We start from the raw sequence: 72,089 nt of genomic DNA on the forward strand, positions 1-72,089 counted from the left end.
CTTAGGTGAAGAAAGAACACATTGATGATTTCACTGTTATATCCTTAATCTCACATCATGATTGCTTTGCTTTGTCGGGGCTCAAGCTTTTCTAAGCTTTTAAAGATTATATTTAGAGAGCTCAACTGTGGCTATTTACAGATTTGGAGCTAAATTGCTTTCTGATGAGATTGGACTGGTACAAGTGTACCTCCAGCATGGTTGATATATTTAGCCTCTCTTGTTCCTCATTTAAATACTCCTACACTCTTTTGCTTTGATGATATTTGGATCTTAGAAGTCAATAGAAGTCTGCGTTTCTCAGTAGCCAAGTATTTTGTAGCAGAGAAATGTCTTTTAACTGGGGAAAGAGATACTAGGATAGAGAGGAGGTATTGAGGTTCTCATGGGCTTGCATGGTTGGATGTGGATCTAGAGGAAAAAGAAAGGCTCTTCTGAGAACCTTCATCATCAAGACTTGTTATATTCTGAGAAGCAAAAAAAGACTTGTCCAGTGGTTCATTTGCTAGAGATCTCCTTTTCCCGTTTTTTTTTTTTCACTGAGGGGGAGGAAAGGGTGTATCTTGGTTCAAAATCAAAAGTACTTGGTTTAAAATCATGTTTGGTTATGCAATGCACACACTGATGGCATGAGAGATGTTATCATTACAGATGAAACATTTTGGTACGTGATCTATGTTTCCTGTCCTGCCTCTAATTCCAGCTGCAACAGTTCCTGGAAAATTGCAATCCCACATTTGATCATTAGGCAAAATAATCCTCTCAGTTTTGCTTTTCACTGGTCACTGCCGTGCCTCATTGTTGACCGAAACTTTATACTACTTCTGATGACATCACAGTCCTCCTGAGGATGATGTCATCATCTCACCTCTCGACACGGAGGTCAAAGAACAAAGATAAGAAATTATGTCAGAAGTGTATTGGCTGGCATGGGCAACTGGAGATCATCAGCAAATGATCACAATACTCAGGAACTGTGATGATGCAGAAAGCAAAATCCCAAAGCTAAAGCTGTCAAACTGCAACGATCTCAGGGGGACAGATACAAAGCAAAAGCAGCAGCACAGTCAAAACTGGCAACAAAGTCAAAGAGAGGGGGTGGGAAAGTTTTAGAAATCTCTGCAACTAAATAGCATCTACATATACTTATAAAAAATGGTCTCCAATCGAACACTTAGAGGGAGATTAAATGCCAGTATTTACATGCTACAATATCCTGCGCTATGGTCCTTCAAATGAAGGACAAAATGAAGTACTAGATAATTGGACTTGAAGGAAAAAGGAAGAGAAAAAGAAAGGGGGAAAAAAGGTGAACTAGACAGAGAATTCAATAGATTATCAGAGGCACCTGTAGGTACTGTATCAAAATACATACTTATGTTAGGAGAGAAATTCCTTTGCTATGATGGTGGGATGTTTAATCAGGTAATTACAGAGTCAGTCAAAATGTTTTTGTTTGTTTACACTGGAATAAAACTAGATCAACTCTTAATAAACTCTGAGTTTATTACTTATATAAAGGATGTCAGCACAGCTCCAGAGCCATCTTTGCTTATGAGTTAATTATAAATTAAAAGCAAAAAGCTCATCTTTTCTATTTACTGAATAATTTTTAACTGCACACTGGGCATGCATTAACAATTGCAGTCATTCATAACCCAGGTCCTGTGTGCCTGAACATCAACCCTAGTTTTAGTGGGGGAAAAGCCAGACATTATTGCTAATGCACAATGGTTTGAATGGTTATTTTGCTCACTGTCAACATCTTTGCTAGGAAAATCTAGCATCCTAAGATAGAATTGAAGGCTTTTTTTTCCCCCTTGCATGGACTTACATAATTTTTTTACAGGAATCTGTTCTTGAACTTTATTAAACTCTTCTGTGCTTGTCAACTCTTTTAAAACACAATTTTGTTAATTTACAAAAAATTACACAACTCAGCTGTCTTCTTAAGTGTATTTTGATAGTAACTATGAGCGCAGATCATAGGCTAGAACTCCACTGTGCCAGAACTGTACAAACACAAAGTGAATGTATAACTTATAAGGTCTTTGAAACAAGTCAGAGTTAGGTAATAATGAATTAATATAAATTTACCATCAAAGGAATGAAAGAAAAACTTCCATGAGCAGGTCCTTCAAAATTTTGTGGATGGTTTTAGATCAAACCTTGGTAAACAAACATCTATTGACTAACACAATGCCTCCAGAAAGAAACCTGTCAAAGGGGAAACATTTCAGGAAGAAAACAGTAATACTTCAGAATTTTGTAATTCCTGAGTGTGTTTTGGAAATGACACTGTCAGGGACTTTCCTCCTGCTTGGGCCATACTCCCTCTGCCAGCTAGTCTGTGGGTAACTCCAGATTATTTTTTAGGAACCATTCCTGACTGTACTATCCTCCAAACTCTGCATTGGGCTGAGTCAAATCCACAGCCATGACCACGCTAAGGCTTGGACAATATCAAAGTACTGGTCATGTATATTGGTCCTCTGGATAGAACTAACTGAGAACAGTTATGAGCTGAAGTGCAGCACAAGTAAGGATTTCAGAATGAGTTGGCAGAGGTTATTCCAGGGAAGTAACCTGGGGAACACCACTCTGCACACTGGTCACACCATGAAAAAGAATAGAGTGAAAAAGCACAGAAAGATGCTGCCCTGCTGTTAAGGGAAGCTCACTGTTATTGTGCAAGCATTTGGCACTTCCCACAGCATCCTGTGTGTATCGTGGCTGTACTTACTCTGCTCTGTAGGAAGAGAAAACATGACCTTGCACACGAAATCATTTAAAATGTAGAGCATTATTCTGTGGGCTATTTTACATCAAGCAGCAGATGGTTGGACATGGTAAGTAGCTAAACACAATATAGTACTTCCAAAAATGAGAACCTAACTTCTGGATTTCTGAAAGAAGCATGAAAGGGTGGGTGTTGTTGAGATTGTGGAAAGACAGTATTTTTGATTCAGTATGTTATTATGATCATGTTTTGACTTTAGCATAGCAGTAGAAGATCATAGTGGACAAATATTTTACAGGAGTCCTCCCACCTAACATGGATGATGGCTGGAGGTTACCACTGTCTCAGAGGGAACACAATATGGGATTGTATTCCACACAAATGTGGTGGGCAGAGCACTGATATGATGCACAGTCAACACAGATAAAGCTTCTTGTATTAACAGGCATGGGATTATTTACCAACATTTCTCATTGCCTACTGACTGCGACTGGCAAAGGATCAGATATGAAATGCCTGGAAAATGAAACTGCAGTTGTGTATTGCTTTCTCTTTGGGACTACGTATACACCCTTGTTTGTCATGCCCGGGCAGAAACTGTCTTCACTGACTTTTCTGTTCTAAAACTGAAGTGTACTCATTAGTGTAGCCGTGTGACCAGGAATGGAGGAGAGGACAAGAGATAGGGATTGGAGTCTGGGAGTTTGCACCGGGTCCTAGCACTCAGTGCCTCTGTCTTAGCTGTGAGCTGTATAAAGACTGGCCAACATGGAGACAGAAGAGAGCTATAGGAGGAAGACGTGTTGCAGAAAAACAATTTGAAGGATTACAATCGGGTGATGACCTAGAGAAGATTCCACTAAGACTGTTTTGGAGTGTAAGCAGAAATTTAACAGAAATGGAAGGCTTAAGCGCTAGTTACTCAGCAAAGTACTCTTCCCAGGCTTCAGTGGCAATGTGCATTTTGGGGACTACAGCAGGGAGATGCAGGAAAGCCAGCCCTCAAAAACTTGTTTTCAGACCTAAAACTAGCAGAGTGCTTCAATAATGACCTTTGATCCTTTTTTATTTATTTTTTTTGCGTATAATCTTTGTCATCTTTCCCCCCCGTGTTCCTCTGTTTCCGGTTCATTTGTTTTGCACATAGCACCACCCTCTCCTGAGTTCTGTAAACAAGATTTCAAAAATGCCTGGGAGATTCCTTCATCAGTTCGATTTAACACGGACACCCCCTTCCCTTTTTAGCTGTGTAAGGCGCTCAGTGCAAAGTGAGGTTACAATACCGTTTACATTGAGAAACCACTATCAGTGGAAACCACTTTTTATTTCATCGCATTTCTTTAAAGAGATAGAATCTGATGCTGAAAAACGTGTTGGCGATGAATGCTAGGCTCGGGCAGCGCAAGCGACGCCTCCCTCGGACCTGCCTTTGGTCAGCCTGGGCTGAGCGATTCCCTTTGCCACGCTCCGTTTTTCCCAGCGAGGAACCCGGCAGGCCCCGGGCCGCGGGATCACCCCACAGCACCGCGCCACGGCGCGGCCCCGCCCCGGCCCGCGGCGGCTGCGGCAGCTCCGAGCCCGGCGGGCGGGCGGGGCCGGCCGGGCCCGCGCTGTGCCCCCGCCCCGCCGAGCCTTCCCCGGGCCCCGCGCTGCTCCTCCGGGCCCTCCTCCGGGGCGGCACCGCCGGCCGGCCCCAGCGGCCCCGCAGCGTCCCCGCGGCCGCGGCGGCACAGAGGCGGCGGCGAGCGGAGCTGCGGGAGCCGGCCCGTGGCAGAGGTGGGTGCCGGGGCTCTGGCGGCCGCTGCGGGAGGAGGGAGGCCCTTCCTCCTCCGACTGCCCGCGGGCAGGGAAGGCAAGGCCAGGAACCGCTGAAGGCAGCCGGTCCCTCCGGCCTGGGCATCCTGGCGGGGCTCCGAGGGGCTGCCCGCATCCCCTGCCCGCATCCCCTGCCCGCATCCCTGCCCCTCTTTCTCTGCGGGGCCGCCCGGCTCTGGGCAGTGACAGCTGCGCTCGGGTTGCTGGGCGCATCGCTGCTGGACACTGCTTTGTGCACGGGATTAGAGGGCAGATGTGATGTTTTCCAGGTGTCCCCTCAGAGGGAGGCACCCTGCGTGGGGATCTCGGTTTGGGGTGCGTCCGCCGCCGAGCTGTGTGAGCTGGTGGTGGCCGGTGCCCCTCTATGGGCTGCTGCTGCTGCTGCTTCCCCTTCGGCTTTAGGAATTTTACTTCTCTTTGCCCGGCAGCTGCTGATGCAAATAGCTGCATTATGACCCTGCTTCACTAATACTTTCCCTGATCCTGAATAATGACAGCAATAACAGGACAGAGGGATTTAATGACATAACAGAGCCTGGCTAGCAGCAGTGCAATGGCTACACAGGAAACTAAACTTTCAGATATTTTGCATTTCTTTTATGTTACCCCTCCCTACAGCTATTTCTTTTGTATTGATCAGAATATCTCTTCTACTTCCAAGAAGCAAAACTAAACGCAAATGTGTCTTGTGGGGAGGAGACGAAACAGTGCAATGTTGTTATCCCCGTCAAATAGAGGAATTGCATAGAGGTGGTATCCCAGTCTTGATGTTGCAGACCGTCTAGCCGATCATTTTTCTTTTCACATGTAAAGTCATAAGCCTTGATACATCTTTTGATTCTCCTAATCTGGAGAGTGTTTTGAAATAGTTTATTTTCTGGCCAGTTTTATCTGTGTCCCTACCTCTGCTGTCTCAGGAAGCAAACACTGGTAAGGTTTTGTTGTCATCAGTGCACTGTTTATAAGTTAGATAGGTGAACTCCTGTAACAGTAAAATGAGCCTATTTCCATGAAGAGAACTGGAGAAAAACTGGGGAGACAGTGAAGGAAATCAGATGGAAACTGCTCAACATAAATATATTATGATTTTATGCATAAAGCCATGGAAATGCTTCTAATGCTTTTAGGTATTTTCTGCTTTTCTTATAGCTCCTGGTCACTGACATAGGTATAGACTACCCAATAATATGTTTCCCTGATGCAGTCGGGCCTGTTTGTAAGGGAGTTGGGCAAGTTTTAGTTTTTGACCCTTTTCCATACCTGAGCATATGCAGAGGTACAGATTTGTTTATCTGTGAACATATATACACACAGCAGTCGTCAAAACCAGTTGAAATGCAGTAAAAGCTTACTTTAAACTCTAAAAATGCAGAAAATATAGAATCTAATGAACAATTTTGTTTTTCAATCCTACTGAGAGAAAGCATGCCAAGTCACATGAGGTGTCTGTATAGAGTGGAACTACTGCTGTTTTTCCACTCTGATTTATGTTCCCTCACTGGCATCAGAACAGTAGCATAGGGCAGCACAGTACATGACTTACCACAAATTCTTCAGCTACCATAAAAGTTCTTGGTTTCAGGCATCAGTTTGTACTTTGCAATTTATTGTAAAGTTCAAACTCTTTTATGCAGGGTCAGTCCTTCTGTACATTCCCTCAAAGTGTCTCTATGAAGAGGGAAGCACTGTACAATTGGGAAGTTAAGGTACAATGAGACCAAGGGAAATATGGAAGGTCTCCCAAGAAGTCTCTGGCAAAGGAGTAGATAAGTCTTGAGATGTGATTTCAGGACTGCCTGGAATTTCAGTAGAGGTGTCCCTGGTGCTGTGCATCGCTGCTGACTCTTACTTTCTCTCTTTTTTTGGTAGTAGCAATTATATGGGTATGTGGTGAGTCAGATCATCCCATTGATCTAGCTGGAAATTATTTTTTCTGGCTTTAATGGTGTTATTTTTCAGTGCTGACAAAAGGGCAAGATTTAGAGAGTGAGGAATGTGCAGCTGGGAGCTTGGTATGGGTTGTACCTTGGACTGTGGTTGTACCCTTCAGCTAGCCTTGAAATAATTCTCCTGGACTCTTGGGTACCAGTTTGATACCCTGACTGTGGAGCTGTAGGCCAGTTCTCCCTTTGTTTGAACATAGGGATTCATTGCAGGCAAGTTTTGAGTCTTCAGTTTGACTTTTTGATTTTAGCTGCTGCCTAGAAAATATTGTCCTTTATAGGGACTTAATGAAGTATTGCAGCAAGTAAAGTTTTAACTATTTGAAATACAGTGCAATGGCAGAACCAGAGGGATAGGCATCTAATATTCAAAGTCCATGACTGTGAGTGAGTGTGAGTGGGTGGGTGGGCTCTTGGGTGGACAGCTTAGAAGATAAGTTTGACATTTGATCCATTTGACTCTCTGGCTGTTGTAAGAAGTCACAATTTTTGGCACTGGCCTTGGGTAACTTGGAATAGAAGTCAAATAGTTCCTAATAGAATTAAGCCCAGAATAATCCCAACCCTGAAATATTTCTGGAGGTTTGACTGGCAGGAAGCACAATGCTTTTACTCTGGTGTAAAGCCAGCCACAGGCTGAATTTTGCTTTCTGATGTGGGACATACAAGTGAGCTGCACCTGTCTCCCAACTGACCAGCCATACTGCCAGATCACCTGCAGGAATGAGGTCTGTTCCATGCAGCTGTGACTATGGGGAAGTCTGGAACAAATGTGAGTATAATCACACTTGGACAGAGTTTGCCCTCCTGTTAACAGCACAACCAAAGTCACACTGCTCAGCAGAGTGCTCTGGAGCTCTCCCTCAGCAGCTTGTCCCATTTGGGGTCATGGCTGCTTATGGCTCCCTTTCAGGTCATGTGTCCAGGTTTCCTTTTCCAGGAAAAATAAATATGCAAGGAGAGTGCTTGTCTATGTCTCCCTTGGGTGAGCTTGGCCTGCTGCAATTGGGATATAGCCACAGTGGTAGACTCTGCTTGAAAACAATGGGAGTTACACCTTGTGAGACAAAAGCCTCTGTAACTTCCTCAAAATTATGTGAGGATCTTGTAGGAAGGTAGGGCTCTAAACTGAAGTCTCCCAAGGTCCCATGCAATGGCTTCATGGCTCCGCTAGAGAAAGTAAATCCAGGCTCTGATTTTGCTCTGAAAAATGCACAACTTTGGGGTTCTGCCTGGGCATTTACTCAAAAAGGTAGGGTGGGAATTAATGGCAGTGATTTGAGGTTGGATTGATGTAGGAACTCACAACTAAGGAAACGGCTTTTGAGAGTTCTTAATGATTCTGTTTCCTACCTGAAATGGCTTGAAATACTAAGGGATTTGAATGTGACGATCAAACAGCATTAGTGACTTTACAGAGTGTTGACAGCTTACTAATAAACAAAAGTTCATATTTTAAAAATAATAGAATGATAGTTATTAAGAGCTTTTATAATTAACTATATAACATTAACTATGGTTGTTGCACAGATATGAAGGGCTAAGCTTAATTTTGAAAATATCTAGAGAATCTTCATCTGAAATATTTTCTTATCTTCCCTATCTTTTTATCATGAATCTTTTTTTAGAACATAACCTCTGAAACTGTTTTTCATGGTAAAGAATATGTCAAGAATAAAATTCCATTAGTTGCAGTAGAGGGATTAAGTGTTCAGTACTGCAGACAAAACTGAATTGTTTCTGAGTCAAGAAAATAAATATTTGATATGCAGTAAAAAAGTATTAATAAGCATTGACTTTGAAGTATTATCATTTGCTTACTGTTTTTTGTAAATGAGGAATAATTTTCTTGAAGGGGCCACAGCCTGATCCCCAAATATAGTCTGGTCTCTCTCAAGCTTTACATCTTCAAAACAGAAGTCAAGGGCAGGTCAAGGGACCAGATGGACCAAGTTTGTAAAATTGTCATAGTTTCAGTGTCAGCAGCAGAGCTGCAGTGATGTATTTTAACTGAATACTGACCCATCAATTTTTATCTTCCCTTCACCATTTCACAACTTATATGGAAGTTCTTAGGAGGAAAGTTGGTTTGTTTTGTGTTTATGCCCACCACTTCAGCCATGGGGCAGGGTCTCATCATCATATCAGGTATTAAAAGTGTAACTGAAGTACGTGTCTGTATTTTTGTGGGTTTTTTTTGTTTGTGTTATGTTTACCATTGCTGCCAGTCTTCCTCTCCTGGACTAAAAAGTCAGTGCTCAGTCATAACCTTAGAGCCTTAGAAAAGGGGCTGAAAGAGACCTAAATGTTGACAAAGCTCATCTTGGTGACCAGACCAGCTTGCACCATCTATTCTATAAAGCTCTGTAAAGCTTAGGAAGGTGACTGCTTCTAAACTGGCCATGGGAGTAGTGCACAGTTCATCTCAGCTGCTTAGCTGTGCCTTGGAATTGTTGGGAGTGTGCTTATTGGCCTGTGTCTAAAAGAAGCAGATTTTGAAAGTTAAAAAGATTCAGTCGAGATGTCCAGATTGTAATGGTCAGGTCTGTGGTGAGATGTGCGTTGATTTACTGCCTTGGGCACAGGCACAGCAACAATGTCTTTCCCAAAAGTTGCAATTGCCTGTTTTAAACCAGTCCCAGCAAATGTTTGTCCTGTTTTCAAAATGTTCTGCATTGGAAATTTCATCTCTTCCAGAGGAAGTGTGTTACACTTTTTAATTACCCTTACAGCATGCCACCTAAATCGACTGTCTGTTTTTAGAGCATGTTGAATAGCACTTGCATTCCTTTGTAATTTGGATATGTGTGGATATCTAATCTATTACTCATTAATGTTGTGGCACCTGACGAGACACCAGGCATTGCAAAAGGAATAAAGGCTCTTGGTTCATATGATTTTCAATATTTTTTTGAAAAATGCAGTAAACAAAGATGAAATGGTAAGGGAAAGAGCTGAGCTGTAAAAAAATTCCCAGAAAAACAAAAAACTAAAACCATGCCACAAGGGGTACAATTACTGGCTTTTCCAGTGGAATTAGGACATAGTCTGGTGTACTTGTATGAAAGAAGTGGATTATCTAGATGACAGTGTGTTTGATCTTACTGTGGCATCCAGAAGAGTGAGACATTAAAGAATTAATTTCGTTAGGTCAATCTTTGCTAAGTGAATGAATCAGTTAAGTAAGGGGGATCACCTCTTTATTTTTGCCTTATTTTTCCACATGATGATCAATTCTGAAAAATGGCTGCTGTCTTTAACAATCAAAAGAGTTGGAAATTTTCTAGGCTTTCTGGAAGGTGATGCTAGTTAGATTTACATTAAAAATTAGCCTAGAAAATACCTTTAATTTTATAATATATGCAAAATCGAGAGCTGTGAAATGTCTTCTGGCAAAGAACAAAATTCAAACCATTCGAGAATCATGACAGAAGTAGTACAGACTGTTCTCACTTGCAAGCTTGGATCAAAGGATTCTGAATTTTCTCAGCACACAAAAATATTCTGTGCTGTGTCCACTAGCACAGTATGAGAACAAGAGTTTTACTAAACTGAGTATAATGAACAGGCAGGCCCTGGGGATTTAGCCCATGATGTAAACTTATGTTTACTGCTGAAGTTGCTGCTGCCTGGTCAGTAAGTGAAAGACTTCTTGGAGTGGCCAGAGTGAAGTCTTGCTCCAAAACCACATCCAGTCCCTCTGGGGTTTGAGGAGTGTTGGTTTCCTGGAGTGCTGAGATGGCATGGACTAACTTTAGGTTCAGAGTACAAACTTACAAACCTCAGACTCCAAACAATCTCAGCTTTGGTTGGCATGTATAAAAGGTAGGATAGAGGGTCTACAAACATCAGTCTAATTTCTGAACTCTTCCCCATTTTAACTACAGTATTTTTTGTTCCCCACGTTTGAAAAATAAACCCATTTTTGTCAGTTTCTTAGGGAAGTGGGGTTTATGTGATCAGTCTCCCAGTGTGTCTTTTAATTCCACAATGACTTTGTTGCACATGCCAGGCTCAGCCTATCTTGAGAGGAGTGCCCATCACCAGATCACAGGTTGAATGTGGCACTTTTTAAGGGATAAGAGATTTCCACAGTATGGAAGCAAGCTGTGCTGAGCTGTTTGGCCTCAGAGCTTGACGATAGTGTCCAACTTTTTAAATTGGTGGGTATAAAAATAATCTTTGTGTCCAAAGACAGGGCAGGCAGAGTAGCTAAGATTTGTTGTGAGCAAGAATAGTTGCAAAATTCTCCATTTAGGATTTTAGGAGCCCAGCTGGTGTATCTTGTAAAGGGGATATGAGTCCTCATATTTGGATTGTCTGCCCAGAACTCACCCAAACAGTGGGATTTATATGCTGTCCCAGCAGCTCCTTCTCCACCAAGGAAGTCATGGCTGTTTTGCACCTAGAAATTTTGTTACTTCAGCAGACCAGGCATTAACTGGGGTGAACTATACCATGTAATTTTGATACTAACTGTAGCTGTATTTGTTTTTGTGATTTAGGCTGGAAAAATTCCCAGTAAAAACGGAAGTATTTTTCCACAGCAAGAGGGTAATTTTAAAAGTTTGCTTGTATCTGCCACCCTAGGCTGACTTTTGAACTTAGATTTGTGCCTGTGTCATGCCAACTTTTTTAAGAGTTTAGATGGTGGCCCCCAAGATAATTAGGGGGCTGAAACCATATGACTTAGAAGCAGAGGCCAAGAAAATGATTTTTATTTCTTCTTCAGAATACTCAGTTACTTTTTGGGGGGGTTAGAGGAAACAGCTGGGATAATAGAAGTGCACAGTGATAGAACAAGAGTCAGTGGCACAAGCTGCAATAAGGGAAACTCAGATTACATATTGTGAAGAAAATTTTCTCTCTGAGGTCAGGGATACATAGGATCAGGAGAGCAGAAAGGCTGAGAAATCTCCCCCCTGAAGACTCTTGAGAGCTCTGCAGGACCAAGGTGGTGGGCAGCCTTGGGCAGATGTTTGGACCAGGTGACGTTTAGAGGTTTGTTCCAACCTGTTGTTCTGTGACACAGCGTAGGGTGTGGCGTGAGTTTCAAGTGCTGTTCCCCGTGAAACAGCTTGCCACTAGATTTGCATTCAGGAAGGCGATGTTTCTAGTGTACAGTAGGAGCCCAGAAGTGCTGATAGCAGTTCAGTGCTGGAGAAAGGAATATAATTGCCATGAAGTTTTTGTGTGTTGTTTTTTCAGTAGGTGGCATTTTCTAGATGCCTGAATTGAGGGCTGTGCAGAAAGGCTTCTCCAAACACTATTTAGACATTATTCTTCCATTTGTTAACATCTGGCCTGGTTTTGGCTGATAGAGGTTTCTTCCTAGTAGCTGGTATAATGCTATGTTTGGGATTTAGGATGAGAATAATGTTGGTAACACACTGCTGCTTTCGGTGTTGCTGAGCAGTGCTTACATTATGTCAGGGATTTTTTGGTGGCTTATGCCCTGCCATTGACAGGGCTGGAGGAGCATAAGAAGCTGTGAGGACACACAGCCAGGGCAGCTGATCCCAACTGACCAAAGTGATATTCCATACTGTACACCCCCAGAATACGAAATGGTGGAGGAAGCTGGCCATGGGCTGCTGCTTGTGGAATGGCTGGAAATTGGTTGGTGGGTGGTGAGCAATTGCATTGGGCACCACTTGTTTTGTAAGTTGAAATTCTTTTATTTGTATTATTATAATTTATTATTAGAGTTATTATGACTTTCTCCCCTTACTGTCACATTAAACTGTATTTCAGCCCATGAGGTTTATCACTTTCACTTTTCTGATTCCCTCTCCCATCCTGCTTAGGATGGGGAATTGGTTGTGAGTGACTGTGCAATGCTTTGTTACTGGCTGGGGTTAAACCATGACAGCATCTTGTACACTGAATACTTTGAAAATCAAACATAATTTTTTTTAAGTTACTGCCTTGTTTTAGTGTTAATCTTTTTGTGATTCCGCTCCCCAGTTGTCAGATGGGGAAACCATGATTGCTTTTCAGGGACAATATAGTGATGACTACCATAAATAATTCTTCCTTCGGAGCACAGTTTGTGTCCTGACCCATGTGTTGCAACAGTAACAGAGAAGAAAGCAAAGCCTCAGTTCACACAATGTGGAGGGACTTTTGAAAAAAAACAACCCACAGGTGAACATTAGTTAATTAGAGCAGGAGTGCATGGAAGAAAACTGCCTTAATTATAGCATTTCCTAACTTTCAGGTTTTTTTACTCTAGTGCTTTCATGGTATTCTTTAAATAGTCTTTTATAAATAACTGTAAACCACAGTTACAATTTGGAGCCATTTTACAGCATTTCATACATATTTTTGTTGTTTATGAAAGAACACAGCTGAAAGAGTCTCTATTGTAGCAGATGCTGCTGCTGTGCAGTGACTGTTTCAGGCTCTGAGCTCAGTTCTGTTCTCATCACCATCAGTGAGAGTTTCAGCATTGCCTACCCTGCAACTGTCTCTTTTATTGATGTCCAGGTGGTGTAGTACAGCCTAGCAAAGAACTTGTATGTGAGTCTTATGCTCTATCCTCTGTGCACAAGGACTTTGATGAAACCAGTGAAAACAATAGACTCTGGAAGTCTTTAAAACCCATACCCAGGAAGGTATCTGTTTAAATTCACTCATATTTTGAGAGTAATTGAAAGACTTTCTTATCTTTTAAGCATGTCTAAATATGCATGTTAGTAATTTCTGGGGCACTAAATATATTAAACAGGACATGTATTTATAATGTGAAAGCAGCAGGCTAAATGCTAAATACTAAAAAAATGCAGGAGCAGGGGAAATAAATCACTTCAACTGTCAACATAAGCGTAATTTTAAAAAAACCTGCAGATACTGTTTGAAAAGGCTGTTTGTAACAAGAGCAGTTAAGTTGCATTAGGAAACAATGTTTGAATACTCTGGGTTGAAGGTTGTTTGTCCAACCATAATGCATATCTATTGTCTGAATGCATTATAATAATCTTTTAATGGGAGAAATCGCTGTAAGATGGGAAAAGAGTCTTTGTCTTTAGTGTAGTGTAGAATTAGATATGTTCAAAGCTATTCACTTGCCCTGCCCTTAAAAGCCTGTGGAAATACATAAGGAAAGTATTTCTGGTGTTGAGGGCACAATAAATGATAGGAGGAGGCGTTATTCTGGAAGTAATGCTTTTATTTTCAGAGGTAATTGGGAGACATTTATGAGCTTCAGAGTCTCAAAGTCTGACAGTGGTTTTGAATTCAGCTGATTTTAATGATCTTTTGAAAGTTGTTACAATTTTCTGACAAGGTCCCTTTTGTCTTTTAATAGCTCTCTGCAAACATGCTGTAAATAAATTAGGTGGGAAATCATGATTTTGTGCAAAACTGTTAATTTGTCAAACAGAATAATACCCCACTGCAGGATTCTCCATCTCTCAAAAGTCTCTAAAATACAGAGCAGTGATCAAAATCCAATTTGTTCCACCTTTTGTCTTTCAGGTCCAAACCATGAATTACGTTGGACAGTTAGCAGGGCAAGTGTTTGTAACTGTGAAGGAGCTCTATAAGGGCCTAAACCCAGCCACACTGTCAGGATGTATAGATATAATTGTTGTACGTCAGCCAGATGGAAATCTTCAGTGTTCTCCTTTCCACGTTCGCTTCGGGAAAATGGGAGTTCTGCGTTCCAGGGAGAAAGTGGTAAGAAAATGTGACAATTTTCATATGTCCTGTCTGTGAGTTAACTGTAACAGCATGGAAGTTACTGAATGCTCTTTGATCTGCTCGTTGAGGTTTTCTTTAGATGCCCTCTATAAAGAGCCTGAATTAAGACAAGCTTTGGTTAAAATGGTTGTTACTGACTCTTGCAGTTCAGAGCCTAATTTGTAACACATTGACTATAATAAAAAACAAAACTAGCCATGAAATTTGTAACATTTATGTTTAATAAAGCAAAATTTCAAATGTCCTAATTTGAACCTATACTAAATTTCATTAGTGACTTATCAAAACCCCTTTGGCATATTCAGTGATAGTTCCAAAAATGGAGTTACTAGTGAAGTAATATTTTCAGGTAATTGAACCTTGAGGTTAACTGAAGCTAGAAAAAACATTGAGGACTTTGAAATAAACGTAACTAGGCTGAATGACCTGGCAGCGTATCAGATGTGAAGTCATAAGTGTGACAGATTATTTTAGGAAGTAATTTGTAACTCCATATAATCTAGGTTCTAAAGTAGCTAGAATTCTCAGCAGAAAGATCCTAAAGTTAGCATGGACATTGATCAGTTCTTATTTAGATCAGAAAGAAATTCCAATATTTAGAATCAGTAAAAGTTAAAAAATATTGCTGTGCCAATGGTGTCCTGTGTCCTGAGATAGAACATAAATGTAGACTTATGCAAGTCTCCAAAGAATTTACAGTGAAAATGAAGTTAGTGGCAAGCATGGTTATAGCCAAAGAGAGAAAGATCCTCCTGAGAAGAAATGGAGATAGTTAGGGCTATGCAGTGATATGATAAATGTGTGGAAAGAATAGACACAGAAATGGAATGCAAAATTATTTTTCTTATTTGTTCTTCTGACGGTGTAAAGAGAAGTCTCTTTAATGAATTTGAAAGACAATGCTAAGGATTTGTATTTGGAAGTATTTCTAGCACAATTAAAAAATAGGCTACGAATTAAAAGAGCAAATAGATTTGTGTGGCAAGTGAAACATTCAGAATGACATTAAAAAGGATTCAGAACTTGATGTAATGACTAGAAACCTTTCTGTGTAGAGGAGAAAGGTATCAATGAGCTGAACAAGTTAGAACATTTTTGTTATAGATTTTGTTATAGATTGCTTTGTGAAGGGATACTGAAAGAAACAGAGTAGGTCACTATTTCCTGTTCATTATAAGGTTTCCATTATAATGCTTCCCTGAGAAGCATTTGTCCAATGCCAGCAGCAGGACTAACTTTCTTTCCATATGAAAATATTTTCATTTCCTTCCAGGTTGACATAGAAATTAATGGAGAGGCTGTAGATTTGCACATGAAACTAGGAGACAATGGGGAAGCCTTTTTTGTGCAGGAGATGGATAATGATCAGGTAAGAGTAAAAACTACTTTTAATTAAATTAATTTTAATTAATAATTAAAAATCGGATGTCTGCTCTTCTGAGTCAGTTTTGAGTTTAGGAATCTTGTTGGAAAATACACGTTTATCCATTTTATAGTTTTGAAAGTTTATGGACAATTTTCCGCTATGGAAATTTAATGCTATGCTGTTATTTCATTTGTTTTTTTTTTTGTTGTTTTTTTTTTTAATTGCTGAGATTTGAAAAAGCTGAAGATAATCACATAAATGAAAAATAGATCATGTGCATGCCAGTGTGTGAACAGAAATGGTAACTACAGAGTTCACATGCTTCAAAGTTGTGTGCAAGAGGTTAATGTCAGGGACCTGATTTTTGCAGAAATCGTTAATTTGAACATATGCACCAGACTGCCAGGAGAAGTGCACATGCTCTGTAAACATCTGTGCCCACATTAATTCTGGTGCTCCTCATAAATATGATCTCACAACTATTAGTCATGTGGGGCTGTATTTAAATGAGAATGTCTGCGTTGACTTGTGATTAAATGCTGGTCCAAATACATTATAGTCACAGTAAGTTTGAGTAGTCCACACATAATAGAAGAAAAATTTTGCGGCATTTCTCTTCAGATATCCCCAATAATTTTTGTCACTGTCCAGAGTAGGATGAGTATTCAAATTCCTGTGTTGAGTTTGAAATTACCAGTTTCAGGTGAGAGCTTTGTGAATGTGCATCTCTATACCTTTATTTTTTAAATTTTTGTGTGGTAACAGTTATTTGGTGACTGAAAACTGCTGGAAATACTTCCATGAATGTCTAGAGATGTATATATATGATTGAATAGTAGAATGTTTGTGTGGCCTGATTATAAACCATGGACCTATCTGACTACTATCTGTCATTTGTGTTGCGAAGGGAAATTGTATTTTACAAAATGTTCAGGTTCTAAACTAAGATTTTGTTTCTCTGTATCTTACATGAGGTGGACAGAGACTTATGCAATAATCTATCCAGTATTGGATACTCAGAGGATGCTGTATTAAGAGTATTGTCCCTGGTTTGTCTACAGAGATGCAGCTATGAAAAAATTTCCATATGCCATAGGAGCATAATGAGCATCCAGATGTCTAACCCTTATTGTTTTCCTGAGGAGTAAATAACTTAGATTTTGGTAATTTGTGCATAGATCTTAAAATCAGTTGTATGACTGGTAAAAGAGCTAACCTGTTTTATGGTTTGAATTTTTTCTTTTCAGGAGGTAATTCCTTATCATCTCTCCACATCTCCCATTCTGTCTGAGGGGAGTGCCTTAATGGAATCCCAGCTGAAGAGGAATTCCATAGACAGGATACGAAACCTGGACACCAATGCATCCTCACAAGTCCCGCCCCAAGCCCATGGATCCCAGCCTTCTACTGAAACATCTCCAGTCTCTAGCTCTGTGAAAAAAAGGAGGAAGAAGAGGAGGAAGTCAACTCATAAAATAGACAGCTTAAAAAGAGAAGACACACATGGAGACACATCAGAAGATGAAGACATGTTTCCCATAGAGATTAGCTCAGAGGAAGAAAAAGAGCCATTGGACAATTCAAGGTATCATAGTGGGATTGAGATATGTAATGAAAACCAGAGTAATGTTCCAATCCATGCCTTCTAGCAGTAATTTCTAAGCCAGAACATATGGCTGATAAAGGTATTACTTTGAAAAACAAAGCTTCAGGCTAGAAAGCTATTGGGAATGTTAGTAATTAAAGTAATGAAAATGACATTAAAAACATAAGAATCCTCTGTGGTGGCATGAACTAGATGGTTCGAGTAAGATGCAATTTCTTTATCTCCTTTTAGTTCAGGTTATACTAATTCTTCTCTGTGATAGGATTTGTTAGTTGAGGTATATGAAAATTCAATAATCAAGTATGTTTTTCAAATGTTACTTCTTTCTCTCTATTTAGGGCCTCTGTTCCAGATGTTTTTGTTGATGATGTATCTGACATAAAGGCTCCTACAGTTTCTGTGCTTTCTCAGTCTGCACCTTACCCTCATTCAGATGGAGAATGGTCACCTCTTCAAAGGTACTTTTTCTGATAGTACAGTTCTAGATAGTACTTTAATTTTTCCAGTAGTGTCTTCTATGCAAGTACTATATGAAGTCTTACTGAAGGTTTTGATATCAAACATGGTCAGTGACCATTATTAGATGAATGTTTTTATTCTGTAATAAGATAGTGTACCAAAACATCAGGTTGGCTTTACCTTGATGCAGCAAATGCATACATACAAATGCAGGTTGATAAATTCTGAAGAATATTTTATCTGTTAATTTCACTGTTTGGATATAAATATTCTAGGAAGGATGAATGTTTTGTGAAATCTGAATATTCGCCTGAAGCATGCACCCTGTAAGGGCTTCAGTGAATGTAGGCTTATAAGTCTTCAGTACTTTTAAAAATTTCCCAGATAGGAGTTAATATAGAAAACCAAGATTTTTTTAAACAAATAAAAGCTTTTCGTATTGTTTTTTATATAGATATGATATATTTACTGTGTGAAAAGAACACATACAGTAATTTTCTTACTTTTTCCTGTATGTGTATTTGTGTGCATGCATGTACCTTTCATGTGAAATTAGAGCAGCTTGGACCTCCCTTTTTGTATCTGTCAAAAAGGGACAATTTTTTGCTTTATGCATTGCACTATAATTCCAGTTAGGTCTGTGTGTGTGTCCTGGGCAGACTGCTGGAGTGTAGCAATAGTCACAAGACCTTGTCCTAAGAAATCTAATCTCAATATCCTGCCTCTGTAGTTAGGGGCAGAGGAAGGGAGTGTGAGGAGATTATTTTCAGGGCAATGGCTAAATTGAACTGCTTTGAATTGCATTCTGGAAGAAACATTTTCCAGTGCCTGTAAAGCTGAATGTGATTGGCTTCACCAGGCTGCTGATAGCATTTGTCAATACCATGCCCTTTCGATGGCTTTTGGAACTGTGTGTTCTTTGTTTCTTGATTGCAGTATCCTGGATTTTGAAAGCTCTCAATGTAAATTCAGCATTTGTGTAACCAATGCACAAAGAGTTTATGTTAATCAGCACTTGTGAACATAATGACACCCTGTCTTTCTTTCTCCCAACATGCTCTGCTGCCCAGTAAGGCTATAGATTGCACAGGGCAAACCACTCTCCTCACTGTTCCAGCAGACGGAGGCTTATCTAACTCCTGTCCTCAACAATCTTCTCACTTTTCTCTTCCAGACAGGTAGAACAGTTGTCCTCCTTTGCTGGGCTGCTTTTTAATCCTTTTAACACTTTAATACACCTTTAACACATTAAGACTGTGTGAACTGCTGTTGAATTTATAACTGTACTTATCACTAATCCAAACACTTCTAAAGTGACATTGGAAATCACTTTCTCTGCTTGCCTTCTTTGTGTACATTGAGTAAGTTACACCTTGAGGAATCATCCATTGAAAGAGGATGGCTGATATAAAATCATGCCAGTGAAAGCCTGGGTTAAAAATCAAGTTCATTGAGATGATAAAAACCCTCAAAAGTAAGAACTTAGCTAGTGAGTTAATTCCTCTGATGACTGACATTTCCACATAGCATTTTACAACCAGTATATATTTTAATGACATTTTTATCCCATGGTTTTCCTGAGTTGTTTGCTTATGCGTAGATTGTTAAAATAAAAGCAAAACAAAAACCTCAGAGGTTGAGCAATAAAAAACGCAAAACTTGTAATGGGAGGAGCCAAGTGCCAAAAGAAAACTTCTCTCCTTTGTTCCATGGTTTGGGAAGGGGAAGGACGTTTTGTATGTTGGATTGCAACAAGGGGGAAAATGTTGCAGAGTAAAGATGACACGGTAGATAAGGCATCTTGGTTAAGGCTTGACTAAGCCTTCATGGTAGTGTAGGATTCCTCTTTTCCACAGAGCTAAAAGTGGATACAGACACTTTCTGTGTTATCTCAAATTCAAGAAGTCTCAAGATTATGCAGTCAAGCTTTTTCACTCCATTAAGTCAGTGGAGAGAGATCACAGCAGCATTAAAAAATTTGAAGTAGTAGAATATGACCTCCATTCTCCATTAATGCTGGGAAAGCTTTGAGTAATACATCAGGCTAAATTACTTATTGCTTATATCAACATTGTTGCCATGCTAGGTGCCTAAAGCTATATCAAAACTAGTAATCTTGACGTTTCCCAGATTCTAGGTCTGCCCTTCTTTAACCTGACCATGTTGCAGCACCAAGTCAAAGTGAGATCCTGGGATATTCAAAACTGTTCTTAGCATGCTCTCATGGCAAGGCAGGGGCACAGGTTGGCATAGAGCAGTGATGTGCTCTGGGTAGCTCCATGAACTTTGCTCTGGAGTTCACCTGTCTTACAGACTAGATAGACATTGAAAGTGCTGTAGCAACTTACCTGCATGAGGCTCTGTATTTGCAGCTGTTGAAATGCTTGGTGGGTCTTTCAGCATTTTTTTCTCTCTGTGTGAAATAATGAACGCTATTATGGCCACCTAAGAGGGGGGTCAGAGGGTCTCAGTCACTGCTGTGACACATGCATGATGTAGCCCTCTTTCCTTCTGATCGTCCTTATCACAGGTTGCAGTTCTGTTGCAGTTGTCGAGGACCCAACTGGCACCAGCACCAGTCCTTTATTAAAAGCTTTTTGTGCCTTCTCTCAGGCAACTCTACACAACACTGACTCCTTTCCTGACAGGCAGCTCCACACAGCACTGACTTCTTTCCTCCTCTCTGCAAGTTTCCTTCTTCATGACTGGCTAACCCCAACCTGTCCCTTACCCAGCTGCCTAACGCTGTCTGGCCCTTGCACAACCCCCTGTCCCTTACCTCCTTGCAACCAGCAGACTCCATCTCCTTCTTGACCAGCTAACCCACTCTTTTATAACCCTTATCCTCATTGGACAGGCATGGCTGTTTTCACTCCTTGGCAATCAGTACAGCTGTAATTCATTGGGGAAGATTTCCTTCTGCACTGTCCTTACAAACCATCCTCCCATATTTTTCATCACACAAGACAGGACTTTTTCTCAGGTCACTTTGCTGCTTTTTCAGAGATCTCTGCTTTCCGTGGAAAACACTGCAAAGATCATTGTAGTTTGTTACTGCAGAATTGCCAACCACAGGCCAAGTTCCTTGTTCTCTGTCATTCGATCAGATTAAGTGCAATCATAGCTGTTAAGGGATACATAGGACTGTGACACAAATATTCAGCATCTGTGGGATGTGAATCAGAGATGCTGATCTAAATACGTGAAGTTTCCCTTCCTTCTTGTGCGCTGTTGACAGGATGGGTGGCTCTGGATTGATCTGGAGTGTCTCAGCAATCTGTGCAAGGCAAGGGAATTTCTGCTGGGCTGAGTCAGTGCATAACTTAAGGACACAGGAATTGCATGACATAGTTCAGCCCAAGGCAAACCCAGATCATTGGGCAGCAGTTGCAGCAAGAACCTTCACAGAGCAGAGCTCTGCCTGCTTTAACATACACACATATGTCAGTGCCCTATTTCCAGTACTTGCATTGTCTCTCAGAATATAAATCATGGTGCTGAGTAACAGCTCAGACTCTTCCCCACTCAGCTGTATGTACAAGGGAACTGTATTTTCAGGGAAACTTTTGGAGAACTCCAGGTTCCCCTCCACCCCAAATGTGTTTTCTTACTGCAAAATGCAGAGGTTCTACCCAAGCTGAAGCAATACCTCTGTTCTCTCAGGGTGTCTGAGTAAGTGAACTCTGGCTGAACAAAAACAGATTGGAGACTTTCTAAGTAAACAAGAGGTATCTTGGAGGTTAAAATGCCTCTAGTGCACAGGGCAAGTAAGATATGAAGTGACAAAGCTTCCTTAAATGTAGATATTTTAGGCTTAAAGCAGCAGTAGGAGCATTATTGCCTACTGAGATTTTCTGAAGTGCTCAGGCTACTGATTTCCAAGGTTTCAATGGCCTCTAAGTATGGAACATACTGAAAATCCTACAAACTTTTTAGTGGGAGATTTAGAAGTTGGTGAAAAGCCCACTAGGCATTTCTTGAATCCTTAGAGCTTGAAAATACTTTAAAAATTGCACTGTGTTAATTTCTTTGTCTGTCAAATTATAGGTTATATCCTAAGGACTGATTAAAAAAATTAAATTCTCAGGCCCTAAAAAGATGGCTTATAAATTTTATAATTTAATTAGGTAACATGAATATCTGTAGCTAAAAAGTCCTAGTGTCTGTCCATATTCAAAGTGTATTTTACTGCATAGATTAAAACAGAGAATAATGTAGATAGTTAAGCTGTTGTTATTTCAGGTGTGAATGTGAAGTAATTGTTCTGCTGTGATCAGTGGATTCCTCACGAGCTGGCTCTACAGAACATTGTAAAGGGGAAACTTTACAACACCTTCCAGTATCTGAAAGGGAGAGGGACTTTTCACAGGGGCATGTAGTGACAGGACAAGGAGCAATGGCTTTGAACTGAAAGCTTGGACTTTTGGTAAGAAATTCTTCACTGTGAAAATGTTGAGGCACTGGAATAGGTTGCCATGAAAATTTGTGGATCCCTAGGAGTGTTCAAGGTCAGGCTGGATGGGGCTTTGAGCAACCTGGTCTCATGGCAGAGTGATTGGACTAGATGATCCCTTCAACCCAAACCATTCTATAATTCTACTTTTATATAAATTCTTCATGTTAGATTTATCCTTTATCTTTTTCTGTATAAACTGAATATCCAAACCAGTTTGGCTCTTTCATAGAACTGTAGAATCACAGAATGACTAAGGTTGGAAGGGACCTTAAAGATTCTCTCGTTCCCACCCTCCTGCTATGGGCAGGGACATCCACTAGGCCAGGTTATTCAGAGCCCCATTCAGTCTACTCTTCAGGGATGGGAAGTTCACAACTACTCTGGGCAATCTGTGCCAGGTCTTCACCACACTCTCAGCTTTTTGTCCACAAACACCCTCAAGTAATTCTTCCCAGGGCTGCTCTCAGTCCATTCTCTGCCCAGCCTGTATTGGGATTGCCTTGACTCAGGCATAGCACCATGCACTTGGCCTTGTTGAACATCGTTGCATTAGGCACTTAATGAGATGGAAGCCCTTCATTTTTGAGAACAGAAGTAACTCAGTTTGGACCTTTGATTTAGGAATGTTGTGGATTCTTTTGTTGCTTTTAGTTTCTAAATCAGGATTGGATGAGTATACCAAGACATGTTATGGTTCAGATGAAAATGCAAGCTTTATTCAGGAGGTTCTGTGGGAAATTTTATGACCTGTGTTATGAAGAAAGGCAGAGCAGAAAATCTGAATTTTTCCTTCTGGCTTTGAAATTAGTGATTCATTATTTATTAATGACTGACTTGACATCACTTTCTTGACTTCACCACATTGAAAATATGCTGTAAGCTGATAATTTACTAATTAATTTATAAATACTTATTATCAAGTAATTATCAAACGTGTTAAATATGTTTCAGCTGAAAGGGCTCAGATTCGTTGCATAGCCCTCCTGCTGTTTTCCTTATAAACATCCATCCAGTGGTCACACTGAACAAGTTAGAAAGGAGTCAACTGGGTTTCTTGGATTAAAAGTATTACTTAGTCAGGGTAAGGTGTCTTGTTGATGTGAGTAATTTCTGTACTTTGCATGCATTATGACAATACTAATATCTATTCATCTGCTGCTCCTAGTATCATCCCCATTTTTTTTTCCACACAGAAAACCAAAAATCCTCCTGAAATGTTCAGGTTCAGTGTTCTTATTCTATCTCTTTCAGCTTCTCAAATATTACTTCTCTGACAGCACTTACTGCAAAAGGGATGAGACCTCTAAATAACAGTGTAAGAGGATCCTGAACTATTTAAACTATTTTTCTATGTTTTCATACTTTCAGTTGGCTCTTGATTATTTCAGTAGGCTCTTGATGATTTCAGTCTTCAATTCCTTGTATTGGTGTATATCAGTTTGGGAAGGGCTAAGTTTTTGTGGTTACTTTTGTAACAGTTTTTGTTTGTTTTTATTTAGCGGATCAGATTCACGTCCTCCTACTCCTCAAAGTGACTCAGAATTAGTCAGTAAACCTACGGACAGAAGTGGACTGAAGGGTAATCCCCACATGCACTGGGCATGGGGAGAGCTACCCCAGGCTGCAAAGGTATCCAACATAAGTTCTTTAATTGCTGCATCTCTTTTGCTTTAATAGGGCACATGTGCTTGGTCTACTGCAGACCGATGAAGAGGAAATGGATCCTGGTTTTATATAAAATTGCAGTGTTTTGTGTAAGAGAATTGAATCTTACTCCATGGGACGTATAGGAAAGTACCTTATGGCATGGATATTCTCAATACTGATGATGAACAGTAGAAAATGAAGAAGTACCTGAGACCCAGTCCTGTAAAAGTTAGAAGCTTAAAAACCAGAAAAAAAATCAAACCCAATGTCCTTTGGTAAATCACTGAAATTCATAAATTATCTTAAATGGAAATGAGGTGCTTGGTATTAATGGTCTGATTTACAGAAATGAAAATGGGCTGCTTCAGTACAAAAGCATCCAGAGACACCTGCAGTTCTGTGTCTGTGGATGTGCAGACGTGCTGTTCTCTTGGCTGATAGGGCTGGCTTGGTGCATGTCTCCTCCTGGAGTCATTTGTCCCAGTTATGTGTGGGATTTACAGCCAGCAGCGTTGTTTCCAGTGCTGCACAGGAGCTGTGGGCAGTTGCCCACACTGCAGGCTGGTCAGGTGCTGGCTGGCTGCTTGTGACAGCTCCTGTGGAGTCACAGCATTCACACAGGAAAGGGGAGCATTATGGTTTACACATGCACCAGGAGTGTGAGGAGGTCAGGTTTCAGTGGAATACTGCAACTATGGGGGCTGGGATAGGGCAGAGTTTGGCACTTGCTGCTGAAGGCTGGCTTCTCTGCAGAGAGAGCTGCAGGAGAGATGGGCTCACACAGTATAAAGAGGAAAAATTGCTGCTTTGCAGGCCAGCGAGATGGGACTCCTATTCAGAACGACTTCTGTGTCCTGGTGATGGCACCAGAATTATAATGGCACTGTTGCAATTTATTGTAATTAATTCACTGTTGGTAATTAGTGAAAAAAGGAGAGGTGAGAATCTAGAATTCTTAATTTCTTTAGAGGAACTCTGGCCTCTTCTTTAATATGCCGGTGGTGAGCTGTCTCATAATCTCTGCACTATTCTTCCCCCGTGTGCATTACAAGATATTTGGGAGCTATTTTCTGCTCAAAGAGAACTGATTTAAGTGCATAGGTCATGCAGGAGTTCCAAATTGGCATTTGTAGTCTAGAATGGAGGGTTTCATGCTAGGAAATTTAGGCATATCTTTTTTTATCCCAGTCACATACCCTGGGGTGTATTGCAAATCTTATTCCCAGAAGCTTTTCTCTGTGCAGTCCCTGTCTATGTCCTTAGCCAAGCTATTCTGATCTTGCCATACCTGAGCTGGGAGTCGTACTTTGGCTAGTGGTGAACTTCATGTAAGAGTTGTTTTTTGCTATGACATGAAGGTTATAGCAGCTATGCAGCTGCTGCTGTAGTTCAGCTGCACTCTGTCCCTCTGTAAGAGCACTTCCTCTCCCACACTCAGAGATCTGAAATTGTTCCTATAAAGTGATTTAAATTCTAAATTTGTGGATTAGACAGTGTCCTGGTGCCTGAGACCATCTTGATTGTGCAAGGACTCCAATCTGCACCGTCTTCTCTTGTTTGTCAGATTTAACTTCTGAGAGAAAGCCAGGAAGAGAGGAGGGCAGGGTGGGAGGTTAGATGTGCAGGTGAGTGGAAAATGAAGACTGTAGAGCACGTTGCAGAATGAATTTTTTCTGGCCCCAAGATGCAAATGAATTTTGCATAAACACACAGCAGAGATCTTTTGCATATTGAAATCTCTATCTCAGTGGTGGCTTTCTGCAGTAGTTGGTCATCTTGACAGTCTGATCTCATTGGAGTGAACAGAACAGGTTGAACTCTGGCTACTGTATTTTTAAAGAGCTTTTCTTTGTAGTAATCTGTTTAATTTTCCTCACAGGCCAGTTCTCTGCTCAAAGCAAAGGAACCCAGCATGGCAGATGTAAACCCTTCTGAAAGCACTCACTTTCAGGTCATCCAAAGTCCTCCTGTAGAGGAGTTTAACACAGTGTCTCCTCTACCTGCCCTTGGACAAGCAGATGCAGCCACTGCTGATGAAAGTGAGCCCTTACCAGCTGAGACAAATAAGCCAGAGACAGAGCTGCCAGGAGCAGCTGAACCCCCATTGCCTGCAAATGAAGAAATAAAGCAAGCTGCAGCTTGCTCAGCCCAACCGACTGGCAAGATGGATTCCCCTTCCAGAAAAAAAGGTAAAGCTGTTGATCCTGCACTTTTATATGCATGATTTTATCTTCAAATTTCATGGTGATAAAACATTTTATTGCCATATAAATAAATCCATGCCCTGAAGGCACTTTCAGATCAGGAAAGAAATAAGTTTTGGAATGAGTCTTCAAAATCTGAGTTGTGCATCGATCTGTTCACATGTAGTAGAAGATTCTTCTTGGTCTGAAGTTTTTGGCAGCTCTGTGCATATGAGCAAGACCACAAAACTTGCTCCATTTGACAGATTCAGAGACTTCACTTTTATCTATAAGCAGACTATAGATCTGCTGGTTCACCTGAGTGATGTGTTGCTGGTAATTGTGGTAACTCTGCTCTAGTGTAAAGCTGTAGTATGTCTTTTGCACAATGAACAGATTTGCCATAAAATAAGGTGCTTTTGTTCTACATGGTTGTTAGTTCTGTGTGGTACATATCCTGTGCTGAATATGTGAACTATAACTTCATCTGCTTTTCTATCCTAATTTCTGGGCTGTATTTCCATGGCATTTTATAACAAGTGAACAAGTGTTATAGTCTTCACATGAAATTTATTTGCTTGAAAATGTTCTGTTTTAGAGCACTGATTATTCCATAATTATGTAAGCTTTATGTAAGCCTAGTTTGTGCAGCTGCTTTTTAATCAGTAAACATTGAAGTTTCTTGGCCTCTTCCCCATGTATTCCACTGTCTTTGAAAACAAAAAATGACGTGTTTCTCTGCTTACTATTCAGTCCTTGTATAGATTTTCTGATTGCTTTTGTGATGCTTGGTGTTGGAAATTGGGACAGTGAGAAGTTGTGGGTTTGAAAATTAATTCCAGATTAGGTTTTGGCCTTACAGTGGTTACTTATCTAGGTGTACTGGCAACATCAAGACAGTGGTGGCTCTGTGTTGGTTCTAGTGACAGGCGTAGAAGGGATGTGTTGCCCCCAACAGCATGTGCACACACAACACGTCAGCTGTATGTGCTTAAAAGTGAGTTGTCTCCATAAAGAGCCAGTTACAGTGTGTTAGTGACTATATCTTAGTTTGTTACTTCCCTTTTTCAAGGAAGGATGGAAGATTAGTTCTCAAAGATTAAATGTTCTGACTGCTATACTGTGATGGGCCTATGCAGATACTTAGAAGGTTTTCCTTTTGTTGCTTTTTCTCTGGTAACCACTGACGTTTGATTCACAGTGGTTTTGTCTGGGATAGGGAGTCTTTGGCATGTCTGAAAACTAGTCCTCTGCTGTCCCATTTTGTTAATTCATAGTTTGAACAATGTATATAAACTATTTGTTTTGAAATTTTTGGCAGTATTTTGTAAAAATACAGTTCACAAAGTGTTATAACTTTCTGGTTTCTCAGTCTTAAAATGAATAGCTAAACAGTACTAGCAGGTCTGGATTGTTACTCTGAAAATATTAATTAATAGGCTTATTTGTTCTGTCCCTTACAGACAAACGGAGCCGGCATCTTGGTGCTGATGGTGTCTATTTAGATGACCTCACTGATATGGATCCAGAAGTTGCTGCACTTTATTTCCCCAAAAAGTATAAGTCCTTTTCTTATATTTTATTTTTTATAGAGCTCTTTTCACCTTCCATATTTAGATCAAACTCTTTATTGCCAATCAGATAAGATGTCTTTTCCAGGGTTCAAGCAGAGATGAAGGCAGAAGGAAAGTAAAGTTTTGTAGAGAGGAGTATTAGAACTTCTGGAAGGTGCTACATTTGGCCCTGAGAAGAGTGCTTATGGCTGGTTTTCTGTTTTGGTCAATTAAGCATCATGTATTGATTGTGGATGGTTATGTAATATACACTGATGTTTGTGAGTGTTACTCACGTGTCCTGGGAGAGCAGTTGGCCTTGGGATATATTTATCCCTATGTCCTGACTTATTACCAAAAAGAACATATCTTACTGTTAACATTATTAGCAGAAAATTATTGCTCTGATGTTGTTTTACTGTGGTTAATTCACCTATAAATACGAAAGTGAGAAAGTAATTTTGGAAAATGCATGACAGAGTTACATATGAAAATACTGCACCCTGAACATACAATTTCCAACTTGTTCTGATCTTTATTGGAGCCTCTTACAACACTTACAGTTCTCTTTCAACATATACTCTAGTCACTGAGCAACAACTAAAGTAGCTTGCGTACTTTATTTTTTTCTTGCTTAAACTTACTATAATATTAGCATTTCAATAAAACTACTGAGAAGGATTAGTTATATGGGGAAGAGGTTGGATTGAAAATTTCTTTCTCAAATGCATTCATATAAATCTGGAGTGGAAAGCAGAGTTTGATGAGCTTGCACTTTGTAATAATGATCTCATCAGATTTTAAGTGGGTATAATGATTCATTGTTCCTGAAAATTTTAATCCTAGTAGTTGACATGTAGAGTGTTTTATTTATATATACATGACACATAAATACACAAACATACACATTATTTGTTTGGGTTTAGCTATCAGTTTATATAGTTAATATAAATTAAATAATAAACTTACTTGCTTGTTCTTGTTCCTGTGTGGGAGTAGTTCTACTAGTATAAACTTTGCTTATCATACCATTATTTTGTCCACTAAGATTATACAGTTTATTGTCTTACTCTCCTAGCTTTTATAAATAAGTGACGCTATAATTAAAAATGCCTAGTTTAGGCAAATAAGAAGAAGCAATCTAATATTGGGAGGCACATGAGGCCTACATTGCTTTGTTTTGTTTTGCTGTAAAATCTAAACAAAGGTTTTTCTTTTTTTTTTTCCTTTTTTTCCCTAAACGTGTATCAGGTATAAACAGTGCTTGTTAAAGGGAGTGAATTTGGGAATGAAGGCTGAATTCCTGATTTTTTTTCTTTTCCAGTGGGGACAATGCCCAAAGCAAGAACGTGGCTGAGCTGGGTTCCCGGCCAGCCAGCCACTCCCCGCAGTCTGTCGGGAGCTCAGGTGTCGACAGCGGGGCTGAAAGCACCTCGGATGGAATTCGGGATCTGCCCTCCATTGCCATTTCTCTCTGCGGAGGCCTTACTGAGAACAAAGAGATAACCAAAGGTACAGGGCGACTGTGAGAATTGCAGACATGTGCTGGCAGCTGGCTTTGAGCTTCCCAGCCTCAGGCTGCAGAGCCCTCCTGTGGCTGTGCTCAGCACTGGGCTCAGAAGATAAATACTGGCCATGTAATGATAAACTTCTTACAGCTTCTCATGATTTTTAACTCATTTGAACAATCTGCTGTATATGAAAATTTTTGGAAGTATTTTGCTGGTATTTTTACTTCCTGATAGTGCTATGTTTTGTATCATACTAATGTTAATGATCCTTTTGTCACTTAGTTCAGTATATAGCTAGGAAATTCACAGCTGTTGGAGTCAGGAATGAAAAAGGTGGTCCGTAAATGGGAATATGAGGAGAAGGAGTTGGAAAGTTTAACCTGATTCATGCCCTACCTCCAGTTTCTTGTGTAACTTTTAGGTAAATCACAATGCTTTGTGCCTTAAACTTCCGGTGGCATAATGTGAAAGTAAATGTGCTAAGACTTGCACTTTCTGCAGTAATGTGGCATCATAAAATCATATGAGCCTGATGCTACACTGACTGCTGTTCACAAGCTACTTATTAAAACGTTTCAAATATACTGTGATTTATTTGAGTCATACTGTCATCTGAATCACTTGTAAATTACATAGTTTTTCTAAAAGGAGATTTTCCTCCCTCACTGTTCCATCCCTGAGCTTTCTCTTTAGGTTGTATTTTGAAAGAAAAGACACCCAGAAACAAAGAAACCCTCATCTTCTGAGATTGAGAATCTCTGAACAACTTGCTTCCATATTGCAGTTAAATCTCAGCATCCTTGTAATGAAGGTGAAACCAAAGGTGTCTGAGAGATGCTGAGAGGTTTAGGTTGGTCCATCCCAGGCATCTATAAGTGCATGCTTTACAAATGTAATTTCTTTCCCCCACAGAAGAATTCTTAGAACATGCAGTAACATATCAGCAGTTTGTGGACAATCCTGCTATCATTGATGACCCTAACCTTGTGGTTAAGATTGGAAATAAGTAAGTATATTTCATAAAAAAAATTTACTGTTGTAGCAAAGACACTTCTTTGTCAGTTCAGTGCATTACATCAGTATAACTGTAGCTGAAAACCAGGTTTTGAATGTTTGTAGCTTAGATTCATCCAGAGTCAACTCCCTAGTGAGTTCAGGTCCTTCTAGTTAACTTTCCTCCTTTGAATTGAAAGTGAAGAGCAGTTTCAGATTACCTATTACAGCTAACTGACACAGTTTAAATTTCAAGAAGCTGTTACAAAATGCTAATAGTATTCACATTCAATTTGCAGAGTAAAAATGAAATATGATGTGAACTTGCTAAGGCTTGCCCTGAGCCATTTTGAATAATTAATATTTACAGGGATATGTCAGTCTTCTTGCAGTCACTCAGAACCAAGTTTTTTTTTCTTTGTATATACTGAATATTTTGCTAATATGCCTCTGTGGAGGCATTGCTTTCCAAGACTTCTCAAACTTCACCCACTGAGTATGAGGCTTCCACTTCTGCAAGCTGAGACATTATTTTGTATGCTGATACTGCTGGCAGCAGGGCAGTGCTGTGGTCTAAGCCAGGTGCAGCTTTTTGGGGGGGTTCTTCAATTTAAGAGTTCTTTGTACCTTGCAAACAGTGTTAGAGGAGAGATCATGGCTTTGTGCTGTGCTTAGAGAGGTTTGGCTATCCTTAGCCATAGACATGGCTCATGCAAGGCTGATGTACTAGGTGATAGTTTGTGCTGTGTATGCTGGAGCCTCCTACCTGACCCTCTCTGTGGTCTAAGGTGTGTCACTTACTGCTTCCATCACTGTCCTCTGCATCTGATAGAGTATTTATCTGCCTACTGAATGTACTGGGAAGAGAGGGGACCTCAGTGAGGATCTTGATGTTGTGTGAGCTTCATCTTCCCTAGACAATGTAATTGTCCTCCTGTCTGCAACAAGAGTTGAGCCATGTACGACGTGTAATAGCAGGAGCTTGACATCCTACAGACTAGAGCCCCTAAGTTTTATGTAGTTCCTTGATGGAAGAACACTGAAAAAGCTTGTAAAAATGTAGCTGGATGGATGCAACCAGAGAGTTGCAGTCAGCAGCTCTGTCCAGATGGAAGCTGGTGATGAGTGGTGTTCCTGAGGGACTGGTGCTCTTCAGTATCTTTGTCAATGACACAGACAGTGAGACTGAATGCACCCTCAGCACATTTGCAGGTGACACAAAGCTGAGTGATGCAGTGGAATCAACAGAAGGAAGTGATACTCTCCAGAGGGACCTGGACAAACCTGAGAAAAGGGTCCACAGGAAACTCATTAAATTCAACATGTTAAAATGCAGGGTGCTGTATCTGGTTTGGGGCAGTCCCATATATGAATACAGGCTGTGAGATGAACTCGTTGAGAGCAGCCTTGCAGAGAAGGACTTGGGGGTTCTGGTGAATGAAGATCTAAACATGACAGGAGTGTGTGTTTGCAGCCCAGAAAAGCAAATGTGTCCTGGGCTGCATCCAAAGCAGGGTGGGCAGGTTGAGGGAGGTGATTCTGTCCCTCTGCTCTGCTCTGGTGAGACCCCACCTGCAGTGCTGATCCGGCCCTGGGGTCCCAGCACAGGAAGGACATGGAGCTGTTGGAGCAAAAACAGAGGAGGGATATAAAGGTGATCAGAGGGCTGGAGTGCCTTGCCTATAAAGGCAGGCGAGTTGGGGTTCAGCCTGGAAAAGAGAAGTCTCTGTGGAGACTTCATTGCAACTTTTTAGTACTTAAAGGGGACTTAGAAAAAAGAGGGAGAGCAACTTTTAATATGGTAATAGTGATAACATATAGGAGAACACTTTTAGGTGAAAAAAAGAGAGGTCTAGATTAGATGTTAGGAGGAATTCTTGATTACTATAAGGATAGTGAGTTACTGAAACAGGTTGGATGTGTCATCCCTGGAAGTGCTTAAGGGCAGGTTGGATGGGGCCCTGACCAACCTGATCTAGTGGAAGGTGTCCCTGCCCAAGGCAGGTGAGTTGGAATTAGATTATCTCTAAGGTCCCTTGCAACCCAACCATTCTGTAATTCTATTATGACTTGAGTAATGTGTGACAAATACCCTTTCTGCTCAATATGCTTATATTGCATACCATGAAAAATAAATATGGTAAATACCTGTGAGCATTCTGTGGAATAAGATGGGTCTGTTATTAATAGTGAGGCCAGAGTTTGACGTATGCTTCATGGCTTTAACCTGCCAGGTGGTGAATACCAGCTAGATTGTGAATTGGGACTTCGGGATTACAAAATGGTGTAATTGTCTCCTTTGCATGCCCAGGTACTACAACTGGACGACAGCTGGTCCCCTTCTGCTGGCAATGCAGGCATTCCAGAAACCTTTGCCAAAGGTAAGATTGAACATGAAGGCTGCTAAGAGGAGGAGTTTTGAAATGATGCCACTGATTAAAGGAGGGGAAATGGGTTGTTGTAGAAGAGAATCTGCAGATCAGTAAAACCTACCCACACATAACCATTCGTCTGTCTTATGTTATGGCCTAAATAAGGACTAAGTTTGGTCTATGAATAGTGTTTGTTTACTAGGCTAAAGTTATTGCAACTATTTTGAGGTAGGAACACTTCTTTTTTTACTTTATTAATATGGATTGTAAAAATGAATTATATTGACCATGTTAGTGTTTGCTGTAGTTGAATACTTGATGTTTGCTTTCTGTTGTATATGTATATAGCATATATTATAAAATACATAGAAAAAACCTCAGTGAATAAGCTTTAAGTACTAGATGAGGAAGGCCTGCAGCTTGCTAGCTTTTTGTTTCTTAGTTGGTTGTTCATAACCCAGATAGGTAGTGCCAGATGACCCTGTGACTGTGTGACAACTGTGTGTGTTGGGTTATTAAAAGTCTATAGGACATCTGCTTGAAGTTGTTGACATGTTTGAGAATCTCCTTAAATTGTAACCATTGTTCTCAATGGTCACTCTCAGTTCTCCACAGCTCCATCCCATCCCTGTTTTTCTTATTTTGTTTGAAAAACTCAACTTTATTCCTCTGTTATTTCTTTTTTCTCTCTTTAATGTACTTTTGATGATATAGTGAAGAAAACCTATGGAAAAAGGGATCCATTGTGCCACATGTTGTCTGAACACAGCCCCATCTTAATTGCTGAGAATTCTTTGAAGATTTTTTAAATTTTTGAAAAATCATTAATCAACATCACAGCTTTCTTTTGGTGACCTTACTTGAAGTGGAAGCTATCAGCTCAGAAATACAGTGGCTAAGCCATTCTAGGGTGTACCAAGCCCCGTGTCCACTTTTACCATAATATTCTCCCATTCCATCTGTTGCTTCTCTCTGAGCGAAAGAATTCAGCTCCCCGTTACAAATGCATAAAGCTCCAGTCATTATGGATATTGAAAGAAATTTCTCTACTAGTGTCTAGTATGTAGAGCCAATGAAAAGTAGAATTGTTTCTTTTATAAATTTTTTTCTAACATTTTCAGTCAAATTCATAGTGTGATAATTCATAAACTCATAATTCATAAACTCATAAAACCTAGTAACTTTGATTTTGTCTAAGCTGATGATTAAATACAGACTTTGTAAATAACTCTTGCATGTCAGTTTGTTACTGTGCTGCATGATGCCTCCTTCAAGAAGTGATTTTTTTTTTTATGTATAATTTGTACTAAATAACTTAGAAGCAGCAGGTTCTCCATTCTAGACATTATACTAATATCTCTTTATGCTTTTTTTCTTCTTTGATTTGATTTCTTTTTCATTTTTCCTTTTAAAAATACCATAAGTATTCATGCTTAAGTTACTTCAGAGCAGCTCTGGATACCATTAGATTTTGCTTTAGTAGAATTTATGGTCCACAGACAGTATGTTTACTTTTATTCTATTTATTATCAGTTAAAATTATGTGTTGGCACTTTTTCATTTATGTATGTCAGGTTGTCCTTTATTTTGGGTCTTTTTTATGTTACCATCCATTTATCACAGGCAACTGTGGAATCTATAATGAGGGACAAGATGCCCAAGAAAGGTGGGAGATGGTGGTTTTCATGGCGAGGGAGGAACAGCACTATTAAAGAGGTAAGTTTTAGAGGCAAGCAGACTTTCCTTCTTGTTTCAGTGGGAAGGCTGGGTATCTGCATATTCATCCCTCAGAACTTTACTTCAGCGGGTAACTTGTTACTCACTTTGACTGAGGATATGCACATTAAACATGGTCTGAAGTTCTGGTTTGTTTTGACTTCAGAAAGTTTTGGATCAGACCATACCTGAAACATTTGCCTGAAGAGTTTTGGTTGTGCATTTATTTTCATTACGCAGATCTGAGGCAGTAGTATCTAATGTATTTAATCTCTGTTTGGAAACCTAGAATCAAAGAGTTGTGCCAGTAATTTGAAGTTTTCATGCAGATTACCTACTTTTCTGCATCTTTCTTTTGATGGTTAAAGAACAGACAAATTTATGAGTAGTATGAGCTGTAAAACTCAGCAAAACCTAAGGTGGCAAACTGACTATATATATTGATTTAAAAGTAATTTTGAGTTTCTTTTTAGGGCATTAGAAGTTTGTGATAACAATATTAGTCATGAGTGAACATTAGAACACGGAATAAACCAAAGCTTTATATGAAAATATTTTTGTCTAGTAAAACATCTTTGTATTAATTTATACTACTGAAGCATTAGTACTTGAGGAGAAGAAATGACTTCTAATACAATTTTCTGATTGTGCCTCAGTCAAGAATTTCTTTAACCTTGCATGAAATAACCATTGTACTGATCTGTGGGTATGGGTTTCAGAGCATGAGATTTTAGTTTTATAGTTGTTTGAAGTTTTTAGGATTTTCTCTGGAAGTATTTGGTTATCTCTTGAGCTGTGGCAGCTTTAAATGGAACTATGTAAAACAGAACTATTCACTATTTAAAATCTTATGTAATGACTTTGATAGTGTTCAGCATCTGGTCAAGGTAAAAGCAGTTTAGAAAGTTTTGCTGAATTCAAGATCTTAATGATACTATGAAAGGTAATTTTTGAGGTTTTTTTTTTCCTTCTCCCAAGTCATACTTTGCTTTCTCAGGTGAAATCTAGTTATCTGAGGTGTATGAACTGAGTGGCTATGGAGCTGATCCCAGAACTTCAACAGCACTAGATGTTAAACCTGATATTTCTCTACTTCTTCCCTGCAAAACTAAATTATTATTCTGAGTTTTACAGTTGCAGTTTTTAGTTCTTTGTACTGCCTTTATTCTTTATGGGTTTTATTTTGCCTACAAGCAAAGAAGACAAACATGCTGTTGATTTTTACCAAGTCTGTACAAGACAGAACTTGATTTTCAAATATTTTTATAAAAACATCTACTTTCTGCTTAACAGGAGATGCACAACTACTCATACTTGTATTTTTACAGGAAACAAAGCCAGAGCAAGGTATGAGTGAGAGTGGACTTACAGAAGACTCTTCACAGATGAGCAGGGTGAACAGGTACCCCCAAAATCATTTGTACCTGAAACAAGTTAAGAGTTACCATTTAAAAATGAAAGCAAATTAAGGAATACTGTATCAGCGAAATACTTATAATTTGTTACTCATTGCACCACATAAATGCAAATGGGAGCCCCCTACCCATGGCAGGGCTGCAGACCTTGGGAGTGCACTCTGGCATTTCTGTAGTTATGCTGGCAGCTCTGGGACACACATTCCAGCCCCTTTAAAACAAACTGTAATTGGAGCAGTTCTCCAATGCTACATGTATTTCTCTAGAGTTTTTAAGGGAGCAAGCATCGTAGACGAACCCAAGCTGTTGTCAGATCCCAGTTGCTTAAATTTTTTTTATTTATTTAAATTTATGGCCTGACAAATTACTTGGTTCCTGCATATTTTGGATAGTTAAGGGACTTTCCAGAGTGTTTTTCACAGGCAGTAGTCATGGTTTCCTGTTACTTCTTTCCAGGATTGCAGAAGTATTTTCCTTCTTGTACTCCTCACAAATCTTACTGTATGGCCAGAATCTCACCTTGGAGGATTCTATAACATGACTTTTAGCTTGCTTTGTGTTATCCAGGGACAGCTCTCATCCTTGTCCCTTTTCTGTGCATATAGATCTTAATGTAAAGACATCTTGTTTGTGCTCGCTGCAGTTACAGCTGAAAAGGACCGGATTCAAATATGCTTTTTGCTCATTTAGTGAGGTTCAGGGGTCATCCTTCTGAAACAAAAAGCTCTCATTCTTTCTGGTGGTCAGCAGTTGCAGTCCAGGCAAATGTACTGGAAGGGGGATTCCTCATTCTGTAGGAGATTAGCTGTTGTCTCTGTTACCTCTCTGAGACTGAGAACCAGAGTAAATTGGAAAGGCTGATTTTCTTTTTAAGGATGGCAAGTGACATAGAGGTCTGCTTCTTACATGGTTGTTTAAAGATAAGCTTTAAAGTGGGATTAAGAGTTCAAGCAGATTAGATTCTGAAATTGGTGTTCTTTGTTTAAATTTTAACTGTCCTTAGAAATCTCTCATTAAAATTTTACTGTTTGCAAGCAGAATGTGACAAGTGGGATGTTGAGTAAAGCTTTTGAGATCATATGTTACAAAGGATAAGATAGGCTTTTAAATTATGCTAGTCATGACATGCAGTACCTTCATATTGGGTCAAGACTTCCTAACATCAAACAACATCCAGGTGTGATTCTTTCTGAGGAAGAATGTCCTCAATAAGTTTCTAAAAAATTGTTGTAGCAAAACAAAAGTAATTATTCTAATGTGTATTTAAACAGAATACTGTGAGGGAGCTCAAGTATTATGACTTTCCATCATTGTATTCTGAACAGGGTAATCCTGCAAATCTTGGAAAAGAATAATTCGGTTATCTGAGGTTGCTTATTGAAAGAAAAGGATTAGTTATTTTATATAATAAAACTTCCATAACCTGCATTTTTTAAAAATTAATTTTTAATTTCTTGGGGGAGGAGAGAAGAAGGAAAGAGAAGGCCAGCATAATAAGTGCCTCTTTCTTCCTTTGAGAACAGAGGATTTTTTTGTATTTATGGTATCTAATGGGTTTTATTTTTTTAATGTATGAGATTTTTGAGTTAATATAGTACATTAATTTATATTCATTACATTTAAGTACTGAAAACTGTTGTTATAGCCATTCACCTGCCTGTAACAATCCACGTTTGAGTAATGGAGAATGTGTGAATGAAAGTTTGGTGCTTCATTGATATATTAAAGCTCATTATATGAATGACCTCCTGTGAGACAGTACTTGGTAGCAGAGAATCAATGACTTATTTGGTGACTCACTGTTAATGCATTTTTAATGGATACTGAGATGCATTTACTGACATGATAACATCATTTTCTGTGTGTGCAATGTTCCAGAATAAAAGATGAATCTTCTTCAAGCGATGAAGACCCCAGAGCTGCCAAACAAAACCTCGGGTCATTACAGACCAACTCCAGTCATCTCTCATTATTGTCTGGAATCAGTTACAAAAAATCACTTCGACTCACTTCTGACCAGCTTGTGAGTTAATTTTACATCCTTGTCTTGAAATGTCATTTCTAATACAACATGAACCTTTACTGTTATTCAGATTTCAAAGCTTAATTAGCTCATATGTCTTGCATTTAATTGTCAGTCGTTATATTTTTGAAAAAAGCCTCTTCCCTTCTCTTTTCTGTATTAAACATGAATGTTGTTCCTTGCAGCAAGTGCTGGGGTTTGGAGATGGAATCTCATTTAGAAAAATATCAAAATTAAATTCCAGAGTGTGTGTTTGTCACCTGCGTAGGTGTATTGGAACCACATCCTTTTTTGTAGTATGTGAAACATGTATATGTTAACAGGCCTTTCTTCTTTCTCCTTCCTCTTTTCCTTTTCTCTCATTTGCAGGCAGATATTCACATTTTGGTTAAATACAGTTTTCTGTTAGTAACTTCTGAAAGAGCTGCTTGTGAATTTATAAATGAGGCCAAGCTATTGATTTCTTTGGAGCTTATTACTTTCTTTGAAGCCAGCTTTTTTCTTCTGTGATAGAGGTGTTTTGGCTAATGATGACAAAACTGTTGCAGTTTTGTGTTCTGTACATTTCAATCTGATCTGGAAAAATGGGCTGCTATAGAGAAATACCTCTTGTCATCTTAGGTACAGATAATTAATTTTCTGAAGGAAACCCACTCAAGATGTACAGCATTTAACAGCCCATCACTCACTGCCTGGATAATTTGTAAGAAGTGCAGAGGTTTTCCCAAGAGACAGATGAGATGTGTTGTTCTTTTCTATTACAAAGAGAAAGCAGGGGTTACACAAATAAAATGAGACTTTTCAGTTTCAGAAACCTTGCAGAAATTAGCTGAAGTTAAAGCTGCTCTTAAATTGGTTTCTTGATGAAACAGTGGGTAAGATTCAGCAGTTACCCGTGAGTTCTGTATTCTCATCCCCTTTTCACTTTTTAGCTAATTGAAAAGTTGCAATGAAAGATAATGAAGAAAAAGATGTACTAAGAATATTAAATTTCCTGCAAATCAGTAGCTTCTTGTCCCACATGTCACTGAGTGGCACAGGAACAGTGAAAGGCAGCAAAGTGGGAGAGTTAAGGATAGTTAGTGTAGGCCGAAGGATAATAGTTCATGTGGCGTGAGAGGTCGATTATTGCACAAAAGAGATGTAATACTGTAGAACACAAATCCCCCTAGAAAAGGTCTTAATTTATGGAATGTTTTGTACTCACATTTCTCTTTGGATATGTATCTGTCTTTCAGAATGGGGAATGCCTGTAGATGGTCCCTATTCCATGATTTGTTACTGTTTATGTGAACATTAGGGGATTTTTTTTTAAATCTACCTGATGGCGAAATAGAATTTTTTTGTTTCTTTGTTTTGTTCTATTCTATAATCAATGTCTAATGTATACCACACAGGGTAAGCCTCTACTGTTGTTATTTAGAAAACCTCTACTGAAAGCAATAAAATTCAGTGTGACTAAACTGGCTTGACTGGTTGAATGCCAGCTGCCCAGCCAAGCCACTCTGTCACTCCCCTTCTCAGTGGGATGGGGGAGAGAACATAAACTGGATAAGCAAAGGGAAAAACAAGTATATTCTCTACTTCCCACCAGTGAGAGATGCTTAGCCACTTTCCAGAAAGCAGGGCTTCAGCTCTAGGAGGCAAACACTGTAAAATAACAAATGCCCTGTTCCTCCTCCTTTCCTTAACTTTTATATCTAGGCTGATGCCATATGATATGGAATATCCCTTTGGTTAATTTGGATCATCTGGCCTGGTTGTGTCCCCTCCCAGGATCCTGCCCACCCCCAGCCCTATGATGGGGGAGGAATGTTGGAGAGACTGTGCTGTGCCAGTGCTGCTCAGAAGTACCCAAAACACCGGGGTGTCACCAACACCTTTCCAGCTGCCAATGCAAAGGACAACACTGTGAGGGCTGCTGTGGGGAAATGAACTCCAGCTCAGCCAGACCTAATACAATTTCCACCCCGTATTCCATACCATTTGTATCATACTCAGTTCCCACAAAGTCTTCTAATTGTTCCATTGTATTTATGTCTCATTATTGAAATCCTTCCTTACTCACAGATACAACTTAACTACATTCTTAAACCATCTCTATACCAAACATATATTTCATTAACTACTATCTTATCCTTTCATAGATACATGTTACTTTCCCATTTCATGGGCTTCCTCCACCCCTCCAGACCTATGACTTGGGCTCCATTGCACTCAGGATGGGTGGTCAGGACAGGAAAGCAGCATACTTGATTTTTAGGCACTGACACTAGCCCAGTTCGGGTCATCATCACATTCCCCTTGCTCCTTGCAAAATTCATTTTTCATCAGTTCATGCAATTCCTGCTACTTTGCCTCCTGCAGCATGCAACTTACACCATAGATTATTTTTCCCCAAAGGTTAAATCTCCCCGAGGCACATATTGGGTTTCCCTATCTTTCTGCATTACCCCCCAATTGCACTCTCATCTTTGGGCAATAACAATCCTACAAATGGGTTTGTCTTTATGGGAGGAGAAATCCACTCCAGCTTCCCCAGTCAAATACACCAAGGCAATGATCATGTGCAGCTTTTACACTGTGTCCATTTCACAGTTTGTTGATCATCTTGCTGATAATGTCTTGCAGAAAAGCTTAAAGCTCAAGAATGGCCCCAATGATGTGACCTTTAGTGTTACAACCCAGTATCAAGGCACTTGCCGCTGTGAAGGCACCATTTACCTATGGAACTGGGATGATAAAGTTGTTATTTCTGATATTGATGGAACAATCACACGGTGAGTTCATGAACAGGGAGAGACTTTATATGGCCCTTTAGTTTAAAGGAAAGCATAATTAACAGGGAATGTTAATCACAGAATCTTCATACACCAGTGTTTTGGGAGGTTTTGTTTCTTGTTTTTGTTTTCTTGTGTTTTTTAAATTTGGCTTTCAAACAATGCAACCATCTTTAGCTGAATCCTTAATTTAATAGATGCATGCCATATGTGCCCATTATTTGTCACCTGTTGGTGTTTCATGATAATATTTACAGCAGTATTGGAGGACCTTCTGCAAAATCCTAACCTTTTTCTTGCATTACACTTATGAAATAAGTAGTAATTAAAAGGAGTAATTAAATATGAAGAAGTAATTAAGAAGAAGGAAGATGTGAATATTGTTTTAAATGGCATTCCTGGGGCGTTCCAGTGATAGGCATTATTACTTAGAAGACTGGACTCCAAAATCAGTGTCAGAGCTAGAATCTGATGGAAAGTTTCAGACTAGCATTTTGGGTAAAACTCAGTTTTGGAGTGACCAAAATGATTGACTGACCTGCTGGTTTATATTTATTTAATGTATTTAACTCTGGGGAAAACAATTATGTGTGGAACAGGGAAAGCATGAAATAAAAATACAAGCATTGTCTTTTGAAGTGAAATGTTTAATTTGTTTTAAAATTTCTTTCAAAATCAAACTTAGCTATATCTGTTTAGGAGAAAGTGCAAGGAAAAATAATTTTCAAGACCAATCTGAAGGAAATTAAAATACTTGATTTAAACTGCAACTCTCTTCTTTCTTGTGATTTATCCATTCTATGTCAAACTTCTCATTTGGTGCCAATGTAAATTAACATCTCTCCCTACTTTGCTTTCTTAAGCTTCAATAAAGTGAGTGGGATCTATTCACTCTGCTATTGATCTGCCCAGAGTTACTGAATCACTTCACCTTACAATGCCAATGCAAATCCATCCTAAGCCACTGCCAATATTTCTTCCTTTAAGATGCAATGTTATTCAGGGTATGGACTTCTTGCTGTGTATCTGTGCAATGCTTAGTCAAGCAATATGCTCATTTGCACTATTTGTTATTATAGTGTAAATATTTTTCGCTCATATAAAGTGGGAAATACATTGAAGCCAGAATAAATATTTCAAAATACTTTGTGCCTGACCAACTCCTGGCTCAATGTGGAGAAGTTAGTTGGAAGTAAGCTAGAATGTGACTTACCTCATACTTTCAATTTCCCATAAGCTTCCATTATGAGTAGGTTTGGTTGATTTAGAAGACATTTATCATAAACCTCAAAAAGCATGCTTAGTACTGGTGGCCTCCTAGAAGTCTGATTGATGGCCTGTGCTGTGACTTCCATATTACCTTTTTGGCCTCAAGCTTACCCATCTTGGGACACAGAGGTAATTTAAACAACATGGCCAAAGATGACCATGTCAGTCTATCTCAAAAAAAGGAGAATAAACTAATTCTCTTCTGATGATAATCAGTCCCTTACAGAACACTATTTTCCTTTGTAGCTACCGAAGTAAGTTAATGGGATTTGTATTAGACTTGACTGTTATTATGGGGTTTTTTCCAGTTCAGTGATACTGTTTTTCCTTTATTCAGATCAGATACTTTAGGTCATATTTTGCCAACTCTTGGCAAAGACTGGACACACCAAGGGATTGCGAAGTTGTACCATAAAGTGAGCCAGTGAGTATTCAGCAAGTCTGTTCATGCATCTGTGACTTCTTTGTGTTTATTCATTTGCACGTAAAAATTTAAATTTCTCTAGGCTTCTCTTAACCTATAAGGGTGGCAGCTTCATCAGTATCTTGTCACTTCAGTGATGTTTACGCAGTGTAAACATCTCCTGCGTAATATCCAGAGCAAAACCTGCTTTGTAATAACAAAAGCAAAAGCCCCCTATCTGTGAGTGATGATTGCTCTTCCAACCATCCCAAACAGATACACACAGTTCCCAGGACTGCAGTAGTTTGAATGAGTTACACAGTTGCAGCAAGTGAGACTTTCTTGCAAACTGGGAATTGCAGGAGTGTTAATTCATCAGATGCTAATACCCCTTCCTTTCAGTCCTTGTTGAGGAGACTGTGAAATGCATAGAGACTCTGGCCCAGGGTGGTCACTGTTGGAATTCTTCTTGCTGAACTTGACTTACCTGGAGTTGTGCAGAGATGGAACCTAAAACGTATGAAATGAGTCTGTCTGGGGGAGTTCCCTTTCTTTCCAGTGAGTAGAAAGGGAGTTCAGTGAAACAGCTTTGATTTGAACTGTCTAAACATTGGGCTTCTAGTCAAGCAAGATAAATCTCATCCTTAAAACACAGCACAGTGTCTTACCTTGACTAGAAATCCCTCAGTTTTGGATACTCACTGCTAATATTATTGTTATTTTATTTGTTTTATGATTCATTAGCTTCAAAGACATTGATGATAATCTGCTCATTATATAATTTATTTCATTTCTGTATGTAAGTGTTGCTAATCCATTGTTAAATTGCAGTGTTAGGAAGGATCAGCTTTAAAATATTTGCGTCATTGTTTAATTTTGAGAGTAGGTGATAAGGATAAGTTGCTTAAAATGCAACTTAAAATTATTGAAAGTAAATAAGGACCACACTGTGAAGGGCTTAAAGAAAAGACTTTAACCTGGCAATATCAGTGCTTTAGCTGCTGTATTATAGCCCAGTAACTAACCTGCAGTGATGTCTGCTGGTCAGTATTAAATACCTTCCATGCCACAGGAGCAGGTAAAGGACTTGGATTCATCGTGTTTACTTGTGGCTTTTACATCCTGTGTAATTCTTGGAGAAAGATGGGTATCTTCAAAAAGTAGCTCAATATACCTGGGATCTAACCATGTTTAGAAAAAATATTTTTTCCCATTAGCTCTTGAGGAACTATCAAGAAACAGTATGTCAGCTATGCTTTAGTTCAGTTAATGTTGTTAACATCATATCCAGGTATAACCTAGAGTCATTTATTCCAAAACAATGGGGATGTTTTCTCTGATGAATATGAACAGGAGAGAAACAATTAGACCATACCAACTCATGTGTGGTGATGTTTGGGAATACCTCTAGGTGAGCAAGGCAAAAGTCCAGGTGTACTGTTGGTTCCCTGGATAAATTTGGCAATGTAGTCAAGCCATTGTGTACACCAGAAGATCAAAGACAGAGTATGGGGATTTTTGTAATTACCATTGAGAGAAAAAAAGGAAATGAGTAAAAATGAATTGATGTCTGAATGGGTTCAGGTGAAGTATCTGATTTTAATTTTTTACAAGGAGGATTAGTAATTGCTGTTTTCTTTTATTGCAAGAATGTCAGCTTTTCTTATGTATTTAAATTACCATAAATATTTGAAAAGACACTGGTACAGATCACAACTCTCCTCTTAGTTAATCTGATTTGTTCTGTGTACTAGAGTTATGCTAAGGTTAGTTTATTGCTTTTTGTTATACATGGATGATGAATTATAAATTATAGATGATGGAATCAAAATTATGCCAGAGACACTTGACTGCACATTAGACATGCATGCTCACAGAAAAGACAGGACAGCCTGAGAATTCATGTGCTGAGAATTGTGTATAACCTCTGCATTACATTTGGTAAAAATGTTAATTAATTTTTTTAATTGCAGTGGTTATTTCTGTGCCTGCTAGCATTATCAGTTGTTAGGGCTTTGATCATCATAAACATAGGGAAAAAATAGATTTGAGTCATGTTGGTTTTCAAATTACTGAGTTAATTATGTCATGGCTAGATATTACAGCTGAACACCATATAAATGCTTAATAGTTAGCTCTAATGACCACACGTGCACTGAATACAGCATTTCTTTATTTTCTGAAAAGTAATATTTAATAGGAATTGGAAAGTAAGCTGCTATTAAGTTGAACTAATAGTAGATAGGATTCTGTTCTATCATGAACAGAATCAAAGGCAACCTGTGATTTTGCCAAAACTTCCATTTCAGTGTCTAGTTAAAGATTACTTCTCATACTGTGTTTTGAAGCTCAAGTCGTTCCAGCTTGAGGAAATATGTTAGTGCTGCACATCTTTTTATGCAGAGGCAGGAATGCAACACTGTTAATACAACAAAGGCCAATATTTGTTTTGCTTTATGCCAAGTGTTTTCCTCTTGGCAGATGTCTTTTCAGTTAATTCTGGGGACAGTGGCTCCACCACACAGGGGTGGAAAGGTAACCATAAGGAGTCATAAGTCCTGAGAGGAGCAGAGATAAATGAGTCATCTTTAGGTATAATCACTAATGCAGCGGGGCTAGATGGATTTTAATTATCCCGTTTTCTGACATAAATGCTTTTACTCCTTTTAAATTAAATCTGGGTTAAACATAAGATTATTTAACAGCCATGATTTGATTCATATAAAAGTAAACTCTCAAAATTATTAATATCTAAACACCTGCTTTGTTTTTACAGTAGTTTCTTCTTTTATATCTGCTCACAGAAATGGATATAAATTTTTGTACTGCTCAGCACGAGCTATTGGAATGGCAGGCATGACCAGAGGATACTTGCACTGGGTCAATGAAAGAGGAACTGTGCTGCCTCAAGGGCCAGTTTTGCTGAGTCCAAGCAGCCTATTCTCAGCTCTTCACAGGTAATGCAATTTCGCTTTTAGAGACAAGGAAACTCTGAGTTTTATGGAGGCTGAATTAACAGCTTTTTAAAATTAAGTGGGAGTGCTTGAAATAATTAATAGTTTAATTTTTTTAATATAGTGATGCGAAATTTAATTAAGAAGAAATTTTGTTAGACCAAAATTCAGTAGTTACTCAATATCTGGTTTTTGCTTAGTTTATATCTCAGATGTATATTAAGGCACAGCTGTGTTCACTGTTTACCAGTAGGTGCTGCTTGGTGACTTCATGTGTTTAACTTCACATGTTCATATTTAGCTGTGGGAGAAATGTGGGCATTTTCATAGCAATCATTCTTGTCTTTACCTGTAAGATGCTCCGGTTGGCATAAGTATATTTTTGTGGAAGGTTATTTCTTGGTGGGTTTTGAAGAAATTCATGTGAAAATGAAATGAACTTTTTATATTCCTGACTGCACTGTGGGATTCTGTGGGGACAATGTTATCTTTTCTAGGTGTTGAACTGTGGTGAGTGAATAATAACAGCACAGATTATGAATATTGTACCTTCTGCCTAATTCAGTGAAGCATGTCAAGTGATTACTGAAAATATTTTAAGCTGTTAAAAGCTGCTGTGACAGGATATATTCCATTAGAATTTTTAATGGAAGATTGTTCAGGTGTTCTCCTGTTTGAGTGACATGCTACAGGCAGTCTAACCAGTCATGTTCTAAATATAAGAAACTTATGGAGGCATTACAGTGCACTTCTCAGACTGATTAAGTAATAAATGCAGTTGTATCTTGAAATACATTTAAAATTCTATTCCTTTTGGTATATCATTTAGAATTAAGGAATGCCTATCTTTCAGTGTACACTATTGTAACTGCTGAGGTGTGTGGGCAATAAATGACTTCACTGTTTAATCCATAGATTTAATCCTTGTAGGTTTGAGATCAGATGTATTTGAGACCGAGGAAAGGTGGTTTTATTCATCTTTTGCACATTCTCAGACATTGATTTATACATGGATCTGCTGTTCCAAAGGGCTGCTTTACTCCTATAAAGCTTCTGTACTATTCCGTCTTCCTTGACATATGTGTTGGTGCTAGGATCTTGGATTCTGAGCTTCTTAAATGCTTTTGTGTCATGCTGGCATCTTCCTATGTTATGGGAACTCCAGACTCTGCCACCTGTTCAGTCCTCTTGCCAAGAGAAGCTGTTGTGAAAGGGCTTCTGCCCAGAGATGAGATAACTCCTCTGTTCATTAATGAATTCTCTATCCTGTAAGGAGCAGCTGAAGAGAAATAGAAGATTCCTTTATTCCTTAACTTTTGCTAATTAGCAGTGGTGGAGAACCTGACTGTAATTCTGTTTTAACAGGCTGAGGTGCTTCTAGCACATATAGTGATTGCAGTCCTTTTAAAAATAAAATTTTAAAAAGGCACCATAAACAGTGAGGGCTAATGTAATCTATGAATCATTCTGCAGTTCTCAGGAGGCGTTTTACTTGATAAGAGTTTATGCCTCTTAAGGATTGATTTAGCAACTACTCCCTGTAATCCACTATCCTTGCTCAGTAGCTATCGTTGTAATGCAGATTTCAATAGAAGTTACCTTGTTTCAGAGGATTTATTTACTGTGTCCACTATGTAAACTTGGGAATACTTTTTTGTCTTCATGGGCAATCTGACTTCTAAAAGATTTATTGGAGAAGGGTGGATTCTATGCAATACTATCTAGCTAGATGAAAATGTTGAATAAAGAAGATAAAATGGTTTGTGGTGTATTTCATGTGTACTTATTCAGCTTCCCTTTTTTATCTTTTCAGGGAGGTCATAGAAAAGAAGCCAGAAAAATTTAAAGTTCAGTGTTTGACAGACATCAAAAATTTGTTTTATCCTAACACAGAACCCTTTTATGCTGCTTTTGGAAACAGACCTGCTGTAAGTAGTAGCTGAATTTCTTTCTATTGCAGAGAACAGAAATGTTGCTGTTATTTCATGGTTTGGTTGTATTAGAACCTAGAAGCTTTAAATGAGAATTGGGAACATTTTATTAGGCCCTGTACAAAGGAAAATATTAAGGTTCTTCCTCAGAAATATCATGATGTAGGATTCAGAGATGGAAGAGCAGCAAAGTAACTATGTTATATCTGCATAAATTAGCAGTTGAGCTTGTGTAGCAACAGTCACCCATTGGAAGACTGGATATTTGGGCTGTAGATGGCTCCTGCTCCTGCCCTGGACCAAAGAATGCTGTTATGCATCTGGAAAAGGAAACAGTCCCATGGGCTTGGGCTGAGGGGGCACCCTGGCATGTGATTATCCCTTCTTTAAAAGCATGTCAGAGGTGGCAGATGTCCTCACTGTCCCATTGCTGTATTGAATTGTTGTATTATAGACAGCTTAGTTTCCATTATCAAGGCCCCTTTAAACATATGATTATGAAATAACATCAAAATAGCTACCTCTAGTTCAATTTTTTGAACCTTAGGGAAACATGCATTAAAATAATGATTTTATTCAATAAGATTTTAAGTAAAACAGTAAGTTACTGTTTCTAAAATAATTACTGGTAGCTCACTCCCATGTTTGCTGTCAGAGTGCAGGCTTCAGGTGTGCAGTGTGCCTTGGGCTTTGTATAGCTCAGGATCACAGCTTTCTCAATTTTTTGCTCTGGGTTTTCTGTTGTTTTTTTCTGTTTTGGCTGGTTTGTTTTTGTTTTTTTTTTTTTTGTTTTATTTTTTTTTTTCCCAAGAGCAAATTCAGGGAAATTTCTGTATGCATGAACGTTGCAGGTGTGGACAGTGCATGGACTGCCACGATGCTGAATTCTTGAAGTGACTGCTCTTCAATTTTGTGCAGTTACTTATTTTTTTTTGAACAGTCTTTACAATATAGATAAAAAAATAAACTTTGTTGCCTCATTAACATTCCAGTTTTTCACCATCTTGTCTTTTAAAACCATGATTTATATTAGCAAAATGGAAATTGGTTTTGCTCTGATCTTCTGGGAGATACTTTCAACTTTGGTTTTGTCAAACTTTTCTTCAGAACAGATCAAAACTTACTTATTGTTTTCCTTAACAATCTAAATTTCTTAGAAGACATTGTTAATTCTGACTTCTAATTGTACTTCTCATAATTGTACCTCAATTACCTGCTGGGGCTCAGTGCTGCTGTTTTGGCATATGTTTCTTGCTTTCCCTTCTTCTCCCCTTGCTTTGACATAGAGTATGAATCTACCACAAATCTGAACTCAGGAGCTAAGTGATGGCTTTAGTATAGACATATTTGTTGTGAATTTTGTGACCATGTCCTTAAAAAACAGTTCCTCTTTTATGTGTCAGTTACATGTTAACCTCTGTACACTGTTGTAACATACTTGGTACAATGCACACAGGACATTAAATATTCTCTGAAAGAGAAATGAAGGTTCTGATCTCTTACACCAAATGTCATTAGTTCTTTAGTGAATGTTATTGTTGTGTCAAGGGAAGTTGCTGAAAAAATGAACACGATTTTGATTACATTTTAAACTGAAGTGGCAAACGTCTTACCTAGCAGCAAATTGTTTCATGAACATTTCATTAGATTGGCTTAATTTGTAACATAATGGAGAATTTCAGGGACACAATAAGTAGGTAAATTTAGTACCAGTTCTGTGTAGATATATTCTTCTGTGTAATATATTACAGCAAGATTACACATAATTTTGCAAAGGCAGAATCACAATTTTTCTTCTTTAATATTCTTTTTAGGATGTTTATTCATACAAACAAGTGGGAGTTTCTTTAAACAGGATATTTACAGTTAACCCCAAAGGAGAACTTATACAAGAGCATGCAAAGACAAACATCTCATCGTAAGTAATCTCTTATCTCCAACACTTTATGGACTAAATTAATTTGCTATGCTAACTTATGACTCAAGTTGCCCAAAGATCTATCCAAATTTAGTAATTAAAGATTCCTTAGAATACTTCAAACAAACAAACAAAAGATTTTTAATAAAATACAGTTTTTCCACTTTCCTTCAGTTAAACTCGTAAAAAGAAGTTTTTTGCATTTAGTATAATATATTCCATCTACTTTAATAATGTAAAAGATTTAGAAGTGGTTGATTTAGTCTGCATAACTGCTGATGCCATCTGGCTTTTCCTGGCCTTTTCCTGGATCTCCTATCTAGAAGAGCCAGACAACAAAATCTGAAGAGAGGGTTAAGTGCTTCCAGCAAGATGCTTAGGCACTGGTAACCCCTAACACTGGAATGGCTTTTGGTAATGTTAAGTGTTGGTGTCCTTAATTGAAGGGAGCCATATATGTGTAAAATAGGAATAATCAGTTGAGTGGGGAGCTGCTTGAGCCAATCTGGAGAGAAATGGAGAAGCAGAATATTTTAGTGGTGCCTGAATATTTTAGCAGATCATCTGGGTGTAAAATGGCATGTTACTCACTAGGTAAGTATCATTTGTTAGAATGAACGGATTAGAATGAATTTCTTATCCTAACTGTGAATCCTTTCTGGAAGCTGTACATCAAAATTAAATTTAGTTTTATTCCTTTGAGGAGGATGACTTGTCCACTTTGTCTGTTTGTAAATGTAGTCATGCCTTAGTGGTTGGGGACTTAAAGTTCAAAGTAAGATAGTCTGAAATGGTTCAGCATTCTATTAATTTTTTTTTTCCAGCTATGTCAGACTCTGTGAAGTGGTAGACCACATTTTCCCTTTGCTTAAAAGAAGTCATTCTTCAGACTTCCCTTGTTCTGACACCTACAGCCAGTTCACCTACTGGAGAGAACCTCTGCCACCGTTTGAAACTCAGGATGTACATCCAGCCTCGTCTTAACTCCATCTCCAAACTGTTGGTCTCACCTCAAAGAATGGGTTGGCTTGTGTTAACAGGGCACCACTTGGCTTTTGCTGTTGACAGTTCAGTTGGAATCTGAAGTTGAGAGCATTGTATTCTCCTGTTGTGAGCAAACTTAGGAATGCTTTTCCATACTTATGTTTCCAAACAAGAGGAATCTTGCTAGGAGTAGGAGCTCCTCATATTTTGCTATGCACTTTCATGATATAAGGTCAATTAAAGGTGCAGTGATGTTGGCAGTTAACATGCTACAAGGTTGTAAAGTGATTCTATGTCTGTTCTGCATCACTGAAGTCATCTTCATCCTGTCAGAACCCCTTGCCAGTAAGGGAGCTGAAGGTGCTCACCATTCCTGACATTATCTGGTGACACAGACAGGGATTGCAATCTATATATCAAAATCCTTCTCTCTGAAGGAGCAAATGATTCTTCCCCTCTCCCCGTGCTTGACCAACAACTGTTTGTTTGAGAGTTAATTACTGGTCTAGATCCTTAGCAATGTAAATCAGTGTAGCTGTCAAAACCAATTGAGCTGTGTTTGATTTATTCCAGCCTGTTTTGACATGGGACATTTCTGAGGAAATAAATTATGTGTAACCTAAATAGAAAGTAAATTAAATAGGATGGCCAGATTCTTCCAGTCTTTCTCAGTTTGAGGACGATCATGCTTTAAGAGTAGCTTTTTGGATGAAGGGTAAGTGTGCAAGTGGAAGATACAGGCCACTGTTGATAGTGCCCACCTTACTGAAGGGGGGGATTTTCAGTAAACACATCTTTCCTACACACAATGTGCTGAGGTTGAAGATTTTTTACTGAGCCAAAAATAGTAAGGATTTTATCAAAATGAAATAGTTTTGTTTGAAATATTATTTTGGTTAAAATGTGAATTTTGATGCTGGTGAATGATGCATCTCAGGTTTTTACTATATGGATTTTTTTGCTTTGTTTTGTATCATAAAGAATGGGTACTTTTAGTGCAATTTACTCTCCTTTAAGATAATGAAATCTCCTCCTTTTTCTTTTTTTTCCCCTTATTTATCCAGACACAAGCTGTAGATATTGCTTTTGACAGCCTTAAGACTGAACTGTGTGCACTAAAAGCAATACTGTGGATCAGTTGATAACATTTTCCAAATGGTCTGCCTTTACACAATGTGGTACTTAAAATACAGACTCCAAGTGCCCACATGCCAAATGATTTCAAATGTGTTGTAGTTAGGAAAGAAACTTTTATTTTTCCTTTTGAAATATACTGGAAAGTCTAATTGCTTTCTGAAATGCTGAAAATGGCATCTTGGGCTTCTATGTACATTGTAGTTCAATATGACTGCTCTGGTGGTTCATGAGCTGTGGTCTCTACAGCTTGTGATCTGAGGCTGTGGTACATGTTTTGCAGCTGCTTTGTAGTGTTTTCACTTAAGAGTTTAATAACAGGAAGGCAGAATGGTCCAGAAAAAATTTTCAGATGTGATTATGGTTGATTATCACCCAGAAATTTGGAAATGGCTGTTCTGTATCATATTTGTTCTGTAACGATAAATTCTGGTTTTGCATGTCAAGAGTGATAGCAATGTAGATAGGATGGTAACTCTCTGGTAGGGGTTTTCTAAGTTTTACTACTGAGGACTTTATCTGGGGTATTAGTGGGCCAATTAATGATTTCTCTGTGCCTTCAATAGTAATGCAAACAAGTGCAATGCTTTACACAGCTGCAGTGTGCAGTGGAGAGCCCTCCCTAAGTCTTCCTTTCACACGAACGTTGCTACTTCAGGCAAGGTAAATGTCCACTTTGGACATACCAGGATTAGACACAAAGAGGAAGGAATGAGTGTTTGACAACCCAGAACTGATGGTGTTCTCTTGGAAGTTTAAAGAAAATGCAAATATCTTTCTACATAAAGGTGTAAGAAATATGAGATGGATTTTCTGAAAGACAATCAGTGGGGATTGCATATTGCCAAACTGAGAGGGTTGCATCTCTAAATATAGCCACACTTTCCTTTAATTATCTATTAATACTTGTCATTAATGATTGAATAAATGGATGAATGTACTAGCTGCATCCTATTTAAATTCAGTTTTGGTAAAGGCCTATTTCAAGCCATTTATTATGTAAAATATGTAAAATGAAACCAAACCTTCTCTTCAGTGAGAGGCTGTCAGTTTTGTGGGTTTTATCCTTAACAGTAGTTAAAATCTGTTTTCCCGAGATACTACACACAGCAACTCCCACCAGAAAAGATGGTCCCTGCAAGTTCTCCACAATTAAAACCTGTGATATATTTATTTATAACTTAATAAATAGGCAGTCCAGGATTGGTTGTTGCCTTTAGTATTTAAAAACAAATGGTAGCGTGAATGAAGAACTGTTTTAATTCTGTCAGATTGTGGCCACAGTGCAGTGCTGGCACAGGTAACCCTGAGGTGCTGTCCCAGAGTTTTTCAAGATTTGGTTAAACAGGATTATGGCTGACTTGGTCTAGTGTTGGAAGCCATCTGCTTCAAGGCTGAAGTTGGACTGCATCACCTCCAGGGGTCCCTTCTGACCAACTTTTCTGTGATTCTGTGACGTTCAGGACTTCACTTCTAACTTGCTGCATCCTCCTTTGTATCTGAACTTGAAGTATAGCTGAACAGTGTCAGGAATGTGTGTTGCTGTAACTTTTATCAAATTTACTGACAAAAAATATACTTACATGGAAGTCAAGGGTTTGACCTGCTAGAAGTATCACCATACTTTTCTAGTAAGTCTAAGACCACATTTTGATTTGGTAGCTGAATAATTTTAGCATAATATTTAAACTGCTTTGTTAATTCATGTAGAAGAAAAAGGTATGGTTTAAAAAATTGCTACTCTTTCTGTGAAAGAAAAACATCAACTTTGCTTGTGGTGTAATGCTGGTTTTTGTTACAGAAAGAATATGTTAACATAAGTATGCAGACACATTAAATCACAGTATATTCTATTCATAAAATACACAGAAACTAGAATATGCAGCAGTGAGGAGTGGCTAACGTTCATTTTCTTGGTACTGATGACCACACCACTCTAGCTGTGTCATGGGAGGGAAAGAAAGTTGTATTTGTGACATCAGTTATGCCGAAGATAAAATATTACTGCTGTAATTTGGGGAAGGAGAAAGAGGTATTGGGTATTTTTTATTGTAGATATGGTTTGTTATTATTTGAAAGCCTATTTATATACAGTGTTTATTCTGTATATGTATGTGCTACTGCAGTGATGAAAATAGTTTTAACACTTCATTTTGATTTGCTGAATGCAACAAGGGTAGAAATATATATTGTAATAAAGGCAAAAATAAATTTTTTCCTGACTTTTCTATTTTGCTGTATTCTTTGATAATGGCAAAGTGCTTTTGGAGAACTGCTGAACCTGTAAAGCATGGCTTTTGTATCTCCAGTCCCTACTGCCTGTTTCTTACTGGGGCTATCCAGTGTAACTTAGATTATTTTGGCTATTCAGCTGTAGTGTTTTACCCAGAGCCTTTTAAAACCGAAAGAGTTTACTGAGGGAGACGGGGCCAGGATCTGGGCTCTGGCTGTTCTGGGACATGGGAACAGCACCTTGGAGCCAAGGGCAGCCAGACAGGAACTGGAGGAAATTGGAGCAGTCAGGAATCCTATGCCACCCCAGAATCTTTTGCATCTTCCTTTTGTCTAATTCCTAGTGTGACCTAAGCAAAAGCTGTCCATCTGTTTGAATGGGGATGTTGTCATCCATGGCAGTGAGACCAGATAGCCTGATTTTTGGGGCTTCTCTTCTTTGACATAGGCCATCCTGCTGGGAAAAAGCCAATAACTTTTTTTCCTCCCGCCCCTGAGAACACAGTGCTGCCTTTTGCTCCCACTGGCAGGTTTGCTGAGCAGACTGACTGCAGTGTAGTGATAGTGCCAGGCTCATGCGTGCTGGTATGAAAAAAAAGATGTTTGGGGTTGATAAGGCTCTGCAGCATCTCAAATTCTCTGTTAAAAATACAAGAGCAGCTGTATTTGGGCAGCCTGCAGTCACTGCTTCTTCAGTCTTCTCTATTTTCTATATGTCTCTGTCTTGTATAAACATTTACCCTGGAGCTCTGGAGACAAACTTTAAAATGAAGGTGCCCTTTCAATTAAAAGTCAGAGAGATGGTGCTTTTGCATCAGTGAACCAAACTTTATAAGGACACACTCATTGATGCTGGAATATGCCATTGACACTAGAGATAGAACAGTCTGAGGGAGGACGCTCCTTAGGAGATAAAACCATAAAGTTGTTGGGGGAGGGGGGTGATCTTTGATGCCATGGGAAAGGTAGGGATTATTTCCTGAATATTACATTTTCGTCCTTATAAATAGATAGCCTTAATTCAATATGCATTGCATATGGCATCAAGTACCTCAGGACAGTTCATTGTAAGAGACAGAAGATGGTTGATGTTAAGAGCTAGTGCCTAAAAATATAACTAGTATAACTTTCAGCTCTTTTATGAATGCATGAAAAGGTGAAGTTGGAAAATGGTTCTTAGTGGGTTTTTCTGTTTTATGTTTGTTTTTTTTCCTTTCTTTTCATAAAAGTCCAGCAAAGTATGGTGGTGAAGGGAATATACTCACAGTGCCATGACCTTAGGTAGTTTCACTCTTGTGCTTGCAGTAAACTCATTGTGTTCAGTAGCATTTTGAAAATACGCAATCAAAGGGCTACTTGTAAATGGGAGCCAAGAGATGGTGCTGAGGAATACAGCTGTTGTATGCTTTGGGACCATCAAGACCTTTCCAACCATTGTAAAGTGAGGGAGAAAAATAAAGGTAAAATGAGAAATAAGTTTTTTTTTCTAGGGGGAACTAGAGAAAGGCAACAAAAACGGAACAAGTGGCCAAAAAGCACCTTCTTGCTCCTAGCTCTGTGTCGAACCTGGGTGGTGCTGGGTCAGGCACTGAGCTCTGCTTGTGCTCCCTAAGCAGTGCAGCCTGATATCCCGTGTGTCTGCTGCACAGAAGACATCAGAAGGCCATTTTGGCTTCATTTGCCAGACAGAAGAGACTGGCATTGTACAAAAGGAATTCTATGCTCAAGTGTCCAAGGAGTACTGCTAACGGCAAAACAAACTTGCAATTACAGCTAAATTTTAAGCTTATGCAAGGACTAGGTCTTCTCTATTATTATTTCATGAACTTGGGAAGCAAAGATTTCACCTGCAATATCTGCACCTCAGTGGTACCATGCGTGCATCCTCTTAATAAAGTTTGCTTCAGTGAATAAGTACAGAGATCATCATTTTTCAGCCTATTTTAGCAACTGTTTAACTCATCCCTCCCTAAGCTGAAATTTTTGCATATTCTTAAACACTTTGCAGGATTAAGCCTGCTAATTCCAAGAAAACTGTGTACCAGGGCAATACAGTTTCTGAGCTGAAGAATTGATCTGACTTTAGTAATGGTTACCCTTGGACTGGTTTTTAGCCTCTAGCACTGTCAGGTGTTCTGCCTACTGCCAGCAATCTATTTATTGATACAGGAAATCCATTTTGCCTTGCCTTGCTTTTAATGAGTTTTGCAAGCAAGTGGCCCCTTCCTGTGACTCATTCTGTGTTTTCTGAGCAGGAGATTGTGGTTTTAAGTTTCACATTGGAAAGTAACCGCTGTGTCTGCTTTCCTTGTCTGCTGGAATCTCAACAAGAGGAATACATTTTGGAACAAAGAAATGTAAATGGAGTAGAACAGTTCATGTTTCTTTGCAAAATTGTATAAACATCCTTCTTTTCAGGACAGTTAAAAACACTAGTGAAAAGTGAAAATAAGTCATGTTTTAAAATAACAGCTTTATCTTAGAACATTACTATTAGCACAGGCAAAAAAAGATATTTCCCCTGGTATCTCAATATGTGTTGGTCCTTTAATTTATAGGCAATAAATATCAAAATATTAAACAGTGGAGGCCTTTCTCTAATCTTACTGACACAGGATCAGCTCCATTAGCATCTGGATGGCTGCTCAGATATGCACAGCTTTGATTGCAATCTGAAGTGTGAATAGCGAATGCTACAGATTTCCATCCAATTCATGATTCCTTTCATCCCTTCAGAATACTAGAGGCAAGGAGGTAGGAGATGTGAATTTGTTTCTGACTTTTGCCAAAATATGGTGGCGGAAGGAGAGAATCCTCAGCAGGCTTGGACCGTTAGCACTGAAAACTTAGATTTACGTTAAAAACAGCCATAAATACATCAAAACCAATGACCAGGACAGTTTCCATTCCCCATTGCTAGATACAACTATTTATATTTCGAGCTCGTGGCTATGTCTGTGCAGATAAATTGCTGCCCAGTAAAGGGTCGGGATCGTTTTAGGCGGCCGCACCAACGGGCTGGCTTGGCCGGTGTCCAGCTGCCTGCCTGCACACAGGGGCACTGCTGGCCTCTGCTGACCCTCACACCGTGCCCACAGCTTGCCTGGGTGAATGCTGGCTGCCCTGGCTCAGGTCACTGGAGCCTGGACAGGCAGCTGTGTGCCAGGGCTGGGGCTCATGCCCTGACGCTTTGCTGACATGTCTGTACTCTACCTGGGAAGAGCCAGGGCTGGGGCTGGGCTCTGGCAGTGGTTCCTTTCCCCATGCAGGTCCCAGCTAACTGGTGTGAGATATTGGGGCCTTTCTTTCCAGAGGGTTTGTGATGAGCTGAGCCTCCCTATGGCTTCAGGTGGTGCTTTAGTTCATCTGTAGCTCAGTTCAGTCTCAAGAGGAGGCACTCTCTGGTCCTGAGCTGCTTCCACCTCTGTCTGCTGAGAGCCTGTGCAATATTAACACGTAAGAGAAGCTGCAGTCCTGCAACAAGGCCAGAAAGATCTAAAAGCTTTGCTAGAATATGCGTCTTAGAGATGAAGTGTGGAAAATGAAGTGTGTACAAAAAAGCATACCTAGAGCAAATAAGTACACTGGAAAAGCAGAAATTCAACGAATCATGCTTAAAATGTGACCCTCCAGTTACCCCTCTCAATTGTCAAGTTCAAGCTGGCAGAGAACAGTTGGAAGGAAAAATTGTGAGGCTCAGAAGCAGCTTTATTGGGAGAGGAAAGAGGAAGACTCAATACTATCCTACTCCTTTCCTGTAGGGATCCAGATATTGTGTAAAAATGCAGTGCCCTGTATTGTGGACTTTTTTCTGATCCATGTATTGTGTGAATGGAAATAACATGACACATTTCTATTTCTCAAAGTGACGGGTGGGGTGGTTTTCAGAAACATTGTTTTGTGTCAGTAACAGATTGTATGGAGTTACAGTGACTTAGGGAGCAGTTCAGCAGTTCACACACACATTGCCTTTTTGTGCACTCTCTGCACAGCCTGAAAGCCTTCATAGGTATTGCACCTCTCTGCAAAGCTCATTTCTTCTCTTGCTCTGCACTGGTTTTCTGCACATCATTGGCATGGAATCACTTCCATTTCTTTTGACCTAGTAAATTCTTGTAAATCAGGGCTGTGTTTTATGGGTGGTGGATCTGACCTACTGGGTTTTTCAACTGCCTAAAGGAAAAAATCACTTTCCCTGTTTGTTCCTCCTGATTCTCCACCACCACCCCTTCTCTGCTCCTGGGATTATTTTGTTCTGCCTTAGGGAGTTATGTGGTCTCAGAGGGAAGCAGAACCTTATGCTTCTGTCTAAGTCTCATGAAACTGTAACCTCAATTTTACTGTGTCCATCCCAATTCTATACTTGACCTCTTTATTCTTATAGTAATCATCCTATAATTGTGGGCAGACCTTATAAAGTGACATGCCTGGTGTCCATCAGTGAACTTGAGAGCATGGGATAACTGCATTCAGATGAGAACCTGAAAGGATGGTAACATAACACATGTAAAGAGCTTGCAGGATCAAAACCACCTGCCTAAAAGGGAGGGACTAATACGAATGCAAAAACCTGGTTGTAAGTGAGGAACTGGATCCAGTCTATGCCTTGGCACAGAAATCTTGTGTTGACTGAGTGAATCCTTCACTGTGCTCTGTCCCTTATGTCTCCATGCAGAAGGAGGGGATGATGGCAGTTCCTCTGTCCCAGGAATGCCCTGAAAGCAAGGCTTTAATGCCTAGAGATGCTGCAAAATGAAATGGAGGGATCATGCAAGAAAGATTTGAGCCACTAGCAGTGGCTCAGCTTCTGAACACCTGACAGTCAAGTTTTATCCTTGCTGAACAAGAGAGGTGGAAGAATACTGTCTCCATTTAAGTCAGGAAACAGATCATCTTGGTGTCCTCAGTAACATCAGCTTTCATTTCCTGAGTCTGTTGTCAGGGTCCCAGGTGTCAGCCTTCAGTTTGTTCAGAACAGGGATTGAGAGGAAGCAGGGAGCTCAAGGCAGATCCTAATTTGTCAAGTAAAAGCTTCTGGCCTTCAAACTCATGAAGGTTAATGCCTTCTGGTACTGTGGTAACCTGTAGGATGCCTCATCATCCTCCCTGTAGTAAGAGACCATCTACAAGTAGAGCCCAACTAGAAGAAGAGAACCATCTACCAGAAAAAAAACACCAGAAAATAAAGGTATTGCAAGTATAAGGCTATTTGGATTTTCTGGAAATGAGCAGTGGGTTAGGCTGGTGTAGAGAAAGCACCAAATTAGCATTAGTCCCTGTAACAGAGAGCAGTACATAGCAGGGTATGCTGGCCTGTGTGAGCTAACATTTGCTCTTGGGGTCAATGCCTGATGTCTTTTTGCTTGCTGGTTATGTCCCAGCTAATTTTGCAATGCGAGTCTAAATCGTTCAAACCACACATCCACTTTGTAATTTAGGCCTGCATAATTTTATCTCTCCTTGCTTACACCCACTGTCTCCTGGTTTATACAGGCCATTGCTGGTTTCTGTAAGAATTACTGCATTGATTGATACGTGAAACAGGAAGGTAGGATGTTTGAATGTGGAACAGTATTTAGAGAGATGCAGCATCTGTGTCTAAAGCGAGAGATAGTTACAGGGTTAGACAAGTGGGCCATCAATTACCGGAGACTGAGGTTAGGACCATCTGGCTGTTTGAAACAACACCAGGTGTTAGCAGAAGCAAATTTCCTGTGTTGCAACATAGGAGCGGCAGGCAAGAAGCAGCCCTCCGGAGTGAATCTCAGCCACAAAAGAGGCCGCTTCTCATTTCCTTCTTTAGTGCTGTCTTGTGGGAAAAAAAATCACTCCAAGAGCCTGACACACCTGTGTCTCCTGCTCGGTGCCTCCCAGGGCTGCTCCAGGGGCTCTCAGCCAGGGGTGGGGACCCCTCCTCTGAGGAGGGCAGAGCAGGACTGGTACCCTCACAGCTGGCTGTGCCAGCTCCTGCCTTTCAGTCACAGCTGCAACATGACCCTTACTGAGGAACCTGAGCACCAAAGCCCTGGTTTGCATACCCAGGATCCACGGTCCCCTGGAGCCCTCCTTGCTGCCAAACCCACAGTACAAGGTATCTGCATCCCTGCCTCAGTGTCCTTCCCCACCCTGAACTGTCTCCATCATCCAAGGCAGAGGCAGCCAAGGATGGGCTGATCGCTGGTGGAGTGCCAAGAGGGGCAAAGAGCTGACTGTCACCCACAATCTGCTCGGCAGATTAGCCATTTCCAGCCATTCAGGGCTCCTGGGCTGTAGTTTTAAATAGTGGCTAGGTATAAGCAAAAAATATTACTGGATAGTCCAAGTGTATGTTGATAAACCTGAAGGAATTTCTTATGTGTTTGTACTGTTCCAAATTTTCTCATGTATACTTGAGAATATTACTATTTAATTAAAAGGGGATAATAAACCAAAAAGCTAAAATTAATCCAACCTGAAAGTTACATAATTGTCAGGAAGCAATCTCCCACTACAGTTGTTCTTACTGTACTAAAATTTAAGTGTAGTGAAGACTTGATGGAGGCTCTGGCAAGGGACAATGTCCAAGGCAGTTGTTCCCAGGAGGCATCCCAACTCAGCAATGCCCTCTCACAATAAGCAGACAAAAGGTTAAAATCTAGGTAAATGCAATCTCAGTAACTCACAGCAGAACTTTAGATCAGTTTTTCCTAATTCCTATTTCTACTTCTGTCACAGAGACAATGCCCTCACAGGTTTATTTTAAACTTTGTTGTACTTTAATTACCTGGTGACAGAGGGAAAAACCCTCTGTTTTGGTTATAAATGCCAAACTTACATGAATTCCTTGATAAAACACTTCATTTAGGGACCATAGCAAAGGTTGCTAAGTGACAGTGATGCAGTCCTGTGTCAGAGCACTTCCAAACCCCAATTGCAGAGCAGAAAAATGAAATAGCAGGAGACAGTGGCGTGTAGGCAGGGTGTGAGGCTAAAGGGCTCTGCCTTGTAAGCAGCCTGTGCCTATGTATTTTTAGCTACATATTAAATGCAGGATGGTTTTCAGAAGCTCTGAGCACTTATGGCTGAATAATGGTAACAGTGAGGTGTCCAGGTCACTGCTACCCAGGTACTTTCCTGAAAGGGGATAATAAGGTGTTAGCTCCAGCAGGATTTGAAACCACTGGCTATTATGCAAATAAGAAGGGCTCACGCTGTTCATTAAAATGCAACGAGATGAGTGTTGACCTAGGAATAATATTTCCAAAATGTCCCTGTGATAATCAGAGAGGTAGAATTTTGGCTAGAGAGAATTTCTAAACTTTGCCTTCAAAGAGAGAGCATGTGGGGGGGAGTAGGGCAGATAACAGCAATAACCATTCCTGAAAATAATGCTGTGATTGCAATTCATACTTAAAAAACTATAGAAAATTTCAGATGTCTGGTCAAATTGGTCAAATTAGCTTCCTACTGACTTACCTGTGAAACTGATTGCTATGTATGAGTAATAACCTCATGTGCAACCTTCCATATGGGTAAGCAAAGACTGATTATATTCAAGAGGTGTAAGCACATAAGTCACTTAAAACCTGCCTATTTTCAGGAGCAGAGTAGTAATTTTTGTTTTCCTTTCTTTGGTGAAATATTTTTTTTGTATGTTGAGTATTTCATATTTTGAACTTGGGGATAAAAAAGTAATATTTATTTTAATGTTGTGCACTACAAATACATATTTTATTCTTTAATTCCTTAAAATGCTTTATAAAGTTTTTAAATGACAATTTGTCAGCTGTTGACTTGGATTTTTTGTCAAGAATAATTTCACTTTAAAAGAAAATCGTATTTGCAAACCAAATAAAATGCTAACTTCTAAAACTAGGTAAAAGTGAGGCAGAGATGGATGCTAAATGGATGTATAAAATTAACACACAACCACAGGTTTCTAAGATTGGGATAGAAAGCAAAATATCCATAAAAATGTATTGGCTGGATCTATCCAGGACATTTGCCTTTGAGTGTTTCGGGTGGCTAGGCGCCTCTTATGAATTTCTCTGTTCTCATTAAAGAGATGCATCCATCTCTAGCATTTAAAATTCTACTCTTGTCCTCTGTTTTATCTTTACCTTCCTTATGAGCTGCCTGTTTTTTTGTGCTAGTATCAGGACCTGTGTCTATTTCAGAAGGACATGAGCTGGGGATGTGTTGGGCCTGATCCCTGCTGTGTGCTCATCTCCTCCTCTGTTGTCAGGAGCCTGTGCTGTGGGGTTGTGACATGACCCAAGCAGCTGCTTGTGGCTCCAAGGCTGACTGCAAAGACTTCACAAGGACTTCTTTTGTTTACTAACTCCTTGAAAACTGATGGGGCTGCCCCTCCTAAATCAAACCTCAGCCTGTCCAACAACCAGTGCTAGCTGAGCAGTGATGCACTGGGTTTGTGCAGAGACATGGCATAGCATCACTTTACAACAATACATATAAAGTGACCTTTATAAGGCCCTCACACAGGAGCCAGGTGACTGGTTCCATTTGCATCTCCAGCCTGGCTTCACACATACTTTCAACCCCATGCAAGAGCATTCAGAAATTTTGGCCCTAGACAGCAAAAATATTCTGGTAAGAGAAGTGTAGTCAGTCCAGATTAGGCTCAGTTTGAGCCTTATCTAAGCTGCAGGGTGATGGGTCTGGCACAGACCTGTTGTGCTGGATGAAATATGGGTGCTTGAGCTACCACCACCTCTTTGGCTTCTCTTGTCACTGCCCAGCACTGGTGCTGATGGTGCAAGGCTGAAACTTGTAAGTTCGAAAGACCAAGACTCACCTGCCAAGCAGCTCCTCTTGGTCAGTCCATGCAGGCAGGTGATAACTGGGCTGGCAGTGAGTTCCTCCATGTAGAAAAAGTCTGGCCAGCAGGGATGTGATGCTGTCACATCCTGAATGCACTCCTGCAGCCAAACTACAGGTGCCCCTGGAAGTACCCTGAGATATTTAAATGTCCCGGGCTGAGGGCACTACTGAGGATGATTTTGGCTCCTTGACTGTCGAGTCAGTTACTGGGGCTTATTGGCCAGGGGACTTTTTCAGTACAGCTTTGGGCTAATGCCTAAACATCTGCTCTGCAAGCAGCCCTGGGAGGCTCTGTGCAATTCTGCTGCACCTCCTGCCCTTCTTGTCTGCAGGACAGGATAGAAAACTTGAAGCTGGGATCTGTGATAAAGCCTCCATGGTAGGAATAGCCAAAAGAAACCAGAGAAAGAAATACTAACACAATTGTCTTTTAATCTGACTGAAAAATCTGTTCTCAAGAATAATATGTGAAAAAGGCATTGGAATTTTTGCCTGCTTAAAATTTCCTATTGTCTTCTAAGGAGCAAATACTTTGGTGTATATTTTGTTTAGCTAGATTCTTTTGCTATGATGGTCTGTCTACACTGACTAAATTCTTGTGCTAATGGCTCCATGATGCTGCATTTCAAGATTATAATACATTTATAGCCCACTGATAAAAAAAAAATTAAAAAAATAGAAGCAAGCAGCTGTATAAAAGCCAGGTATTAGCTGTTATTAAATAAAAATAATTTACAGCTTACCACAGTCAAAATGAATGAGATTGACTCACTCACGGGCTTTAGGACGTTTTTTCTAGTTTTTGTTTTACGAGTTTGTACATGAAGGATGTTAGCTCAGTTGGAGATTTTCTCTTTTACTCTATGCCAAGGTTTTCAGAAGTGACTAATGACTTTGGGTGCTTAACTGGAAACATTGTAATAACGCCTGAATTTCAGAATGGCTGAGCACCCATCATTTGAAATTTAAGTCCTTTTATGGTCGTTTAAATTCAGCTCTCAGGATGGAGATCCTCTAATTCATCAGGAGCTCTTGAAAAGCTTGGAAGTTATGGAAATATATTAAAAAATTTAAGATGCAATTTCCTTCTTAAAAGCCTCCCCATGCCAAATTTTCCATGTCCCAATATGTGTGGAATTACAAGAAAGAAACTGGCAATTATTGAGTGCAATATGCTTTGAGCTTATGATAAAGAAAACATTGTGTTAATTTCCTTACCACAGTGTGGTAGCCCTGCTTTTCTGATAAATTGTGATAACCATAATAACCTTGTTGTTAAAGAGCATTGTGTTGCTTCTCTAGATATTCAGCATAAATCAGTAAAGTGGTTGAGGGAATTCAGCCTTTTTTTTTGCAAAGCTGGACACAACTCTGTTGTCTTTATACAGGGAAGAATTATTCACAGAACATAGTAAGCACACCAGGCTTGGGATACCTGGCGATGAATGTCCCACACAAAATGACAACACTATTTCATAGACTTTCTGGTGCTGTGCTGCCAGAAACCCACATAACCCACAATTATACACTGGGCACGTTACCTTTATTAACATTGCCTTTGCAGATACCGAGTCAGATCTGTCTTTGATATCCACTGGTGCAAATTACCACCAGTTAAATTATGGCATCTGACACCAGGTGGGCTTAGCATTTCATTGCTCACTGGGAGGTGAAGCCTTCCCTCAGATAACTGGAGAACTCTGGCTGATCATCTCACAAAACCCAGCTATTGCATCAGGCGTAGAAATGAAGGAAGTGAATCTCTTAAAGGAATTGTAACTGTAAGCTTTTACTCTCTTTAGCCAGGCTGTTACCCACAGCTTAGATTAGATCTCATCTTTTTATGCTTCCCTACAGATTCGCTCTGATTGTCTCTCCATTTTCCAATAAACACTCTCAGAGACCACTGGGCAATTACTGAGGAAGTCCCTGTGAACTCTTCCCAGCACTTCTGATCCATGTCATGCACAGTCTACAGGACTTGCCCAGGATCACATGCTCCTGACACACAGGGCACATGGACGGCTGTTCCCAGAAGTGGATGCCAAGAAGCAAACTAGTGAGGGGCATAGGAACAACCTTGTGACTGCAGCAGTGGGAGACTGAGGGCTACAGCTGGACTGTGAGAAATTAAGCAGCATTTGGTTGTGAAGTGAGAGACCCAAATGCATGTCTAAAGCATACTGGACATCACTGAGCACCCAGCTTTACAGTGACACTGCTGCACAGAGGTGCTGCAAATCCTTTATCTCTGCCTGACTGATCTTTCATCACCTGGATGGTCCTGAAATTTTAGCTCCAGGCAAGGACAGAAGAATAAGTTCTTGGCATCTTCTACTCTATTTTTATTAAAGGGTTGTAGCAACTATGATTTCCTCCAAATGCTTTTCCACGTCCTACCTTTCTGACCCTTACCTGTAAGTCTACACTCATTCTTGCAATGGCTCATTACCTTTCCAGTCTCTGTTTTCACATCATTTGAGCGAGTTGTCTCCCTGGCTTCAGCCAGGTGACCCACTGCCTTTGTGGAGGACACACTGACATTCTGGAGAGACCAGCTTCTTGTACCCTTTTTTGTAACAGTTTAATTTCTTCTCATTCAGATGACCCTACTCCACTCTGTTTTCTTGAAATCCAGCAAGACACATGGGAATCTCCCAGTGTGCAACCCCAGCTGTGGCCAGGATCTCCAGAACCTTGCTGTTCACATCAGTTCCTCTTGTTGGGTAGGCTCCACTCTTTCTGTCTGTGCCAGATCGTCTCTGGCCAGCCCGGCCTGTAGTGCAGCTGAGGCTGCACCGTCTGTAGTGGTGTAGCACAGAATCATAGAATCATAGAATCACACAATATCCTGAATTAGAAAGGACCCACATCAAAATTCAGCTCCTGACCCTGCACAGGACAGTCCTAAAAGTCATACCATGTATGTTTTTGGCTTTTTTTCTTCTGTTTCAAGAATCACATCATGAATGATTTTTTTCTTTCCTGCTGTTCTGCATCCTCTGAATTACCAGCCTGTCACTTGCAGTCCTCAATGAGGCAGACACCACAATGCCAAGGGCAGCCTAATGCCACACTTCCCTGCATTATTCCTCCTTCTCTCTCTCCCTTCTCATGATGTGATGTGCTGGAATGGTTGCAGGAAACATAACAGAGAAGGAGGATTTGTGAAACCTTCTGGCTGCCCAGCTACCCTTCAGCTGAGGGTGAGTAGCTTGTGCTCCTAGACATACCCATATGCTCAGGAACTTCTGTTCATGTACCTGTCCTTCAGCTAAACTATGTGATGTTTGAGTAAGAGCAGACTAGCAAGATATGTATGTTAGACATCATGAGTTTTGGAACTTAAGAGATTTGCAGGTGTAAAAGGAAACGGATTTGTTTTTTGAATCAAATTAGTCTGAGTTTGGACAACAGCATTGCACAAGGAAGAATAAAATTGACTCTACTTGTACTCAAGCAAAGGTACATTGTACTGAGTTAGCAGCCAGACTGGGTAGAAAATGTAGGGCAATGGACAAGGAGGGTCTGTGAGATAATGCTGGGGGTATAACCAAACCAGCAACCTATTGCCTGGCTCATCACCAGGGAGTAAGTTTGACCTCACTTACAAGGAAGGGAACAGGACCCTGGAGGTATTTCAGAGGAATGTGACACTGCCATCTGCACTAAGCATGGCTTGATAGGACCTCTAAAGCTCCAAGGCCACATCTTCTGCTGCTAGGGAAGCAGAGGCTGCACTGGCAGCACGTCTGTGAACACTGGGCTGCTACAGCCCCCCTGGCAGTACCTGGGGCAGCGAGGTCACAGCTGCAGGGAAAACCTCTGACACCCCAACCACATCCAGCCCTGCTCCACTTCTCCCGACAGAGGGATTTTGGTAGCTAACTAGATGATTTTGTAAGCCCCTTCCAACCCAGACTGTTCTATGGTTCCATTATAACACTTTTTTTCTCTTTTCTGTCTGTCCATTGATGGCTGTGCTGTGCCGATAAACAGCACAAAGGTGTCTGCCTGCCGGCTCTGACAATACCACAATTTTGGGACGTCTCCCCCAGCTCCATCCCATCCTAGCATAGCACCACCCCCCTTCCAACATCCCTCTCAGGCACTCAGGCGCCTGTGCCTAATTGAGGCAGCGGCTGGTTTTAATATGAGCTCGGAACACTGTTTTGGGGCTTTTTTAGGTCCTAAATTGCTTTCAATGGGATGGTGCATCATTGCCCCTTCATGCCTGCCCGCACTGCCCGGGAGTGGCGGGACAGCCTGTGCAGCCTCCAGAAGATGGTGCCCTGCTGTTAGGAACAATGCTGCGAGCACAGTCATTCCAGTTCACTGGCACAATGTCACACAGAACGCTTTGTGTCTGTCAGCACATTCCTGGAAGGTCACAGTGAATGATGAATGCTCCTGTGTAGGAGCTGGGGAGGGTTTGGGTATTTTTTTTCTTCCCTTTATTTTTTATTTTTTTCCCCTTTTCTCCATGAATTGCATCACTTGGCAGTCTCTTGGCTTCATTCATTTGACTCCTGTGGTTACAAACCTTTCCCAATTGTTGTGAGCCTGCTTCCTCCACAACCCCTCTGTGGCCAAAGCAGGATATTCATGACTGACTGCCCTGGAGAAGCTGGATGACTTCCAGCTACTTTCCACAGCAGAGTTGCTCACTTCCCTCCCCCCGAGGGCTGAAATATCCTGTGGTTCTGGTTAGCTTTCTCTCCGGATGCACATCAACTAAAGCATATGCATCATCATGTGATATCCAAGGTTGTTTCAGCACAGCTAATTGTGACAGAGGCTTTATTTAGATGCCATGCATAAAAAGATGTGTATAGCACTCCACTGTGAAGTCAGAAGGATATTTGACTTGATCCTGAATGAAAAGCTAATTTTAACTGGCATGTAGCATTGGAGTTCTCCATTGAGCTTTGCACATATGTCTAAGATGTTTAAAAAATTCCAATAAACTATGATGTCATCTTTGTAGCTCTGCTGCCATTTCCTATGATTTGGTTCATGATTTCTTTCCACTCTGAATTACTAATTGCTCATGAAGCCTGTGCAATTGAATGGGGCTCCTCTATTTTTTCACACCCCCTTCCCCCATACAGAAAGCACACAGACCTGCTAGTTTTAATTGGGGAAAAACACCTACAGCTAAATTCAGCATTACTTCTCAATGGGAATTGACCAGCACCTCAGTAGCAGTAGTCACTTGGCAGAATATAGCCAACCCCACTGAGGGGTATTTTGTTTGCGTGGGGAATGTCTGGATGGGGAAGAGGGTTTTGAAAAACCCATGCCAAAGTGAAATTGAATGAGGAACATCTGCAAATGGTGTTCATGGGCCTGTTCACAGGCTCATGTGGACACATTCTTCTGATGGATGGACATGCATTCAATGGTCAGGACATTTAACAGCCTCCAGTACCCCTGCTTTTGTTTGAAGGAACACAGCAGATTCTGAGAAGACACCACTGATTCTCCAAGGGCACATCTCTCATTGTCTCTGAAGCCATCTGGCAATGTCTGTACTCTTAAACTCTCTTTGCGTCCAAAACAGGGTGACTGCATCCAACATGCCCAGTAAAGAGTCCCTGGTCTAATGCCTTAGCTGTGCCTAGGAACTGGTTGGATGATGCTGGCAGCCCATGTTCAGAAGTGGTGGCATTGGCATGGCACTGCTGTGACCATTCTCTGGTGCAGATGATGGTGTGCTGTCCTGGCTCTACTGAATTGGCAGGCTGGACAGGATTCACCTGTACAACTGGGGATCTTCATTTCGGAAATAAGAAAAACATCCTTGAGCAGGAGAAACTAGATAGGGCCAAGACAAAATCAGTTCTGGGTGAGGAAAAGTGTCTGGACTTCAATAAAAAAATAAATAAAGCAAGAGATTAAAAAAAAGTCAGGGACCAAATGAGTTCTTGGGAGTCAAAGTTTGTGAACTAGGGCAGGATATGATATTTTCCAGAAAACTGCAAAAAAGCACATGTTGCTGCAAGTTCATTGGCACGTAGAGAGAAACTAAACAAAACATCAAGGGGCTTTTTCAGCAGCAACAAATAAGGACATTTGGCAAAAGCCTAGGTGAAGACAATCAAATTGCAAAATGCTATCCAATAAAGGCTACATGGTGAAAAATGTGGGATGAAATGGAAAGAATCCTGAGGATGTTTCATATTTTATGTTTTTCCAGAGAATTCATCAGAACTTTCAAGCTGTTGAAGAAATATCAGGAATTATAGAAACGGAGTTTTTGCAAAATCTATGAGCAATCAAAAAAAAAAAAAAAAGTACTCCAGTCAGAAAAATGAATCAAAACTTGTTTGGGTTGATTTTTGTTTAATGGAATCCCTTGGTTATTATTTCCCAGGTCTGCTTTTACAGGATCAGGTTTCTTTATCACTTCCATTTGTGCAGACCAAGAGTTGTTCCATACATGGGCACACAAATACCATCAAAAACCTCTGGGCAAAGGTCACTTCAGATCCAGTGAGCTCTGTCAGCATCTCTAACAACCTGACAATAATAAGTGGAAGCAGGTTGGCAAAGAGACACAGCAGGATTTAAAACACCTTTTTCTTTCCTCTTCAGCATTTCTTGATCCACTAAAGGGTGTTGCTAGCCAGAACCTTATCCCTGTACTGCTGTATCAAGCCATAGTGGGCTGCCCTGTGTACCACTTGTGAAAAACACAGAAAGTACTGATGTGTGCAGGGCTTTGGATGAAGAGCTGGAGGCACTGTATGGTGTGAAACCACATCTGCAGCGTGTTCCAGAGGTGTGGCAGAGGTCCATGCAGACATGACATAACCAGCTGGAACAGCCCAGCTTCACCAGAGGCTGAACATGCTCATGCAGGATGCTGGCTTTGCAGTTGGTGGCTGTAAGTCCACTGTGTCTGCTTTTCATGGTTAGCCTATAGCTCTCTCCATTGTGTCTTCCTGAGGATGGGAGATCCTCAGGTCTCCTTGCCACATAGGAGCTACACACCCAACTCCTCTGAGGGGGAGATCACAGAGTGACAGAATGGATAAGGCTGGAAGGGACCACAGTGGGTCGTCTGGTCCAACCTACCCGGCCTAGTTATCTCAGAACACATGGCACAGCTTTGTGTCCAAATGGTTCATAAATATGTCCGGGGAGGAAAACTCCACACTCTCTCTGGGCAATTTCAGTCACTCTCACTGTAAAGTTGTTCTTCCTTGTATTCAGGTGAAACTTCCTGTGCAAATGTATATGTGTATGATGCCAAGTATACAAAAAGCAGTAAGAAGGGCAATGGTGCTGTCTGCACCTGTCTTCCAGGGCTGTCACAGAGATATTTGTATAATTACTCAGTGATAAGGACTACAGCTCATCCGACTGCACATGAGAAGAAAGCCTGCCAAATCTGCCTTTTCCATCTGTCCGAGAGCAATCCTCAGTGTGCCCTGATGCAGCCAGAAGAGCCTGTAGCAGGGAAGATAAGGAAAAGCAGTCTGCTGTCATTCTCAGTGCAACATGGCTTGAGTACTCATGAGTCACAGTGTGCTCTCACCCCTGACTGAAGGAGCTGTGTTGCCTCCTGATGTGTCAGGAACTTAAGATAAATAAGGACTCTTAGGGTCTTCTCAAGGTACTTTGACATGCACACCACACCATTTGAACCTGAATAACAGCAAAACTTCTACCAGCATCTGTAGAGTGACACGAAAATCCACTCATCACCAGCATGAAGGAAAGAAGGATTTAGTACATGTGTGATGTGTGAGAGGAAAAAGGGTTAGAACTTCTGGAGTTCTTCAAAGTAGGTGGTTTGCTCTGCATGCTGGTGTTTGACCCATACAAATAAAAACTTCCAGTGTATTTTGGCCTTTGCAAATGGCACTTACATACCAATGTTCTGAGCACTTATTTGGGAGTGAGATCTCCTCTACCATGGACAGTGCACTTGGAGGTTCCCTGGCTGTTTTGATCCACAGTGGCAGCAGAGCTACCTTGGAAAGACAAGACTTTCTCTGCTATGGTCCATAACCAGCAGTGGCAGAGGAAGGCACTTTGGCAGTTGTTTCCTCAGCTTCTCTCGCTGCTGTCCTGGTGAGGATGCAAGTGGGCAAGGACAAACATTCTCCACATGTGCTATGTCTTGTTCTTGGGTGCTGTGGGACTCCTATGTCCTGACTTCTTCATGTCTTTGTCATAGGTAAAACCCACACTTGGTTTCAATTTTGTTCTTCTGAGGGCCCTGGGAGGGAAAGGCCAGGACACTGTGGGATGGATGTAAAAGCTATCAAACATGATTTTCAATTACCAGTAGAGTAAGCCCAGGCAAATCCACCATTGAAGTCAACAGGGGTCTTTTTAATGGCTTCAACTGGGCTTGGATTCTTACTCTAATTGTGTGCCTATGCAGGGTTTGAAGACTAGGATTCATCCACCTGAATGTAGGTATTTGATGAAGATGTCTGAGGTAGAAGAGTACAAAGAGACAGATGTAGTCAGGCAGCGAGTCAGACTCTTTGATTGAACCCATCCCATGCTGTTAACTGTGAAGAGTCAATAAAGGAGCTTAATCTTCTAATTTGGTGCCTTGAACAGTGCCTAAACCTAGTGGGAAGAGCAGGCTGAAGCACCTCAGTACCCAACTGAAGCGGTGGGAAAATTTTTGCATAATTTTCCTGTGCCAAACTTACTAAGATGTGGGTGGAAATGTGCAGGTGTTGCTGGGTCTGACTGAGGGACAAAGAAAGAATACAATAAATTAGAAAAATTAAAATTAAAATAAGATTTTATTTTTATGCTTTATCCTAATGTAGCTAGAATGTTAAGAATTTATCACCTGAGATAAAAGACTTAATCATTACTAAACCCTTTGGCAATTGTTTTAATAACATTAATCAAGATGAGCTCATTTAGTGCTAATAGGGGTGTTTTAAGTACTTTTATAGGATTTTCACTGAAATTCAGAATTAAATAATTGGGCCATTATTCTAAAGTGTTTTCGTCATCCCTTGGGGAAGTCTCAGTATCTTGGATTTCATCTGCTTGGTTTTATTTCCTCTCAAGCATTAATTCTGATTGCCCTTGACAATTTTGAAGCACCTCCTCCCAGTTATAATTTGACCCTCTTCTGGGCACTCTGAGGTTGGTTGCCCCTGATAATCTATTTTGTCAATGCAGTCACCGACAAGAAAGATTTAAAATACCATGTAATTAATGTGGTGATGGATGATAAGACAGGAAGGGTGTTGATTGCCATTGGCTAAAGGTTCAGATGAGTTGAGTTTTTCCTACCATCCAGACTGGATGAGCAATTCGCTAATTAATTGCCCAGTTTTACCCAGTGTTTCCTTAAGTGAGCTTAGTCTTTATTAGGGGCTGTAGCCTTTGCAATCTGCAACACATTGGCAGTTGCTGAAGGCATTATGGAAGGAAAGCAAAGAGTTAGGGACTTAGGTCACCTGCCTGAATTTATGCTTTTAGGGCCAGCTGGTATAGCCAAATGTATCTGGAGCACCCACAGGATGGCAGGTGTAATGCGGGATGTAGAATAGACCTTTGCCTTCCCTGACAAGCAATGCCACGAGTGATCTGAAACAACACGAGGTGTTGTGAGCAGCTCTATTGAGCTCTACAGCTGTGAATCCATTTGAGATTAGGACTCCATTTATACAATAACTGAGTATCTTGTCACAGCCGTTGGAGATCTAGTTAATGCAGTCACTGACTCCCAGCTCCTCACTTGGCTGCTTAGCCACTATCTCTCTAGCCAGACAAGTTGAGCCACCCTCCAGACTCTGGTGACTGTATTGAGTAGATCTCTATTAAGACACTGAATTTCAGTGCCTCAGGCTCAGATCAGCTGACTGACATTAGATGCCTAGTGCCATGGAGGATGCTCTAGACTATCCTGGCTGGTCTCCACTCTTTCTTCAGATGGTGCATGTTGTCTCTGCCAGCCCAATGAGGGCATCTCAGACATTCTATGGCAACTAAAAAATTACAAAATGGCTACATATGGGCACCAAAGTGCTGCCTTTTGTCACACAGTGCAGGATGCAATGCTCAAAGTAATTCTAATACAAATGCTAAAACTCCCTGAGTCATCTCTACAATGATACATTCATTTATATGATAGTCATATTGGAAGGTTTTATTTAACCTGGTAGGAAAGTCT

The 72,089-nt window shown here is 40.1% G+C and overlaps 1 protein-coding gene across 5 annotated transcripts; it reads left to right on the top strand.

Annotated features, from left to right (window-relative positions):
• Window positions 1-2,830: 2,830 nt before the first annotated feature.
• LPIN1 (lipin 1) lies at window positions 2,831-53,105 on the top strand. Of its 5 annotated transcripts, XM_088162420.1 has the most exons (22): window positions 4,397-4,516; window positions 13,978-14,178; window positions 15,476-15,571; window positions 16,816-17,153; window positions 17,513-17,632; window positions 18,704-18,811; window positions 23,589-23,718; window positions 25,616-25,925; window positions 27,383-27,476; window positions 28,797-28,984; window positions 29,896-29,989; window positions 32,288-32,357; window positions 33,773-33,850; window positions 33,972-34,064; window positions 35,393-35,466; window positions 37,358-37,502; window positions 40,134-40,282; window positions 41,889-41,975; window positions 44,759-44,911; window positions 46,722-46,836; window positions 48,654-48,757; window positions 49,582-53,105. In XM_088162420.1, the coding sequence occupies exons 2-22, from the start codon at window positions 13,987-13,989 to the stop codon at window positions 49,739-49,741; spliced, it is 2,898 nt and encodes a 965-aa protein (XP_088018546.1). In that variant the 5' UTR covers window positions 4,397-4,516; window positions 13,978-13,986; the 3' UTR covers window positions 49,742-53,105. The 5 variants fall into 5 exon arrangements, with proteins under 5 accessions (XP_088018549.1, XP_088018546.1, XP_014750456.2 ...); XM_014894970.2 differs by lacking the exons at window positions 4,397-4,516; window positions 33,773-33,850; XM_088162421.1 differs by lacking the exons at window positions 4,397-4,516; window positions 18,704-18,811.
• The last annotated feature ends 18,984 nt before the right edge of the window (window positions 53,106-72,089 follow it).

This window comes from Sturnus vulgaris, chromosome 3 (assembly GCF_052056855.1).
Source record: "Sturnus vulgaris isolate bStuVul1 chromosome 3, bStuVul1.hap1, whole genome shotgun sequence".
In the NCBI taxonomy this organism is placed as follows: Eukaryota; Metazoa; Chordata; class Aves; order Passeriformes; family Sturnidae; genus Sturnus; species Sturnus vulgaris.

Bases quoted from the DNA above. Each gene is read 5' to 3' on its own strand.
- LPIN1 (XM_088162420.1), top strand. From the start codon at position 13,987: ATGAATTACGTTGGACAGTTAGCAGGGCAAGTGTTTGTAACTGTGAAG. The intron at 27,477-28,796 runs GTATAAGTCCTT...TTTCTTTTCCAG, and splicing joins GCACTTTATTTCCCCAAAAA to TGGGGACAATGCCCAAAGCA. The intron at 33,851-33,971 runs GTATGTTTACTT...CATTTATCACAG, and splicing joins GAATTTATGGTCCACAGACA to GCAACTGTGGAATCTATAAT.